Here is a 63,762-nt window from a genome sequence, read left to right as displayed (position 1 = left end):
CCACCAATAACCCGAGAATGGTCTCAGGGACAGACCCCTCCCTGACTGAGCCTCAGCTGAGACCACAGCCCAGCCTCCTGGGGGACCTCGGGGCAGAGGCTCCCAGCTGAGCTGAGCCTGCCTCCTGGTCTCAGACACTGAGAGGGTCAGTGTTTGTCCTTGTACGCGCTACGTTAGGGGATGCTGTCGCATGGCACAGACACCGGGACGTCCTTCCAGGTCTTGCCCTGCCCTCCTCCCCGCTCTCCTTCTCAGCTCTCCCAGCCACACTGGCTCCTGTCTCACTTCCTCCTGGCTACGAAAGTCTCTGCACCTTTGACCTTCCCCCAGGCTCACTGCTCACAGAGTGTGCAGGGCTAGGCTGCTCTTGTCTCTCTGGTCACAGCATCAACGTCACCTTGGAGGCCTTTTAGACCCTCCAGGGGCTCCTGGCCCTCCTTCCAGGGCCCTGACTCATTCCCTAGAGCACTTGCTCTTCTCTCTCACGGGGATTTGCTTTCCTGCTTTTGTCCATCTGCCCTTCCAAGCTGTAAGCTCCTGGGTGAGTGCCCAGGGCACAGTAGCTGAATCAATAGAGGATCTTGGAGCCCCCTCCTGCCTCTGAGCAGCTCATATTGTGGACCTGGAGGCTAGCAATAAAAGGTGCCTGTTGGGTCGGAGGCAGGGGGATGCCCAGAATGACTCCCGTGTGCCCCTTCCCTGCTCCAGTTGCTCCATTGAGCAGAGTGAGCACAGCCCGCCCCCTGGTGGTCATCCCCAGCACTGCAGCCCCAGGCAGGAAAACCAGAAAACAAAACACACACCTTTGTTTGGGTGTAGTCAAGGCAGCGACTCTCCCTACCCCGGAGGGGCAAAGGAGCAGGACATGCCGGCTCCAGGGGCGATGTGCAGAACCTCAGAAGCCTCTCTTGCTCCCCTCTTTCCCGCCACTGTCCTGGTGTCCAGTTCACTCCGGACGCCTCCTCACTCCAACCAGGGCAGTGACTCCACCCACTTCCAAATGAGGACCCCCAGGTGCCAACAAAGACGTGGTCCAATGCTCTGCCTCATTCTGTACCACCCAGGTCCCCAGGTCCCCAGGCCCCCAGGCTGCCCCCTGCTCAGAAGGACCTCGAAGGAGTAGAAAGCATTTTCTACTCGGAAGAGTTGGAGCACAGTGGGTCAGGGATGGAGAACCAAGGCCAAAAGACTCTTCTACGAGCTGCAGGACCCTCGGGATCACTCCATCTATGCACCCCAAATTACAGTGGAGTAAACCGAGGACTTCTCTCCTGTAATTCCCTCCACACTACGGGGGAATCTCATCCTAGTTCCAGGCGCCCAGAGTGGTGGATGCAGGACCCGAGGAACTGTCCTCTCCAGGCTGCCCTGGGGATTGTTCCTGCCTACGCCGACCCCCGGGAACCTTGGAGACGCCCAGCCCGTCTGCCTGGCACCTCTGTCCCTCACGCTTTGAGCCCTGGGCATGTTGCCAGGAGACTAGATGGTCCTGCCCCGTGGTAGAGCTGCCTCCAACCAATTTCTTCTTTCCCCCTTGTCACTTCTGTGTCCACTCTCCTCTGGATCTACGCCATGGTCCCCACCTGTGAAGTCAATGTGTGTGTATGTACCTGTGGGCGCGTCGGGATACCGAGAGGAAAGGGCCCCTCATGGGTGGGGGTGAACAGGGGTCGCCCAGAATCTTAGGGGCTCTCATTCCCAAAGGAAACCCCATGATAGTGGCTGAGCACTGGCATTGGAGGCTGGAACCCTCCCTTCTCTTCTGGACTCTGCCCACCTCGTGGCCCCGGGCCAGTCCGTGTCTTTCTCCTGGCCTCAGTTTCCCAGCTGTACCAGGAAGGGTGGGACGCGGAACTGCTGCGTAAGCGCGCGCTCAGCGTGGACTCGGCGCGGTGCTCCTTCCCGGCTGGATGGGGTGCGGGCGGGGGGGGGGGCGGGCACGCGGTCCTTCCTCCACCCCCTGGCGGTGGGGAGGGCGGTCGCGGCCGGGCGGGGCACTCACCTGGCAATCTACCATCATCCTCAGCCCTGGCAGCACATCGCCGGCCCCAGGGCGGGGCCCAGGGCTCGCAGAGGCCGCTGGCCTCGGCCCGCGCGCGGCGCAGGGGGGCGCCCGGCTGCGGGGCTCATGGCGCGGCCTCCCGTCCCCGCCGGGCCCGGGGCTCCGCCAGCGCCACCGCCGCCGCCAGCGCCGCTCCCATTGTCTGCGCCGCGCCGCCGGCCGCTCGGGCCCCGCTGCTGGGTTCCGCCCGGGCTCCCGGGCTCCGGCCGGGTGGGCGGGGACCGCTGCGGCCCCGCCCCGCCCCGCCCCGCCCCTGCCCTGCCTACCGCAGGTGTGAGGGGCGGACCCCGCCGAGCGAGCTCGGGGACGCGCAGCGGTCTCCCTCTCGCCGGGTGACGCGGGTGGACCCCGCCGGGGCAGCAGGGCCTAGAGTCTACGGCCGGGAGCGCACACGGGGCCTGCGCGGGCCCGTGGACGTCGCGTGCACGTGAGCCCCGCCTTGCCGCGCGCTCGCGCGCCGCGCACCGGAGAGTCACAGCGCGTCTCCCACCTCCGCCACCTGCTCTGTTCCTCCTGTGCCCCCTAGGACCTCCAGCCGCCCCAAACGCAACCGGGCGGGGGCTGGGCCGGGTGGTAGTGTAGACCTGGAGATGTGAGATTGTACACCCCCATCCTTCCGTCCTACCCCGTATGCCACCTGCTGGGGCCAGCTCAGCGCATGAGCGCATGGCTGGGACAGGCAGTCCTGGAGGCGGCAGTGGACACGGGGTACAGAAAAGAAGTTCAAGCCGCCCCTACCACCACCCCCCCTACACTCCCTTCCTTGTTTTCCTGGCAGGACTTCCGGACACGAGGTCCAGCCTGTCGCCAGCTGCAGCCCTGGCTGGTGAAAGGGGGCTGGAGGAGCCCAGGGAGGAGGGGCCCACCACTGGCTGAATGACTGTCGGCGGTAGTTAGTGTTAGTAAGAACACCCCCTGGGTGCTCAGTGATTTTGACTTTTTATTTGTGAACAGTGGCCTCAGCTCTCAAGGTCACTCAGCTCTAAGTGAACGGGGGACTCAGAATCATTGCTCTACCTTCACTGAGCCTGCACTGACCATCAGAGGCCTTGTCCTGTGTTGGGCGCCCTCAGCCAGACGACCTCCTGAGTCCAAGCACTTTGGGCACCTTCCCCCTGCTTTAATCCCCAACACTCCCTCCCAAGGTCAGAGGGACTGACCTTATCTTCAGTGGAGGAAACTGAGGCTCTGAGAGTCACCACACGAGCTTGCCTGTCACAGGGCTGTGACGTGGCCCCGCTGTGGGTTTCAACCCAGATCATTCTGACCTCAAAGGCTGTGGTTGCACAGGAGCCCAAGGTTGTGGCCTCTGAGCCCAGCCTTGGAGGTGAGTCCCTCTTGGATGGGGGGCTTCAGGGAGGGGCGCTGCAGGCAGGGGCTCTGTGGGGGGGAGGGCTTGGTGGGGTCCCTGGGGGAGGAAGGCTGTAGGGAGGCTGGGGTAGGAGTGAGGGGTGCACACACTGGGGAGGGTGTCTGGACCAGACCACACAGGGGTCTGAGTGTGGGGCAAGGAGTTGGGGATCACTGCAGGTTGGGGGCAGCAGGGGACACGATCCATGTGGCTTTATCAGAGCCACAGCATCTCAACTGGAAGGTGCGTTATTCACCCCACCCAAGCATGCATCCCTGAGATGCAGCCAGGGATGGGGTCTGCCTCAGTTTCCTCCTTTGCACAGTGGGGGCTATGATGGTCATCTGCCCTCTCCCAGGGTTGGGCATGTTGCCTAGCTAGGTCCCAGACCTATCTACTTCTCCAAGTACGTGCCCAGAAGTCAGTGCCCAGAGGTCTCCCAGCCATAATCCCATTTGATCGTCACCCCAGGGCCTCAGAGAGATAGAGTAACCTGCCCAGCATCCCTCGTGTGCTAGGACAGACTCAAACCCGTGTTCTCTCAGCTGCCTCACATTCATGCAGTCATTCAACAAACATTCATGGAATGCCTCCTGGGTTTCGGGTACCAGGGTAAACCTGGCTGACCGCCATCTGTACCCTCTTGGGGTTTACCAACTGGGGAAAGGGGTGGAGATGGGCAGAACACTGTCAATGATGACATAGGGATGAGGATTTATGGGAACACTGAAAGGCACCCACCCTGGAGGGGGAATAAGTCAAGGCAGGCTTTCTGGAGATGTCAGGAGTCTGTCCCCAGGAATTGGTCAGGTGATTGGACAGGGAGGCCTGACCAGCAGGCCGTGTGAGTGGAGGTGTGCAGGGCCAGGCCCTGTGGCAGAGCAGGGATGCTGGACTGTAGGGAGTGGGGAGGTGGCAGGTGGCCATGAGGGGACAGCAAGTTTAAGTTTCAGGGGCCTCCCTGGCAGGGGGCACTGCAGACATTTTGCATCTGTAATTTTGTCTATTTCTATTTCCGGCACTCCCCCTCCCTCTGCTGGGTCGGGCCTGTCTCCTGCCACCCCTCCCACTCCTACCAGTCCCCTTCTTCCCACCCACGGAGCAGCTCTGGCCCCAAGCCCTCAGCTCCTTTTTGGAAAGTAGCCCGGACCCCGGTTTGGGTCCAGGAGTTGGGCCCTGTAACCCACTCCACTGTGTCTGAGGCCTGCGCCCTGGGATGGAGACCAGGGTAGCCATAGTGCCTGGGGTTTGAGCCACGGCTGAGAAGGGCCCATCAGCTGGGCTGGGAGTGAGAAGGGGCTCACTTCCCCGCAGCAAGGATGGTGCTGCCCGGGCCTCAGGGCCTCAGGGCCACCTGCTCCTGAGGGCTTCTCTGGTCTCCACATTAAGGGCGCTCTCCATGCTCCAACATGGAAGCTCCTTGAAGGCAGGGCCTGCCCATTCAACACTGCTGGCCTCACACACACCCTGGGGCAGGTCCAGGCACCATGGTTAAGGTGCTCCCCACTAGCGACACATGGGCCATGGGTCCACCCTTGTCCCTCTGCCCAGGGAGCCCCTCGGGGCCTCTCCCTGACCGTCCTCTCCAGCGCAGGCTGTCTCCTCACAGCAGTCACTCAGTCTGTCCACACTCTTGCAGTCTGTCCTTGCTTGCCGCCCAAAACGCAGGCTGCAGGAAGAGTGGACTTGGGGCTGGCCCCCGTTTTGCCAGGGGTGGTCAGGTGGGTGGGTTCCTCCTCCTCCCGATGTGGCCACAGACCGCATCGCCCCCCGCCCTCCGCCCCTGCCTTACGTGGCAAAGATGCTGCTGCCCCCAGGGCAGTGGACACTGGGCCACCCCCCACTGCATCTCTGTCCCACCAGGCAGAGGGAACCACCGCAGGACTCTGAAGACCCTCTAATCCTGGGCCTGCACCATGGCCTTGGGTCCCCAGGCCTGCCAGGGGCATCCCAGGGCTAAGGCTGACCGCGGATGCAGGAACCCCGGCAGACATATTTGCTACGTGCTCAGGGACCAAGACCCCACAGGGTATCCAGCTGGTGGGCTCTGCGCCCCCCAACGCAGGAGAGCATATCTGGCGACAGTTCCACTTCACCCATCTCCCAGGAGAAGTAGGGTGAAACCCTGTCTGTTGCAGCGGCATCAGCCCAGGTTCTCTGGAAAACTGTACCCTGACCACACCCACCCGAGCTGAGTGTATTTGCAGCCCAGGCTGTCTGCATCCCTGCGGGCTGGTGGCCAAGATACCCGGATGTGCAGGTGAAGAAACCCCGGTTAGGGCCAAGCACACGCCACCTTTATTAAAAACTGCCCAAACCCTCTTACAAAGGAGGCCGCTGGTGCCAGGGAGTGTGGTGCACCTCAAGGGAGGCGGGACATGAAACCAGAGCGAGCCTAGACCTGGTCGATTTCAAAGGCTCCCTCAGGGACCTGAGCGAGGAACTGGCTCCGTGTGGCTGGGGGACATCACAGTATCCAGGACCCCTGCAGCCAGAGAAAAGGGGTCCGGGATGCCTTTCACACAGTGTTAGAAGTGCAACTTTAAGGGCAACAGGCAACAGAAGGGGGGCAGAGGGGGAATTTGAGGTACTGGGCAGGGCTGAGACTCCAGAGCCTGCCCCAAGGCACGTGTGCTGGGTGAGGCCTGCCGGGCCCTGTCTTTTTCCACCTCTGGTCTCCCCGCCTCCTGTCCTGCTGTTCTTGGGACACAGGCTACATGATCTTGGCGTTCTCCTCATATGCGCACCACCCTTCACAGTTTACAAAGGTCTTCACGGGCCCATTTTCCCATTGGATTCTGCTGGCAGACTGAGAGGTAGACAGCACAGGGCAGGTCTCACTTAAGGCTTGAGAAGTGAGGCACCGGTGCAGGGAGGCTCCGGTGAGCTGGGCGCTCACTGGGGTCCCCCCTATCCACGGCAGCCCCGGCTCAGCCATCAGCTTCTCAGCCAGTCGGTGTCCTTGTCGAGGGTAGAAAAGCGGATCAGCTTCAGGCTGGGGGGCTGGGGCTTCCTGTCATCCCAGAGGTACTCGGGGGACAGCACTTTGGAGGGCTTATGTGAGATGAAGCGGTGGTTCAGGTGACTCTCCTCCTGCCAGGCCGCCATGATGCCATTGGCCTTGTCTGCCAGGATGCCCATGTGGCAGCCTCGGGTAAACTCGTACACCTCGGCCACCCGCCCCCCAAAGACCGCCCCGCCATAATAGAAATCCCCCTCGCCATCTGCCACAAAGGCGGTGGAAAGAGGCCGGCGCTCGTAGGGGAACTGCTGGCGGGGAACAGCGAAGTAGCCGGGGTGAATGGCAGCGACCAGGTCCCCCAAGGTCTCGGGGCCCCACGGGTTCCGGAACACCATGTCCACATCGAGGCAGAAGAGGTAGTCGACCTCCCGGTGCGCCCTCTCGGCAATGTGCTGGCTAATGCTCTGCATGCGGCGTGTGGAGATCTCCTCCCAGCGGGAGTGCCTCAGGACGGGGATGATGCTGACGAGGCGGCCGGAGCCCAGCCGGACCCGAGGAACGGCCGTGGGCTCGTTAGTGAAGACATAGTAGTGCACCCGGAACCCCTGCATGAAGAACTGCTCGGCTGACTCCAGGAAGCGCTGGACGAACTGGGTGTACCTGGTGGAGAGAATCCCATCATGCACCGTGGCCTCAGCGGGGCCACTGCCTGGGTCCCCACTAGGTGCTAGCACCACACGGACAGGGCTGGGGCTGGCCGGGCTGGGGTCCACCTCCCAGCTTCCCATCTCAAGAAGTCACTCAGGTCCGCCCCTCGGGGTCCCTGTCTGTCAAATTCCCACCATCTTAGTACCAGCCTCTTAAGACCGTCCTAATAATGATAATTGATGACGCATATTCACAGACTGAGCTAACTTTTACTGAGCACTTACTAAGTGCCAGGCAGTGTTCTAAGGGATTCTTCTCTCCTTCTAGCCTCATAAACTCCCTAGAAGGCAGGGACCACAGTCCCCACCTCCTAGGCACAGACACGGAGCCTCAGAGAGAGGAAAGGAGCCAAGAAACGGGGAAGTGGCCGAGTCAAGGGAAGGTGGGTGGTGCTGGCTGCTGGGTGCCGATTGGGCCAGGGGTGGGGGGGTCCCCTGATCCGTGCTGGGCCATCCATCATCTGGCCAGTGCTTAGCTGCTGGGGACCCATTAGGGTCCCTCTCTCAGGAGTCCCAGAAAGGGACCCAGAGGGAAGCTGCCAGGTGATGGCTCCTAAAGGAAAGGGCAGGCGGGGTGAGGAAGGAGAGGGGAAAACAGGAGGTGTCCAGAGAGCCCGCAGGCCGGAGGCTGGAGGAGAGAGGGTCCCCAAGGATGGGCCGGCTCTGCCTGGGTCTCTTGACCTGCCTGTGGCCTGATCACGGACCCCCAATTCTATGCGGTGGTCTGGGGGGCTTTCCACTCCTTCGCACCTGCCTGGACGGTTCAGGGGAAGCAGAAGGGGTGAAGGGACAAGGGTGTCTCCTGACAAAGGCTCCTGCTGCCCCCTCACCTGGGCTGCCTCCCCCTCCCCCCTTCCATGCCAGGGCCAGACCCCCTTCCTCCAGGAAGCTCCCTTCCCACCAGCATACTCCACTCTGTACCTTCCCACCTGCACAGCACCTGGTTCAGGGCCTCCCTGGTGCCCGGGTTGGGGTCCTGTCTCTCCCCAGACTATAAATTCCTGGGGCTCAGAATTTATAACCCCCCTTCCCCCAGCCCAGCCCAGCCCACTACTCACTTCCCCACGGCAAACACCGTGACCCCGACGGTCAGGTTCAGCGGCTGGTAGATATGACGCAGAAGTTCCGGCTCGAAGGTTCCCTCGGAGACAATGGGCGCTAGCCAGGGTGTGAGCGTCAGGAACTCTGTGGGCCTGGCAGCAGAGGAGGCCGTGGGGGCTGAGACCCTCCCCTGGGAAAGCCTCCCTCTCATCTTGGCCCTGCCAAAGCTGTGTGACCCTGGGCAGCTTCATCCCCGTCTCTGGGCCCCAGTATCCTCATGTGGAAAGTGGGGATAGTCATAGCTACTTCCCAGCGTGGTCAAGACCAGGAGTTAACGCATGCCCAGTGTCTAGAGGAGCCTGGCATTTCCGGTGCCCGCTAAGTGCCTCGGAGACGGGGGTCATCAACATCACCATCGACGACGGATCGAGCACGGCTGCGCAGAAGGCACAGTGCTCTGCGTTATTATTATTATTATTACTTTTGGCCGCGCCATGCAGCTTGAGAGATCTCAGCTCCCTGACCACGGATTGAACCCAGGCCCTCCAGCAGTGAAAGCTCGGAGTCCTAACCACTTGGGCTGCCAGGGAATTCCCTGCTGTGCACTTTGCAAACACCGTCTCATCTGGGCCTCCAACTGCCTATCAGGTGGGTATTATTATTATCCACCTGTGCAGAAAAATCCCAGAGTGGTTGGCTAACCTGTCCAAGGTCACACAGCTAGTGACAGAGCTGGACCGGAGCCCAGGTCCCAGACGACCCAGACCCCGAGGCCAGTGGACACCTCCAGTACCCCAACTTCCAGATCAGAGGCCCGCGCCCCCGCCTCTACCCCAGGTCTCCCCATTCTGGGCCCAGGCCCTAATCAACACCTACTTTTGCTCCAGCAGCTTGGGCTGAGGGTACTGTGATCTGTAAGCAAGAAGGGTGAGTGGTTAAGGGGAGGCAGCCCCCAACCGCGGGGCCACAAAGGGGGAAGTGACAGTCTGCTTACGGTGTCACAGGCTGGAATGGCTTCTCCCCCTTGTACTGCAGCTTCATGTTGCTGGTGGGAGGTGAGACAGAGCCATTAGTGCCGGTGGGGGGCAGAAGCACTCAGCAGGGAAGGATGAGGTCAAGGTGAAGCACCCCCGTGGGACAGGCACCCCCAACCCCCCAGACGCCCTTGACCCACCCCCACTGCCCTGTCCACTCTGTCGGGGCTGGACTCCTATAGAGGCGGTCTATCCAGGGTCACCGTGTGGCAGGGCAGTGATTCCAGCCTGGTACCATCTGTCTCCAAAGTCTTTTTCTGTCTCTCTTTCAAACATATTGCTCTGGAAGAGCCTGGGCACTGGGGAGAAGGTCTGTGGAGCTGTAAAGCCCCGGTGAGCCCAGTTCTGCCACTTTCTAGCCTGGGTGGGCGAGTTACTTAACCTGAACCTACGGTGACGGTCAGCTGAAGAAGCCAGTTACACAACCACCAATCAAGGCGTCGCTGTGAAGGTACAGGTTTTGTAGATGTCAGTGACATCTACACTATCCTCCATAGTCTGGCAGGCCTGGTACGGGCAGTTGAAAAGCTATAGCATAGAACTGAGGTTTCCCCGAAGAAGAAATTCTGCCGGTGGACAGTGGTGTCAGCTCCTGCCGAAGAGTTCCAGCCCACCCTTCCCGACGGCCCGCTCCGTGGATTTCAGACTGGCTTCGCCACCCCACAGTCGTGTAAGCCGATTGCTTTCAATCCATCAGTCAGTCAGTCATTCAGTCGTCTCCCTCCCTCTTCCAGGTTCTGTTCCTTTAGTGGAAGGCTGACTGATACACCCATTTTCCCTTATCTGTAAAATGAGGCAGCACCCTTAACCCTTAGAGCTGTCGTGAGAGGTAAGAGAGGTGTGCAAGTCGGGGCCTGTCAGCCAGTGCCCAGCACGGAGCGAATGGTAAGGGCAGCACCCTGGCCCCTTCTTGGCAGGCTGTCTGTGTGGCTGGCCCCCACTAGCTGCGGCCAACCTGGGGGGATTAGGAAGGAGGGCTGATTAAGGAAGGAGGTGGCCGGCGACGGGGTCAGACACAGGAGGCTTCCAGTGACATGCCTCTGGCTCTGCCGTCAGCTGGTTGGAGAGACCAGGGGCCAGACATCTCACTCCTCGGGGTTTAGTTCCCTCACCCTTAAAATGGGGACAATAATATCGTTCCCCAGGGTGGAAGCGAGGCCCGGGGGATGGAAAGGCTTGCTCAAGGCCACCCAGGGACCGGGTCAGAACCCGTTCCAGCAGAGGCCTGAGCTCGCCTGTAAGGCTCAGACCACCTGAGGACGTGGGTGCCTGCCATCCACTTGGGTCTCTTCAGTACATCACCTGCCATGGGATGGCTTAAGCCTCCTGGAGCTTTCCTAGTTTTTTCAGTCTATGCTTTGTGTGTGTGGTAAGATATACATAACAAAGATTTCCCATTTTAACCATTTGAAAGTGTACAGTTCAGGGGCCTTAAAGGACGTTCACATTGTCGGGCAACCATCACCCCCATCCACGTCCAGAACTTTTTCATTTCCCAAACTGGGACCCGTTCCCCCGACACACTAACTCCCCATTCCCTCTCCCAGTCCCTGGGAACATTGTTCCTACTTCTGTCTCTATAAATATGACTATTCCAGAGATCTCTTAGAAGTGAAACCCTATTGTATGTGTCCTTCTGTGATCTGTCTATACTCTGGAAGCAACAATTTTTAAAAGTTGATCCATCCAATTGGCCCCCTGCCCTAGTTTCACACAGACAAGCACATGTTAGGCCCCTGCTCAGAAAGGGATAGGGGGACTTCCCTGGCCGTCCACGCTTCCACGGCAGGGGGTGCGGGTTTGATTCCTGGTCCGGGAACTAAGATCCTGCGTGCTGCACAGCACAGCCAAAAATAAATAAAGAAGACAACATCTTCAAAAAGAAAAAAAAAAAAAAAAAAGAAAGAAGAAAAGAAAGTGATGGGACTCTGAGAAGGTGGTCAGAAGTGAGAAGGGGAAAGGGGCCCTTGTTCCACACTTCCCTGGCCATCGGTATTTCCCTTTCCCCCACCAGCCTGGACCCAGCTCTGCCCTGGCCACTTTCACGGGTTAGACAGAAGAATTCCAAAGCCACAGATGAGCCGGCGCCCAAAAAAGGAACGTCACGTTTCCAAACCTCCGAAGGTCGTGCAACTAAAAGTAAAGAAGAGATCCAAGTGAACAGAGGGGAAGATGTGACCATTTCAAACAAACGAAACTCTCCAACTTTAAGCTATTAAAAAAAATAGCTCAGTAGAACCAAAAGCCAGACCAACTGCAAAGAAAAAAAAATGTAGCAAGTACTTTCGGCCAAGGGTGGTGATAGAGGACCCACCGACAGGCCAAGGAGAGAAGGTGCTGGAGCAGGCGGGTCACCAAAGAGGAAATTCAGTTAATGGGAAGGCGTGGGGGAGGTGAGGGCCTGGTAGGAATCAAAGAAATGAAATTCAAACCACATCGCATTTCCCACGTCTGGAGTCATGGGTGGTTTGCTTTTTGTTTTTCGTAGCACCTAATACTTCCAGCACCGGCCCAGGTGCAATGCAGCTGCAGCGGGGTGGAGGGGGTGGCATATCTGTGTGAGTTCAAGTGTGTGTGTGCCCCCGTCCCCCTGGAGAGCAACCTGACGCGATGGATGAATACCTCAGCCATATCCTTTGGCTCAGAAACTTACCAAAGGAAAGGATCTTTAAGATGGAAAAAGCGGCCTATCCAAAGCTGCTCACTACAAACTGATTTAGAACGCTGGGAAACTGGAAACAACCTAAATGCTGCAAACTTGCTGGTGGGAAAGGGAGAGGGATTCAAGAATTAGGGCCCAGTCCCTGGGTGGAATAAAATGATGGTGACCAGATGCCAAAAAAGCAAGCCAATTCTGGGGAAACTGGATAAAAATCACAAAAACGCTGTGGCCACAGCTACTTTCGATGCCAAGCAGCCTTTCTGCTTTTTAGAACAATCTGTTCAGACAGAAAGCGTAGCAACCAACGAGCTGACAATGAACTTTGGAGTCAGAGTGTGACTTGGACCAGCAAAACGCAAGAGGGTATTTCATTTTCTTTTGTCTTTTCTGTTATCCAGCCTCCTAATTTGCTGTATTCTATGTTTATAATAGTGAAACACACTTTGTTGTTAGTTAGTAGTCTATCATCCAGATTTTAAACTTTCCTCTTGCTGTCATGAAAAACAAGGCTGGGTGGCCAAATGCCCCCTTGAGACTGTCCCAAATCACCTTTTTCACTCTTTTTTTTTTGGACTTTGAAAATTATTGTTATTAGTTTTAGTCTGATGACACAGAGGACTTGGCTGGGAAACACACTGGTTCTTATAAACCAGCACTTATTTGGGGCATGAAACAAAGCACGGTGAGAGGACGTCACTGGGATCAGGCCGGCGCTGTCACAGAACAACCTGCCCAGGGCAGAGAATTATTCGCTAATGACAGCTGAACGACAAGAGCGCTGGGGCGATCTGAACGGCAGACTGTTCCATCCCATCTTGGCAAGTCTGAGATACGTTTGATATCGGATATAAAAAGTGACGCAATCAGTAGGAATCATTTCAAGTTCTAGGTTTATCTATAACCAAATCTTTTTCACTCTTAACTGACAAAATGTCAGATTTGTTATGTGGGGGAGACTGGTCACGTGTCCATTTCTTCTTTGAAGCCACAGAGAACACAAAATTGAGCAAAATGTCAAGTCCTGGACTTCCCTGGTGGCGCAGTGGTTAAGAATCCGCCTGCCAATGCAGGGGACAAGGGTTCGATCCCTGGTCCAGGGAGATCCCACAGGCCGCGGAGCAACTAAGACTGCGAGCCACAACTACTGAGCCCACATGCCACAACTACTGAAGCCCGCGTACCTAGAGACCATGCTCCGCAACAAGAGAAGCCACCGCAACGAGAAGCCCGCGCGTCTCAACGAAGAGTGGCCCCAGTCGCCACAACTAGAGAAAGCCCGCGTGCAGCTAAGAAGACCCAATGCCGCCAAAAATAAAAAATAAAATAAAATAAATAAATGTATTAAAAAAAGAAAAAGAAGTCAAGTCCTGAAAGCACTCTTTCCTGAGCACCTCCTACGTGCCAGGTGCAACACCAGGCTATTTACAGGCATCATTACAGTACCCCATGCTCTGGCTGGCTCGGGAGGGGCACCTCTATCATCCCATTTTACAGATACAGCAAGTGAGGCTCAGAGCTATGCAGCATGCTCAAGGTCACAACTGTGGAGGGGGCACTGCAAGGACACCCAAGGACTGAGACGGGGATTGCACTCCACACCTGTGGCAGCCCATCACACTGCTCAGAATCATGAGCTTGGGACCTAAGAACCTCCAAAGTGACCTTAAAAACCCGCTCACCCCCTCCACTCCGGGGGCCCCCAATTCGCCCTGGCCCATACTTACAAGATCTCTGGGCAGGGGAGATAATAGGGGACATAGGAGACCGGCAGCCAGTTCTCGACATACACCCTGGGAAGGAAATACACCTGTTGACCTGACTTTGCACGTGAGGCTGAAAACTCACTTTGCTGCATGTCAGTGGGAATGCAGGCCCCGCGTGGTGCACCTGGGATACACCTCCCCTCCCCCCGTCCCCGCCCAATCATTCCTTGGGTCTGGCTGACCTCGGAGGACAAAGCCTCCTGGTCTTCTGCAATGAGTCATGAGCCGTGCAGCCGTTCATTCCTGGGACAGGAATGCTCTTGATGCCAGGCCCTGCACACAGGGGGCTGGTGGTTGGGGGCGGCCCCCAGAGCTTTGTGGGAAGAACACATAGGGGGAATTCTGGAGCATAAACATTAACATGGCTAGAAGAACAGTCCAGGCAGAGGAAAGAGCAAGTGCGAAGGCCAGGCCAGTGCAAAGCAAAATACATAAGCCAGGCTAGTTCAGTCTTACTGGGGCTGGGGTGAAGGGACAGGTGCACCGAGAGAAGGGGGTGGGACCTGGGAATCCTGTGAAGGGGTCAAGGTTTGGGGGTTGAGATGCTGAGAGACGGAGGGGTCTGGGGTAGGGAGGGAGGGCTCCATGGGGTATGCTCACCACAGAGAGCAGAGGGCCATGCCCACCAGCAGGCAGAACCCCAGGCCCAGGGCTAGTCTGGGGCAGTGCATCGCTGGGTGGGCAGCATCTGAGCCTGGGTACCTGCAGAGTCTGGGTGTGCCTTGGTGAATCAGCCCACCTCTCTCAGATGTGTCGGGCTCGGAGCCTGTGTCTCCGGGGTCCGGGGAACACCTGCAAAGGAATGCTCCTTATCCACAGGACAGTGGCCCCATTTTTGCTGCCCTGCCCTCCCCTGGGCGGCCTCACCCGGGGAATGTGGATTCCAGCTGTCTCCTCGTCCTGCTGGGCCCAGGCCCAGGTCTGGCAGTTCTGAAGGACAGAGGCTCAGGACTCAGCCAAAGCCTGCTGCGGTGCCTTGCAAAAGGTCCTGGGCCGGAAAGGCGCCTGGCTCCTTGCCTTGTCTCTCAGGTCTCGCTACTGACCTCCTTCTGTGTTAAGCTAAGGGCGGCCATCCTAGGGACTAGGGGAACAGCGCTTGGGAGGGGCGGGGCTTGGAGAAGGATTCCTGGGGAAACTGGGAGGACGCCGGAAATCAAGCCCAGAGCCCGCACCGCGGGGACACACTCGGCCTGGGGTGGGGGGGGTGCGCTGGGAGGGGCGGCATAGATTCCCCGGGAGGGGGGTGGGGGCAGGAGTGGTAGCAGCGCATTCCTCCGGGAGAGGGGGCCTGGGCTCTCCCGGGACCGCGGGAACGCGCTTCAGCTCTCACCCGCTCTCGGCGGTAACCCTGGGCAAGGCGCTCTCCTGCCCGCTCCACCACGGCCTCGGCGTCCTCCTCAGCTATAGGGGGCTTGGTGAGGTGGCAAGACGCAATCCGCACCGCCCCTGCTGTGCGGGAAGGGCTCTAAAGCCCTGGGTCCGGCCCGGGTCACAGAGAGCGCGGGACGCCTGACAGCTCTGCGGGGGTCCGCCCGAGGTCAGATAAAGATCCCCGGGCCGGAGTTTTGGGGCTTTGGCCCCGGCTCACCCGGTGGCCTCTGGCAGGCCCGCTCCCTCTCCCTCTCCCTCCCTCTGCGGACCTCCGTTTCCCCACCCGGGCTTGGGGCGCGGCGTCCTCCAAAGCTCCGCGTCGACCGTCGGCTCCGCTGGATTCTTCCTCCGGTGGAGCCCGGGCCGCCGGGGCCGCTCCGCCGACGCAGAACCAGGCCCGAGCTTCGGCCGCCCCAGCCGGGGATCTGCACCCAGGAGCTTGGGTCTGAGACGCGCACCTCGACTTCGGCCGGCCACTGCAGGCTCCGGGCTCGCGGCGCTGCTCCTCCGGCCGGGCGCGGGGCGGGGACAGGGAGCGGCGCGGGAGCGTGACTGTCCCTGCGGACTGCAGACTCAGCCCCTTGCGGCCGGACCAGCGTTAGAACAGACGGAGGGGCGCAGCCCCGCCCTGAAAACAGGGTCTCCGTTCGCCTGCAGTCCGGCAAAACCCGGGGCCTGCCGGGTGCCTTTAGTAGCGCGCTGGGTGGGGCCTGACTAAGGGCCCGCCGGGATCGGGGCCGGGCGGGGTTCGGGGGAGGGGAAAGGAGCCGCGCGCCCCGCCCACCGGCCTCAGCCCCACCTACCCCCCTGCGTGCCCCGCCCATCGACCGCTGCTCCTCCTACTCACCCGCTCGCCCCGCCCCGCCCACCAGCTGCCGCCCCCAGTCCCCAGGGGTCCACGAGCGCCGGGGTCCCAGGACTTTTAACCTCTGCTGGCTACCTGGGCCGTGGCCTCCGACGCAGGCGACCCACCTTCCAGGCGAGGAGCGCGGGTCAGGGAACTCCGGGCTGGGGTGCGGGCTTGAGAAATCAGGGAAACGATTTGAGGGAAAAACTTTATTGTTTCTAGAAGAGCCTCGAAGCAATCACCGGATGGGAAACCAGCTGGACGTCGTACTTACTTTCCGGGTTAGGATCATCACTCTTTTGCTCAGGGCCCCTGAGGCTGGCACGCCGGCCTGGAGACCGTGAGCGGCTCCCGGAATCCCTCGGAGCCTCTGTTTTTCCTCTTCTGTGAAGGGAGTTGGCCATACTTTCTTACCAAGGCCTGTCCGAGTTGTATTGACCCTGGTTCATCCTAGGGACTCCAGGAGCCCCAGGGGGACCGTCTTATATGTCTCCAAGTGTAGGCCAAGCGCAGAGGGTGGTGGTAGAGGCGTGGCGACGGAGGGGGCATTCAGAGGGACAAAAAGGAAGGCCCCCTCATGGTAAATAAGGGAACGGTAACAGGGCCGGGGAGAAACCCGATACAATTAGGATGAGGCGAAAGCTATAGGCATTCAGTAGAAACCGCGATTCGGATTGTAAATTTTGATCTTTCCCCGGCTGGCTACGGATTATGCGGTGAGATATTCTCGTGATGCTGGGCAGCGTGGTGGCAACTCTGTCAGCCACTCCATCACCAGGCTCAACAAGGATACACTTTTGACCATTCTGTACCCTGACAGCCATTCTGTTTTTCACTTTCAGTATAGTATTCAGTAAATTACATGAGATGTTCAGCTCTATTATAATATAAACTACCAGCTAACGTACGTCTTCTGAGCAAGTTTAAGGTAGGTTAGGCTAAGCTATGGTGTTCAGTATGTTCTCACCTTAGGATGGGTTTATCAGGATGTAACCCCACTGTAAGTCGAGGAAGATCGGTGCAGAGAAGCAGCATGGGAGACAAAACAACAATCAAGGCTCAGCGAGGTTATAGCTTTGTTCAAGGTCACAATGATGCAGCTTAAAGTTGCAAATGCAGATCTGCCTGGTGCATGGGCACAGCCTCCCAGGTCCTTTGTGGGTGTCATTGCCTGTGTCCTTGGGATTTCCCTTGAGGACCTCAGGTTCCTGTAAGGCAGGGTTTTTTTCCCCAGAGTCTGCAGGGGCCAGGCACAGGCCCCGGGAGCTTGTGACTGCTGGCTGAAAGGTCGTGCTTCCATTTTTAGCTGCAAACACCTGGTTCCCTGGGACCTGGTCTGGGACCAACTGATTGGTTTTTCTCATTCAGTTTGTGTTTTTACAAAGTTCTCTGGTGTACCTTCCGGACACTGGTCCCTCCCTGGTAATAAAGAGGTGAGCCAGGGACTTCCCTGGTGGTCCAGTGGTTAAGACTCTGCGCTTCCACTGCAGGGGGCATGGGTTCAATCCCTGGTCTGGGAACTAAGATCCCACATGCTGTGCGCAGGGGCAGACCCAGCCCTGGGGTCCTGGCAGACACACCAGTATTCTGTCAACAGGCAACACCCAGCCCCTGGCCAAACCAGCATTCCCTGTTTTCCCTGTCCCCCCTCCCCTCAGGAGAGGACAAATTCAGCATAAGGACAGCATCAGGGCTGGTCTGGGAGGAGCTGGGTGAAGAGATGAAGGAAGTTAAAAGGTCCCTGGACTCTCCTCTTGGAGGGTGACTCGGCAATAGGACCCTGATACCCTCCCCTTCAACTAAGTTTATCTACTTCTAGAAACCAGAGGAAACAGCTAGAGACATGTATAAATTGCTCATATGCATCGATGGTCATCTGTGCCTGTCTCTGAGAGCCCTGCAGGGGACACCCCCAGGGGCTGGCACGGGGAATCTGGTGTCCTGGCAGTGGGAACACTCAGACAGAGGTCCCCACTGCCCTCACCACTGCTTAGTGGGCTATGCCCGAGTTAGTGGGATAGCTGGGACTTTTTTTTGTTTTTTTGTTTTTTTGGGTTTTTTTGCGGTACGCGGGCCTCTCACTGTCGCGGCCCCTCCCGCCGCGGAGCACAGGCTCCGGCCGCTCCGCGTCATGTGGGATCTTCCCGGACCAAGGCACGAACCCGTGTCCCCTGCATCGGCAGGCGGACTCTCAACCACTGCGCCACCAGGGAAGCCCGATAGCTGGGACTTTTAAGTAAAATCGAAAACATCGGAGGGTAGCCCTCCCAGGATGAGTCAGTGTTTCATGGCCTCTGAGTGTGTGTGTGTGTGTGTATGTGTGTGTATACACTGTTTCAGATGTGAAGTGGTGAAGTGTGTTCCAGATGGGGATAGGCCAGGGAACAGGCCACAGCCTGTCTGTGTGGGGGAGGGCCTCTGACATCCCTGCTCAGGGCTCCATTTCCCAAGAGGAGGCAGAGCCCATTAAGGGAAAGGGGATGCAGGGGAGGGGAAGCCTTGTGCCTTTGGACCAGAGGGATCTGGCTTTAACCCCAGGGCTGCTACTTACAGGCCAGGAGGGATCTTGGCATCTCAGTTTCCCACTTAGAACAAGGGGGAACTGTAGTCCCCAGGTCAGAGGTTCTTGTACAGATGATCAGAGGTTCTTGTACAGATGCAGCTGGAGGATGACTGAACCTTCGTCCCAGGGTCTCACCAGGCAGTGACCTCACCCAGCCAGCTGCTCTGAGCCAGGCAGGCTCTAGGGTCATCTAGCAGCCTGGCCCCAGCAGCCTCCTTGCAGCTCTTGGGCAAGCCCTCATCCACCGTGAGGGCTGTGAGGAAGAGTCCAACTTCTTCCTTTGCGTGTGAATATCCAGTTGTCCCAATACCATTTATTGAAAAAATTTATTCTTTCCCCAGTGAATTGTCTGGTTGCTCATCAAAAATCAATTGACTACAGATGCGAAGGCTTGTTTATGGACTCTCAATTCTATTCCATTGATTTGTTATGTCTATCTTTATGCCAGGACCACACTGTCTTCATTACTGTAGCTTTGTAACGAGTTTTGAAATCAGGAAGTATCCGTCCTCCGCTTTTGCTCTGCTTTTTCCGTATTGTTTTGGCGATTCTGGATCCCTTGCATTTCCAAATGAATCCGTAGTTCCATTTGGGAAGTATTGCCATCTTTTTTTTTTTTTTTTTTGCGGTACGCGGGCCTCTCACTGTTGTGGCCTCTCCCGTTGCGGAGCACAGGCTCCGGACGCGCAGGCTCAGCGGCCATGGCTCACGGGCACAGCCGCTCCGCCGCATGTGGGATCTTCCCGGACCGGGGCACGAACCGGTGTCCCCTGCATTGGCAGGCAGACTCTCAACCACTGCGCCACCAGGGAAGCCCACTATCTTAATAGTATAAAGTCTTTTGATCCATGAATGTGGGATATCTTTCCATTAATTTCAGCCTTCTTTAATTGCTTTCAATAATGTTTTGTAGCTTTCATTGTGTAAGTCTTATTTTTATTTATTTATTTTTTTTTGTGGTATGCGGGCCTCTCACTGCTGTGGCCTCTCCCGTCGCGGAGCACAGGCTCCGGACGCGCAGGCTCAGCGGCCATGGCTCACGGGCCCAGCCGCTCCGCGGCACGTGGGATCCTCCCAGACCGGGGCACGAACCCGTGTCCCCTGCTTCGCAGGCAGACTCTCAACCACTGCGCCACCAGGGAAGCCCCTAAGTCTTACATTTTTGATCCTAAATTTATTTCTGCGTATTTTATTCTTTTGGATGCTATCGTCAATTAACTTGTTTCCTTACGTTCATTGTCAGATTCTTCGGCGTTAGTTTTAGAAATACAATCGATTTTTAAATTGACATATAAGAGTATATTAGTTTCAGGTGTATAAGATAATGGTTTGATATTTGTATATATTGCCCAATGGTCACCACAGTAAGTCTAGTTAACATTCACCACCTCACATAGTCGCACAGATTTTTTCCTTCTGATGAGGACCTTCAAGAACCACTCTCCTAGCAACGTTCAAATATTCAACACAGTATTCTTAACTCTAGTCACCATTCTGCACACTACATCCCCAGGACTTCTTTATTTTATAACTGGGAGTTTGTACGTTTTGACCCTATTCATTCATTTTGCCCCCATTTACTCCCTACCTCTGGTAACTACCAATCCGTTCTCTGTATCTATGAGCCCCTATTTTTTTTCTTTAAGATTCCACGTATAAATGAGAGCATATGGTATTTGTCTTTCTCTGTCTGACTTGTTTCACTTAGCGTAATACCTTCAAGGTCCATCCATATTATTGCAAATGACAGGATTTCCTTCTTTTATGGGTAAATAATATTCCGTTATATACACACCACATCTTCTCTGTCCATGCATCCATCAATAGATGCTCAGGCCGCTTCCTTATCTTGGCTACTGTAAATAGTGCTGCAATGAACATTGGGGTGCATGTATCTTTTTGTTTCATTTCCTTTGGGTAAATACCCAGAAGTGGGATGGCAGGATCACATCGTAGTAGCTCTATTTTTAATTTTTTGAGGAACTTCCATACTGTTTTCCATTGTGGCTGCACCAATTGACATTCCCATACAACTGATTTTTGTGGCATTTATCTTGTATCCTGCAACCTTGCTGAACTTGTTTATTAGTTCTAATAGTTTCCCCCCGTATTCTCTGTGATTTCCTATATACGTGGTCATGTAATTTGCAAATGGAGATAGTTTTACTTCATCCCCTTCAGTCTAGATGCCTTTTATTTCATTTTCTTGCCTGATGGACCTCCAGTGAAATGTGGCACTGAGCTGGCAAGACTGGTCACTGCGCATCTTGTTCCTGATCTCGGGGGAGGCTTCAGTCTTTCCCCACTAAGTGTGACGTGAGCTGTGGATTGTTCCCAGATGCCCTATATCAGGCTCAGGAAGTGCCCTTCTGTTTCTAGTTTCTTGAGTGTTTTTCTCATGAAAGGATGTTGGGTTTTGTCCAATGTTTTTCTGCAGTTAGTGGGAAAAGCTTGTACAGCAGCTTTTAAGCCATGAAATCATCTGCCTCCCCCTCTTCCTCTGTGTTTCTCCCTCGCCAAACACACACAACCTCCCTGGAAGCAAATCAGACTCCAAATATTAAACACTCACTGCAAGATGGTTAAATGATTAGTGTAGCCGTCTTCATCCTGTTATCCTTGCCCTGGCTGCTGTGTAACTGGGGGTGGACCAGACTATTGGACACCCCAAACAAATGACAGCTAGAAATTCAAATATTAAAGATGATTTCCAGGGGTGGTGGCTCCCTCTTTCTTGCATACGCCACGATTGCCTCTTCTCTTTGCAGACCGTAGAGTGAAAATATTTAGCATCAGAGGAGAGGATTGTGCACGAAATACCATGTATTAAGTTGTGCGCTAAAAGGTAACAATGAATAGGCAAAAGATTTGACTTCCCCAAGACAGGTATTGAAGGGATGATAACGTATTCTGTGCAGACCTTCCTGTTGTGGAATTCCGCATTCAGAAAATCCTGTTTTTAGTTTATTTTTTTGAGGCCTTATATGTCCGCCTCTCTGTTCCAGGAGTCTGCATGCTGACCGTGTTGTTGGCCAGCCTCATGAGTGTAAGCTCTCTGACCACATTCTGCATTGTTACAGGTAAGAGGGCTCTGGGGGTCTTCTGTGTGTCTTTAGCCAGGACAGTGTCAGCCAGGCTTTTCTCGGAACCCCGGGCAGTGCTGGCAGAGCTCAGAAGGAAACACCAGGCTTGCATAACACCGGGCACTGAGTCTAAGGCCTCAGGTAACAGTGATTGTAAAGGGGAAGCAGGAAGGACAGAGGCAAGTCAGGGCCCTCCACCAGGATACACCCGTATCCTGGTGTGTACACACACACACACACACGACTTATACATATGTGCGTGTAGACACACACGCACATGTGTATATGTTGTGTGTATATACAGAGAGAATTGATTTTAACATGTGGGCTCATGTGAGCAAGGGGGTGGCATGTCCAAAGCCTGCAGGACTGGACACTCCAGTGGGCTTCTAGATGCTGTGTCTTCTTTTTTTTTTCCCCCGTAGAGTATTTAATTAAATTAATTAATTTATTTGTTTGTTTGTTTATTTTTAACATCTTTATTGGAGTATAATTGCTTTACAATGGTGTGTTAGTTTCTGCTGTATAACAAAGTGAATCAGCTATACATATACATATGTCCCCATATCTCCTCCCTCTTGTCTCCCTCCCATCTTCCCTATCCCACCCCTCTAGGTGGTCACAAAGCACCGAGCTGATCTCCCTGTGCTATGTGGCTGCTTCCCACTAGCTATCTGTTTTACATTTGATAGTGTATATATGTCCATGCCACTCTCTCACTTTGTCCCAGCTTACCGTTCCCTCTCCCCGTGTCCTCAAGTCCATTCTCTACGTCTGCGTCTTTATTCCTGTTCTGTCCCTAGGTTCTTTAAAACCATTTTTTTTTTTTTTAGATTCCATATATACGTGTTAGTGTACAGTATTTGTTTTTCTCTTTCTGACTTACTTCACTCTGTATGACAGTCTCTAGGTCCATCCACCTCACTACAAATAGTTCAATTTCGTTTCTTTTTATGGCTGAGTAATATTCTATTGTATATATGTGCCATTATCCATTTATCTCTCAATGGACACTTAGGTTGCTTCCATGTCCTGGCTATTGTAAATAGAGCTGCAATGAACATTGTGGTACGTGACCCTTTTTGATTTATGGTTTTCTCAGGGTATATGCCCAGTAATGGGATTGCTGGGTCATATGGTAGTTCTATTTTTATTTTTTTAAGGAACCTCCATACTATTCTCCATAGTGGCTGCATCAATTTACATTCCCACCAACAGTGCAAGAGGGTTCCCTTTTCTCCACAACCTCTCCAGCATTTATTGTTTGCAGATTTTTTGATGATGGCCATTCTGACTGGTGTGAGGTGACACCTCATTGTAGTTTTGATTTGTATTTCTCTAATGATTAGTGATGTTGAGCATCCTTTCATGTGTTTGTTGGCAGTCTGTATATCTTCTTTGGAGAAATGTCTATTTAGATCTTCTGCCCATTTTTGGATTGGGTTGTTTGTTTTTTTGATATTGAGCTGCCTGTATATTTTGGAGATTAATCCTTTGTCTGTTGCTTCATTTGCAAATATTTTCTCCCATTCTGCGGGTTGTCTTTTCGTCTTGTTTATGGTTTCCTTTGCTGTGCAAAAGCTTTTAAGTTTCATTAGGTCCCATTTGTTTATTTTTGTTTTTATTTCCATTACTATAGGAGGTGGGTCAAAAAGGATCTTGCTGTGATGTATGTCATAGAGTATTCTGCCTATGTTTTCCTCTAAGAGTTTGATGGTGTCTGGCCTTACATTTAGGTCTTTAATCCATTTTGAGTCTATTTTTGTGTATGGTGTAAGGGAGTGTTCTAATTTCATTCTTTTACATGTAGCTGTCCAGTTTTCCCAGTACCATTTATTGAAGAGGCTGTCTTTTCTCCGTTGTATATTCTTGCCTCCTTTATCAAAGATAAGGTGACCACATGTGTGTGGGTTTATCTCTGGGCTTTCTATCCTGTTCCATTGATCTATATTTCTGTTTTTGTGCCAGTACCATACTGTCTTGATGACGGTAGCTTTGTAGTATAGTCTGAAGTCCAGGAGCCTGATTCCTCCAGCTCCATTTTTCTTTCTCAAGATTGCTTTGGCTATTCAGGGTCTTTTGTGTTTCCATACAAATTGTGAAATTTTTTGTTCTAGTTCTGTGAAAAATGCCATTCGTAGTTTGATACGTATTGCATTGAATTTGTAGGTTGCTTTGGGTAGTATAGTCATTTTCACAATGTTGATTCTTCTGATCTAAGAACATGGTATGTCTCTCCATCTCTTTGTATCATCTTTAATTTCTTTCATCAGTATCTTATAGTTTTCTGCATACAGGTCTTTTTATCTCCTTAGGTAGGTTTTTTCCTAAGTATTTTATTCTTTTTGTTGCAATGGTAAATGGGAATGTGTCCTTAATTTCTCTTTCAGATTTTCATCATTAGTGTATAGGAATGCAAGAGATTTCTGTGCATTAATTTTATATCCTGGTACTTTACCAAGTTCATTGATTAGCTCTAGTAGTTTTCTGGTAGCATCTTTGGGATTCTCTATGTATAGTGTCATGTCATCTGCAAACAGTGACAGTTTTACTTCTTCTTTTCCGATTTGGATTCCTTTTATTTCCTTTTCTTCTCTGATTGCTGTGGCTAAAACTTCCAAAACTATGTTGAATAATAGTGGTGAGAGTGGGCAACCTTGTCTTGTTCCTGTCTTAGTTCCTGATCCTGAAATGGTTTCAGGTTTTCATCATTGAGAACAATGTTGATTGTGGTTTTGTCAAATATGGCCTTTATTATATTGACGTAAGTTCCCTCTATGCCTACTTTCTGGAGAATTTTTATCATAAATGGGTGTTGAATTTTGTCGAAAGCTTTTTCTGCATCTATTGAGATGATCATATGGTTTTTCTCCTTCAATTTGTTAATATGGTGTATCACATTGATTGATTTGTGTATATTGAAGAATCCTTGAATTCCTGGGATAAGCCCCACTTGATCATGGTATATGACCCTTTTAATGTGCTGTTGTATTCTGTTTGCTAGCATTTTGTTGAGGATTTTTGCATTTATGTTCATCAGTGATATCGGTCTGTAGTTTTCTTTTTTTGTGACATCTTTGTCTGGTTTTGGGTGATGGTGGCCTCGTAGAATGAGTTTGAGAGTGTTCCTCTCTCTGCTATATTTGGAAGAGTTTGAGAAGGATAGGTGTTAGCTCTCCTCTAAATGTTTGATAGTTCGCCTGTGAATCCATCTGGTCCTGGACTTTTGTTTGTTGGAAGATTTTTAATCACAGTTTCAATTTCAGTGCTTGTGATTGGTCTGTTTATATTTTCTATTTCTTTCTGGTTCAGTCTCGGGAGGTTGTGCTTTTCTAAGAATTTGTCCATTTCTTCCAGGTTGTCCATTTTATTGGCATAGAGTTGCTTGTAGTAATCTCTCATGATCCTTTGTATTTCTGCAGTGTCAGTTGTTACTTCTCCTTTTTCATTTCCATTTCTATTGATTTGAGTCTTCTCCCTTTTTTTCATGATGAATCTGGCCAGTGGTTTATCAATTTTGTTTATCTTCTCAAAGAACCAGCTTTTAGTTTTATTGATCTTAGCTATTTTTCCTTCATTTCTTTTTCATTTATTTCTGATCTGATCTTTATGATTTCTTTCCTTCTGCTAACTTTGGGGTTTTTTTGTTCTTCTTCCTCTAATTGCTTTAGGTGTAAGGTTAGGTTGTTTATTTGAGAGGTTTCTTGTTGCTTGAGGTAGGATTGTATTGCTATAAACTTCCTTCTTAGACCTGCTTTTGCTGCATCCTATAGGTTTTAGGTCGTCGTGTTTTCATTGTCATTTGTTTCTAGGTATTTTTTGATTTCCTCTTTGATTTCTTCAGTGATCTCTTGGTTATTTAGTAGTGTATTGTTTAGCCTCCATGTGTTTGTATTTTTTATAGATTTTTTCCTGTAATGGATATATAGTCTCATAGCGTTGTGGTCAGAAAAGATACTTGATATGATTTCAATTTTCTTAAATTTACCAAGGCTTGATTTGCGACCCAAGACATGATCTATCCTGGAGAATGTTCCATGAGCACTAGAGAAGAAGGTGTATTTTGTTGTTTTTGGATGGAATGTCCTATAAATATCAATTAAGTCCATCATGTTTAATGTATCATTTAAAGCTTGTGTTTCCTTATTTATTTTCATTTTGGATGATCTGTCCATTGGTGAAAGTGGGGTGTTAAAGTCCCCTACTATGATTGTGTTACTGTCGATTTTTCCTTTTATGGCAGTTAACATTTGCCTTAAGTATTGAGGTGCTCCTATGTTGGGTGCATAAATATTTACAATTGTTATATCTTCTTCTTGGATTGATCCCTTGATCATCATGTAGTGTCCTTCTTTGTCTCTTATAATAGTCTTTGTTTAAAGTCTATTTTGTCTGATATGAGAATTGCTACTGTAGTTTTCTTTTGATTTCCATTTGCATGGAACATCTTTTTCCATCACCTCACTTTCAGTCTGTATGTGTCCCTAGGTCTGAAGTGGGTCTCTTGTAGACAGCATATATACGGGTCTTGTTTTCGTATCCACTCAGCCAGTCTATGTCTTTTGGTTGGAGCGTTTAATCCATTTACATTTAAGGTAGTTATTGATATGTATGTTCCTATTACCATTTTCTTAATTGTTTTGGGTTTGTTATTGTAGGTCTTTTCCTTCTCCTGTGTTTGCTGCCTAGAGATGTTCCTTTAGGATTTGTTGTAAAGCTCCTTTGGTGGTGCTGAATTCTCTTAGCTTTTGCTTGTCTGTAAAGGTTTTAATTTCTCCATCAGATCTGAATGAGATCCTTGCTGGGCAGAGTAATCTTGATTGTAGGTTTTTATCTTTCATCACTTTAAATATGTCCTGTCACTCCCTTTTGGCTTGCAGAGTTTCTGCTGAAAGATCAGCTGTTAACCTTATGGGGATTCCCTTGTATGTTTTTTGTTGCTTTTAATATTTTTTCTTTGCATATAATTTTTGGTAGTTTGATTAATATATGTCTTGGCGTGTTTCTCCTTGAATTTATCCTTTATGGAACTCTCTGTGCTTGCCGGACTTGATTGACCATTTCCTTTCCCATATTCGGGAAGTTTTCAACTATAATCTCTTCAAATATTTTCTCAGTCGCTTTCTTTTTCTCTTCTTCTTCTGGAACCCCTATAATTCGAATGTTGGTGCGTTTAATGTTGTCCCAGAGGTCTCTGAGACTGTCCTCAATTCTTTTCATTCTTTTTCCTTTATTCTGCTCTGCAGTAGTTATTTCCACTATTTTATCTTCCAGGTCACTTATCCATTCTTCTGCCTCAGTTCTGCTATTAATTCCTTCTAGAGAATTTTTCATTACATTTATTGTGTTGTTCATCATTGTTTGTTTGCTCTTTAGTTCTTCTAGGTCCTTGTTAAACATTTCTTGTATTTTCTCCATCCTATTTCCAAGATCTTGGATCATCTTTACTATCATTATTCTGAATTCTTTTTCAGGTAGACTGCCTATTTCCTCTTCATTTGTTTGGTCTGGTGGGTTTTTATCTTGCTCCTTCATCTGCTGTGTATTTGTCTGTCTTCTCATTTTGCTTAACTTACTGTGTTTAGGGTCTCCTTTTTGCAGGCTGCAGGTTCGTAGTTCCCGTTGTTTTTGGTGTCTGCCCCCAGTGGGTAAGGTTGGTTCAGGGGTTTGTGTAGGCTTCCTGGTAGAGGGGACTGGTGCCTGTGTTCTGGTGGATGAGTCTGGATCTTGTCTTTCTGGTGGGCAGGACTGCATCCAGTCATGTGTTTTTGGGTGTCCGTGAACTTATTATGATTTTAGGTAGCCTCTCTGCTAATGGGTGGGGTTGTATTCCTGTCTTGCTAGTTGTTTGGCATAGGGTGTGCAGCCATGTAGCTTGCTGGTCGTTGAGTGGAGCTGGGCCTTAGCATTGAGAGGGAGATCTCTGGGAGAGCTTTTGCCATTTGATATTACGTGGAGCCGGGAGGTCTCTGGTGGACCAATGTCCTGAACTCAGCTCTCCTACCTCAGAGGCTCAGGCCTGACACCTGGCTGGAGCACCAAGACTCTATCAGCCACCCGGCTCAGAAGAAAAGGGAGAAAAAAGAAGAAAGAAAGAAAGAAAGAAAAATAAATAAAATAAAGTTATTAGAATAAAAAATTTAAAAATTATTAAAAATAAAAAAGTAATAAAAAAAGAGAGAGCAACCAAACCAAAAAACAAATCCACCAATGATAACAAGCACTAAAAACTATACTAAACAAACAAACAAACAAACAAAAAATGGACAGACAGAACCCTAGGACAAATGGTAAAGGCAAAGCTATACAGAGAATCACACAAAGTAGCATACACATGCACACTCACAAAAGGAGAAAAAGGAAAAGTACGTATATATTTTTAAAAAGGGAAGAGAGCAACCAAATCCATAAACAAATGTACCAATGATAAGAAGCTCTAAATACTAAACTAAGATAAACATAAAACCAGAAACAAGTTAGATGCAGAAAGCAAACCCCAAGTCTACAGTTGCTCCCAAAGTCCACCGCCTCAATTTTGGGGTGATTCGTTGTCTATTCAGGTGTTCCACAGATGCAGGTGCATCAAGTTGTCTGTGGAGATTTAATCCGCTGCTCCTGCGGCTGCATGGAGAGATTTCCCTTTCTCTTCTTTGTTCGCACAGCCCTGGGGTTCAGCTTTGGATATGGCCCCGCCTCTGTGTGTAGGTCGCCTGAGGGCATCTGTTCTTCGCTCAGACAGGACGGGGTTAAAGGAGCAGCTGATTCGGGGGCTCTGGCTCACTCAGGCTGGGGTGAGGGAGGGGAACGGAATGCGGGGCGAGCCTGCAGAGGCCTGCGTGACGTTGCACCAGCCTGAGGTGCGTTGTGTGCCCTCTCGGGGAAGTTGTCCCTGCATCACGGGACCCTGGCAGTGGCGGGCCGCACAGGCTCCCGGGAGGGGGGTGTGGAGAGTGACCTGTGCTCGCACACAGGCTTCTTGGTGGCGGCAGCAGCAGCCTTAGCGTTTCATGCCCGTCTCCGGGGTCCGCGCTGATAGCTGCGGCTCGCGCCCGTCACTGGATCTCGTTTAGGAGGTGCTCTGAATCCCTTCTCCTTGCGCACCCCAAAACAGTGGTCTCTTGCCTCTTCGGCAGCTCCAGACTTTTCCCCGGACTCCCTCCCGGCTAGCCGTGGTGCACTAGCCCCCTTCAGGCTGTGTTCACCCCGCCAACCCCAGTCCTCTCCTTGTGCTCCGACCGAAGCCCGAGTCTCAGCTCCCAGCCCCGCCCGCCCCAGCGGGTGAGCAGACAAGCCTCTCTGGGCTGGTGAGTGCCGGTCGGCACCGATCCTCTGTGCGGGAATCTCTCCGCTCTGCCCTCTGTTGCTGTGCTCTACTCCGTGGCTCCGAGGCTTCCCCCCCCCACCGCCATCTCCGCCAGTGAAGGGGCTTCCCAGTGTGTGGAAACCTTTCCTCCTTCACAGCTGCCTCCCAGAGGGGCAGGCCCCATCCCTATTCTTTTGTCTCTGTTTTTGCTTTTGCTCTACCCAGGTACGTGGGGAGTTTCTTGCCTTTTGGGAGGCCTGAGGTCTTCTGCCAGCGTTCAGTAGGTGTTCTGTAGGAGTTGTTCCACTCCTACAGATGTAGTTTTGATGTATTTGTGGGGCGGAAGGTGATCTCCATGTCTTACTCCTCTGCCGTCTTGAAGCTATCCTTAGCTGCTGTGTCTTGAGCCAGACTTTCTTTTTCAGGAAACCTCGGTTTTTTGAAGGCTTGTAAGGCCTTCACGTGATGAGACCCACCCTTTGAGTGATCTTTACTTAAAGGCAAGTCAGCCACACCTATAAGTAGCTTCACAACACGTGTGGACTAAATCACCAGTTTGATCGGATGACTGCACGCTACGGCCTGGGCAGGTTGACACGTGAGACCAACCGTCACGGCCCACCTTCTTTTGACTCGGTACCCACAGCTCTGCTGTAGCCATGTTGAGTCTCTAAGTGAAGACAGTAAGAGAGTCGTTCTCCCTCCTGATGAGACACGCGGACACTGTCCCCAGGGCATGCAGAGTGCTGGGGTGATGCTTACTTTTCTCCTTGACGACCTGTAACTTAAACCCTGTGATGTGAGGGTAACAGTTATTTGTGTATCTTATGGTCTATGTTATGCTATACGGTAAGAAGATAAAGAAAGGGAAGAAAAGAAATGTATTTGATGCGTGCACAAGTGTGTGCGCGCAGCCTACAGTCACGAGGTTGGTGAACTTTTTGTCCTCTTGCAGCACCAGTGCCAGCTCGACTGCCAACTCCCAAGCTGGCACCACTGTCAGCGCCAGATCTTGTACCAGTGCTAGTGCCAGATCTGGTGTTAAAGGCGTTTCTGGTACCAGCCCGACAGCTAGAGGTAGCACCGGTTCCAGAGCCAGAGCCAGCTCCAATCACCAGCTCCTGCAGTGTTCCAGAGCTGGAGCTGGCTCCAGGGCCACCTCCAGATTTAGAGCCAGTGCCAGGTGCAGAATGAGAGCCGGCTCCATCACTAGATCTAGAGTCAAGTCCAGTGAGAGAACTAGTTCCATCATTGGCTCATGGAAAAGCCCTCAAACTCCAGTGAGCTCTGCAACTGGCTCCAGCACCAGCTCCAGGGCTGGAACCACCTTTGGCACCGGCTGTCTCACCAGCTGCAGGGATGGAAGCAGCTCTGTCATCAACCAATTTGCCAGCTCCAGCAGCAGCTCTAGAGTTTGGATCAGACCCAACACAAAGCCCAGAGTGACAGATAACAACAGGAAGTGAACTCGAGTCTACCCCAGCACCTCTGGCAACACAGCTAGAGCTACAGGCAGCTCTAGAGGTAGAGCTCTCTCTAGAGCTAGTGTCAGCACCAGAGCTAGCTCGAGCATTAGCTCCCGAGCTAGAGAGAGCTCCACAGTTCCAGGGCGAGAGCCAGCTCCAAGCACCAGCTCAAGAGCGCGAGTGATATCTGGAGCCAGCTCCAGCCAAAGCTCCAGGCTCGGTGTCAGTTCCAGCACCCGCTTCAGCACTGATCCATTGCCGGAGCCAGTTCTATTACCACTAACAGTTCTGGCTCTCCAGAACTAGAGCCAGAGCTGGCTGCAGAGCCAGAGTCAGCTCCAGCACCAGAGTTCGAGCCAACGCCATGGCGACAGTCAACTCAGGCTCCAACACTGGCATCAACTCCTGAGATAGAGGCAGCTCCAGCCTCAGCTCCATTGCTGCTCCTGGGCGGGGCTGCTGTTATCCCACGAGCTGGAGCTGGCTTGAACACCAGCCGTCATGTCAGCTCTACCTCTGGAAGATAGAGACAGCTCTATCACTGACTCCCGTGCCAGCCCCAGTGATAGAGTGAGAACCAGCTCAAAGCCAGTTTAGAGCCAGTGCTAGGTGCCAAGGAAGAGGTCGCTCCAGCGCCAGCTCTAGCATCAGCCCCAGAGTTACAGCCATTCCTGGCACCAGCTCCAGAGAGAGAGTCAGCACCAAGTTCAGACCTAGAGCCTGCTCCAGCCACAGTTCTAGGACCAACTCCAGAGCCAGAGCCCCCATGAGAGTCAGCTCCTGCAGCAGCTCCAGAGCAAGAGCTGGCTTGGGTGCCCGTAGCAGACTTAGAGCCAGTGCCAGCTCAGGAGAAAGAGCCACAGCTCCAGCGCCAACGTCAGAGCTAAATCGTGCTCTGGCACCAGCACGATGCCATGTCAGAGGCAGAGGCAGCTCTGTCAGCAGCTCCTAGGCCAGCTTCTGTGCCTGCTCTGGCGCCAGAATCTGCCCTGACACCAGTTCCAGAGGTGGAACCAGTCCAGAACTACAGCCAGCTCCACCGCCAGTTTTAGCGCCAGCCGCAGAGCTAGAGCCAGGACCGCTGTACAGCTAGAGGCACCAGAAGCAGAGCCAGCACCAGACCGGAGCTGGAGTCAGCCGCAAAGTCAGCGAGAGCTCCAGCACCAGGGACAGCTCCCGCGTCCTAGCCACAGCAAAATCCACGGCTGCTTCCGGCACCTGCTGTAACCTTAGCTCCGGGGGTACCTGATCCACAGCTCAAGCCAAACCAGTACCCACCCAGGAGTCAGCTTCAGTGGCCGCGCCAGAGCCAGAGCCGGAGCCAGAGCCGGAGCCAGCGACCGCAATAGCTGTAGCACCGGCTCCAGCCAGTGTGAGAGACAGCGCGAGAGCTCTGTCCAACGGCAGAACCAGGTCTAGACCGTCTCTGGAGGTAGATCCGCCTCCAGCGCCTTCCCCAGAGCTAGAGCCAAGTCCAGCATCAGCTCTTGCATAAGCTCCAGTGCCAGTCCTAGGAGCAGAGCCACCTTTGAACTAGAGCCAGCTCTGTACCCGCTCTAGGACTGGGCGGGGCTGGGGGCGGGGCTGAGGGCGGGACAGTCCCTTCTGGGCAGGTCACTCCCAGGGCCTCCTCCTCCTCCCTCCCTGAGGTCCCGGCCCTCGGGTCCTCTGAGGCCCCGCTTTCCCAAGCGAGGCTCCAAGTGGGCAGAGACCGCTCTGTTGGAAACTGTGGCCAATACCTTAAAAACTGTATATGTTTTGACCCAGAAAATCCACCTCATGGATTCTGCCCTGAATAGAGATTTATGGACACAGATGTTCCCTTCAGCATGATTCTGAGAGTGAAAAATGGCAAATGGCCCATGTCCCATAGCAGGGGCTTTTCGAAAATTCTGATTCGGGGCCCCAGAAAATGCGGAGGAGGAAGACGATGGACTGATCAGCACCCGCCCGGGGGAACCAGGTTCCAGAAGGGCACACGTGCCCAGAGTCCTCCCCACCTGACACCCACGACTGCACACGCACACACGTGCACATGGGCACACACACCATGCGAGAATTCCTGCGGGTAAACTCCTGGGATTAGCTCTGCAGGTAAAGGGTTGCACCCGTGGAGCTCTGGGGTCCTGCACACTGTTCTCCCAGACAGGAGTGTCCTTCCACGCTTCCCTCTAGAGGACCGGCTGGGCCTCTGCTTCCTCACACTGTCCCCAGGGCTGGTCGCCACCAGACTAGAAACCTGTCGGTGTGGTGTTGACAGCGCCGTCTCCACGGCGCTTACATCTGCGTGTCCTCACTGGGAGGTCAAGCGTCTCTGACCTGTACCGACCACGTGTGCGGCCTCTTGTTGGAGCTGCACATGTGTGTTCTCTGTCCCTTTTTAAAACATTGACTTTCAAGATCTGGGGGACCACAGGGGCGTCAAACCTTTCTCTGGCCCTGGGGTGTGAGGAGTGCTGATCCAGTTTATGGTTTGTCTTCCCAGCTTTCTACATGTTTCTTGTTTCTGTTTGGCCGTGGGAAGAGCCAGGCGTTTCCCTTCTGTCTTCTGGCTCTGGGGCCAGACTCAGAACAGGGGTCTCTACCCTGAGACTGCACACATATTTACAAAAAAGACTTCAATTTGTACGTCCCATCTTTAATCCATCTGGCATTTCCCTTTCATATAATAAAAATGCTATTTTGAAGTAAAAAAAGAAAACAAAAATTAACTACTCCCCTCTTAAAATATGTGGCCTACACAGAAAGCCACCTTGTATAATTCCATTTATAGGAAACATCTAGAACAGGTAAAGACAAAGAGACAGAAAGCAGATTACAGGTTGTCGGGGGCTGGGGGAGAGAGGAATGGGGAATGAGCGCTTTGGCTCAGGGATTCCTTCTGGAGAGTGAAACAGTCTGCCCGAGACCCTGGGGAAGGTTGCACAGAACTGTGAATATACTCGATGCTCCTGAAATGCACAATTTCAAATTTAAAAAATTAAACTTGGTTATATGAAGACGTAAAAGACACCACAAATAATGTGAAATGAAAACATAAAATTAAAAACCAAATCAGAAACAGTAACAGGGGAGGGGAAGGGAAGTTCGGGGGTGGGGGGAGCGGGTAGAAGTGGGTCAGGAGCTCGTTCTCCCCGCAGGGGTAGTGGGTGCCGAGCCGGCTCTGGGTCTCCTCCGGAGCAGGTGCAGCCGCGGGCCCTGGAGGCAGAGGTGCTGATGCAACTGATTGTGATGTTGGCTCCCACTCTGGTGCCGCCGCTCAAGGTGTCCCTCCAGCCACTGATGGAAACGCCTCCAGCTCTGGATCTGGCTTTAGTTCTGTTGCTGCTTCTGCAGCTGGATCTAGGTCTTCAGATTGCACAGGGGCTGGTGCTGGAGCCAGTTCTAGATCCTGAGATGGCAGTGAAGGTGCAGGAGGAGGTCCACGTGCCTGCCCCTCACACGTGCCTTTGCAAGCAAAGGAAACAGCCCGCGGCCTTTTACAGAGGCTCCAGCCAGGATCTGAGACAGGACGTCTCCCCGCCGCGGTCCCCACGTGGGCGGTCCGAGGCAGCCCCGGGGGCTCCTGCGTGTCCAGCACCGACCCCGCTCCTCACCCTCCGGCTCTGCCTTGGTGAGCTCTGTGCGCTCCAGCTGGGCCAGGAGAAGGTGGGCGCGGCGCTCCAGGTCGGAGCCGGGCATGTTGAGCTGCACGTAGGCCACCAGCTGCTTGAGGCACGGGAAGTCTGGGGGCTGACAGAAGTCCTCGGAGTACTGGTCCAGCCAGGTGCCCAGGATGGAGGAGACGGCACTGGGGGCAGGCGGGTGGGCAGCAGAGTCAGGGGCCTGGCCTTTCCTTCCACGCGGCCCTCCCCTGGCTCCCCCGTGGGGGCTGGGCTTCTGGGCCCGCCCCTGCCCCACCCGCACTGGGCTGCCAGGCGGGGGCAGGCCTGGTCAGCAGGCCTGGTAGGAAGGGGCCCTCCGTCCCTGGTGACCACCTCTCCCTTCCTCGGGGGAGCCTGACTCTCTCCTGTCTGCCCCCAGCCCCCCGGGCCCTCTCCACTGGGAAGGAAACTGCAGGAGGGCAGGGAGGGCCGCGCCCGCTCTGTCCATCGCGCTGGCCTGGCCGCACACAGTAGGCGCTGCATAAACAGGGGAGGGAGGAGGCGACAAGCAGAGTGCGCCCCTGTCCGGCCTTCACGGGCCTCGCGCACCTGAACCGGAAGCTCGCGCACCGATGGCTGCCTTGGTCTGTGCGCCGGAGTGCGGGTCTCGTCATCCCAGGGACGCCATTCTTGGTGGTGGGGACGTAGCCGGCCCCCTGACCCTGACTGCGCTCCCGTGAGCCCCAGCTGAGCACTCACACTGGGCTGCGAGGCTGACGTGTCAGCAGCTTGCCCCCCACACCTCCTGTCGTGGGCCCCGGATCTGAGGGGATGGGAGCTCTCAGGGGCCGGCTCTGAGCCCCCAGCCTCCCCTGTGCTCCCTGGGGACATGGGACCCCAGCCACAGCTCTCTGACTCCTTTCCTCCTGCAGCCAGACCTCAGCCCTCCAGCGGGAATCACAAGATGAGTGGCAGCCAGGGTTCTGCCCAGCCCCTCCCATCAGACCCAAAGTCTACTCACTTTTTCAGTTGGTCCTGAGGTCCGCCGTCCTCGCTGGAATAAGGGAGGATGCACCCGTATCTAGAGGAGGCCGTGAGGGCGTCACATCTACCGTACCTGCTATGACGTCTAGTGTTACTGGCTGACCCTCCGGCTAGGATGGAAGCCCGGGAGGGCGGGGATTTTTGTCTGCACCGTTCACTGAATAAAGCCAAGCGCCTAGAAAAGTGCCTGCACACAGTAGGCGCTTCGTATGTATTTGCTGAATGAATGAGCCCAACCAGCACCTTGCAGACGCCTGAGTGGGCCTGGGCCCTCAGCCGGCCCCCAGCCAGCCCTGCCCTGGCTACTCCCAGGAAGGACCCCTGACACAGAATCTGGAACCTCCTTTACAAATGGGAAAACTGTTCTGCCCAGCGGCTGGAAGCAGAGAGCTTCTCCATGGGGCAGAGGAAAACCTTAATTAAAACCGCCCCAGCCCTCAGCAGCCCTTTCCACAGGGCCGGGCGCGGGGCCGCACTGTCCATGCTTATCCGACAGTCCTGGCAGCCCGGCCTTCACGTGAGCAAACTGAGGCTCAGAGAGGTAAAGCGACATTCCCAAGACACACAGCCAGTGGGTGGACGGGGCGCTCAGCTTTGGAACAGCAGGTCCAGGACCCGCTGGGTGGTGGTGAAGGCTCGGTAGGTGCACAGGAAGATGGTGACATAGGAGAGGTCGCTGCCCTGGAAGGCGGGCACCAGGTGCTCCACCAGCTTCTCCAGCGTGCCTGCCTTCACGGTCTGCACCTTGCAGGTCTCATACAGGTTCAGGGCTGACTCATTTTCATACACGGGCTGATTTTTGGACAAGGGAGGGACAGGTCAAAAACAGTGTGAGAATATTCAGGCTCGTATGTTGAGATGCAACAGTATAGAAAGAATTGGCTTTGCACGTGGCCAGGGCCAGGCCTGGGAGCACTGGTGGGTGAAGGGAGGAGCCCAGCTCCTTGGGTTGGGACTGGCCACTGGAGGCAAAGTCCTGGGCTGGACCCTGGGCAGTGGCCCCAGGTGGCATCTGGCCCCAGCCACCTGCAGGCCCGATTCTAGAGACCCCTGCACGCCTACACTCACCGCGAGCCTGTTCTGGCCCGAGTTGGTGGTGTGATGCACCTGCCCTCAGCCACCCTGGCCCCAAATCCCCCCCTGAACCCGGCTCTTCCAGGCCCCTGGGACGCCAACCACTCAGGGAACGACCCTGCCAGACCCCAGGAAAGGTCAGGGCTAATGGGCAAGTCGTCACCGCGGCAGCAGGAGGGGAGGGCTCAGGCCCTTGCTCTCCAGGACTTCGGGGCTTCTGGCCTCTCGGTGTTTATCTCCAGGTTGGCAAACTTGGAGGTCCCCTCCTGCAGGGAGGATGCATCTGTATCTAGAGGAGGCCGTGAGGCTGTCATATCTACTGTGCCTGCTGTGATGTCTGTTGGGGCTGGCTGACCCCCGACTAGGGTGAAAGCCCGTGCTCTGCCCCCCCTCCTTTTACCTGAGCCCTTCTGGAAGTGCCCCCCGGGCTGGCCCATCCGGGCTCTGGGCTCCGTCAGCCTGTGCCTCCCTTCAGGTCCTCGTGTACCTGAAACCGCCCAGCTCGTCTGTGTCCCCTCATCCGCCGAGTCACCTGCTCAGTGCGGCCACCCCTGTCCACCCCGCTCCCAGCATCCCCAGGACCGGCAGCACACCCAGGAACCGAAACGCACTCTCATCGCCCCTGCTGGTCTTCACCGGCCTGTGTCTGGTGCAGGTTCCAGGGGGATCCTCAGGGGACAGAGGATGGCCAGGGCCAGGCAGGCCACCCTGGGGAATGGGGTGGGGTAGGGGTGCTCGGGGGTGCCTGCCCTCCAGGGCTGCTCCCCTCCACCCAGCCCGAGTCAAGGGCGAGAGAACAGGGCCTCCTCGCGTGTCCCTCGTTGCCCTGCCCGTGTTGCCCTCCCCAGACGGCCTGCTTTTGAAGGGCGGTGTGGACCCTCCGCCTTGGGGAGGCCCAGCTCACATTCCAGAGCTCCCGTCCATGGCCATTGAGCCTTCTCACACTGTGCTGATCTCGAGGGTCTTGGCTGCCCACTCCGGCCTCCCTGGAGCGCCGAGCGACAGGCCCGGCCATCTCCAGAGGAGTTCGGGAAACCTCACCCACGCACACCAAGGGAGGTGTCTTGTGGGGGGAAAGTCTTGGGGGGACCCCTCAATTTACCTGCCTGTGAATTTGCATGCCCATACTTCATGTTTGCAAATTAAACCAATGCCTGTCAGTTGGTTTCAAACTGGCATTCAGCTCCTTGCCCCTTCCAAACTGTGAACCCTTCCAGAAAACATCAGGGACCTCCACCTCGCATGCCCCCCCTGAAAGATGCTGAGCGGGCCTGTGGGACCAGTCTTCCTGCCCCCGTGTGCTACTGTAGGACGTGGACTGGCATGATGCATCCATCCACACGAGGCCGTCCTGTTCTGACCCCACCAGACCCTGCTGCCTGGACCCTCGGCAGCAGACAGGGTCCTGGGGTGGTCATGCACACCAGGAGCCACGGGGTGGGGTCCTGGCAAGCAGGGGCCACACCTCATCCCAGGAACACAAGTGTTGCCAAGGAAGGTCCCACAAACGAGGGGGCATCCAAAAGTTCCTGTGAACAGGGTCCCATCTTACCCGACCACCTGGGGAGGATGCCTGTTCAGGGCATGGGCAGGACACGAGGGCCTCGAGCCTCAACACCGAAGACGGTGTTGAGGGGCAGCCGGTGCCATCCCATCCAAACCCACGTGCACATGCCTGCCTGTCTCCCTGAAGCTCGAGGACCCAGGGGGCAGGAACGTGTCTTGTGTGCTCCAGGGGCCCCGTGGGTGCCGATGAAAACAGAGCACACAGACCACGCTGCAGAACCAACGGTCCAGGTCCCCATTCCGCCCAAATCTAAGCTTTATTCCTGTTGAAATCACGCTGTCTGCTTTGCCCAGCCTGTCCCAACCCGGATGGAATCTTCTTAGTGGCTCACCCTGCAACCTCACGTTATAAAACAGCCCCTGAAGCCAGGCAGCAGGGAAGCAGCCCAACCTAGGGGTATTCTGGTTGAGAAAAGTCAACCTGGTGAGAACCTTCCTAACATACAAGGGACTCATCTTGAGGTAGAAGCAAGGACTTCGGACTCCAGGGACGGGATGTTTTCCGACGGGTCCTTTCCAGGCAGGCCACTTGCCCAGTGAGCCTGCTGGGTCCTCGGGTCTGAAGTGGAGCCCTGGGCGGGCAGCTGCTGAGAAGCGTTCCTAGCAGCAGGGACCCAAAGCCTGGAATAACTGGGAAGGTGCTAAGAACCATGCCGGGGGTGGGTGTGGGTACAGGGGGTTGGGTCCCAGCTTCAGAACAGACTCGGCTGCTGTTTCACTCGGGAGAAGAGCGGGCAGGTCAAGGGGAATGACGCAAGCCCAGCTTGGCCTGCACTCCCGGGGAAGGAGGGTCGGCTGCACCGCGGCCCTTGGCGCCCTCCTGGCCCTGCAGTCGGTACAGGGCCTCGACCTGCTTGCGCTTCTCTTTGGCCCGGTTGATGGTGGTCTGGAAGAGCCTGCAGAAGAGCTGGACGGCCGGGGGCGAGTCGTCATTGCCCGGGACGGGGTACGTGATGAGGGATGGGTTGCAGTTGGTGTCCACGATGCCCACAGTGGGGATGTTCATCTTGGCCGCGTCCCTCACGGCTATGTGGGGCTCAAAGACGTTGTTGAGCGTGTGCAGAAAGATGATGAGGTCTGGCAGGCGGACGCTGGGGCCCAGGAGGAGGGGCGCGTTGGTCAGCAGGCCGCCCTTGAAGTAGCGGGTATGGGCGTATTCCCCGCAGTCCCGGGCCACGTTCTCGATCAGGTGTGAGAACTGCCGACTGCGGCTCACAAACAGGATGATGCCCTCGCGATAGGCCACATGGGCCGTGAAATTCAAGGCCAGCTGCAGGTGCGTCGCCGTCTGTTCCAGGTCAATGATGTCCTGGTCCAAGCGGCTCCCGAAGATATACGGCTCCATGAACCTGCCGGACACCCACCAAGGCCAGTGTGAACCAGCCCCACGTGGCCACCTCCACCCGCCCTTTCTCATGCGCTCCCCCAGCCCTGGGCCCCTGCACGGGGGGCACGGCAAGCCCAGGGCTGGTACAGTCTGCAGCCCTCACCATGATGACGGCAGCGGGGACGCTGTCCCAGGAGTGACAGCCGCGGGCAGTGGGAGGGTGAGGGTGGGCGAGCAGGGCAGGCTGGGCTGCAGCCCACTCCACGTCTCGGGCAAGCGGTTTACCCCTCTGAACCTCCACCTGGCCGCGCGGGGTGCCTAACAGAGTGGACCCACACGGACATCTGGACACTTAAACGTGACGTCCGGACAGCGTCCCACCCGGTGCTGCTTGTCTGGCTCCCATCCTTGTCATTATCATCACCTTTGAGGCTTTACAGCTGAGCCCCACCCCCTGGGGGGGCTGGGGGACCAGAAAGGCAGGGGGTGCCCCAGGCTGCAAGCGTGACATGCCGGAGCAGGAGGCAGCCAGGCCTCGGAGGGAACCCTGAGGGCACAGACCCGCTGGCCTGGGCCGAGAGCCGGGGCTGCGAGACCGTCCTCTTGCAGCCCCCGCCCCATTCACTCTTCTGCTCACCCCCGCCGGGACTCTCTCTTCCTCTCCAAAGAGCCTTCCCGAGGCCCCACGTGCCCTCACCTCAGGTGACTTCTCCGCAGCACCTACAGTGGCGTCCCTCCTCCCATGCCCCGGCCCCACCCCCTCTTCCCAGACTCTGAGGCACTGGTTGCCCAGGGCTCCCACCTGGGACTTCCTCTCTCCTCCATCCCCCACTCCACATGTTCTCAAAAGGTCCTGATGTGGTGGCCCCCGGCCCAGGCTGCTTCTCCCTAGTGCCTGCGTGACATCCCCACTGGGGTGGCTGAAGGGTCACCCTCATAGGACCCAAGTTCCTGATGTGAAGGATGTCGACACCTGCTCTGGGCTCTGCTCAGCTGGACCTCCGGCTCTGCCCCAATCACCCCACATCCAACCACTGCTCCAGCTCTGCCGGCGCAGCTGGGCCCATCACCTTTCCCCTGAACATCTACAACCGCCTCCCTCCCTGGCCTAACTGCTCCTCCAATACACGCCCAACCCAGCCGTCAAAATCGCCACGTGAAAAGACTGGGCCAGTCATCACTCCTCTGCGTGCCCTTGGAGACACCTCCGCGAGATGCCGACGGCCTTGCCAGCACTGCCCTCCCGGATGGCCTGTCTGTCAGGGAACCAGCAGCAGCAGGCCTGGCCCCACCGACGACCAGGAGCCCCACAGCAAGGTCCGCGGGGTCTGGGGGTCGGGAGGAGCAAACGGGGCCTGAGAATAAACAGCTGCCCCTCCTTGGGGCTCAATGATCCCATCTGGAAGAAAAGGGAGCTAGACGCTCTTAAAACAAACTGAGGGCTTCCCTGGTGGCGCAGTGGTTGAGAGTCCGCCTGCCGATGCAAGGGACACGGGTTCGTGCCCCGGTCCGGGAAGATCCCACATGCCGCGGAGCGGCTGGGCCCGTGAGCCATGGCCGCTGGGCCTGCGCGTCCGGAGCCTGTGCTCCGCAATGGGAGAGGCCGCAACAGTGAGAGGCCCGCGTACCCAAAAAACAAAACAAAACAAACAAACTGAAAAAGGAGCCCTGGACCCCAAGGCAAGGGTCCCGAGCCCCCCAGGCACCCCTACACTCGCCAGGGGCGTCACCTACCTGTGCCGACAGCCAGCTTTGTGTCCCAGGTGCACCCGGGCATCGAAGAGACTTCTTACAGAAAACAATTCCTTGACATTGAAGAAGTCTAAGTGCTTGAGGGGCTCGCTCAGGATCCTCTCGTTCAGATCTGGGGCGGGGAGAGGGAGAGGATGCAGGGTCTGGATCCCGGCTCCCAAGCCTGGGGTCTGTGGGAGAGCAGATGCTGAGGGTCCCCAGGGGCCTTTTCTGGAGGCTCGGGGCGGAGGCCGAGATCTGACCCCAGCTTCGCTCCTGGGTAAACGTGGCCGAGTCTTCACTCGGAGAGAAGGGGCGCCGGGTGGTGTCTGAGGTCCCCGTGGTCCCGCCAGACGCCCGCAGGAGCTCCCCGGCCGCGGTTCGTGGAGGGGGGGGGGCTCGGCCCTACTCGGCGGTGGGGCTGCTCGGAGGGCTGCAAGCTCGTGCGGCCCAGCACGTGGCCTGCCAGGGGCGGAAGGCCGCCCTTCGCCCTCCCCAGTCCCGCATCCTCCAGGGGCCCCATGGAGACCCAGAGCGCCCGGGACTCCTAGCAGCGGGACAATTTCAAACCCCCAGGACCGCAGGGCTGGCGTTACCGCTGCTGCGCTCGGGCTCCCGGGCCGCGGAGGCCACGGCGCTCCCCAGCGTCCTGCCGCTCGGTCCCACCGGGCCCGGGGTCGCCGTCTGGACGAGGTGCAGCTGGAGCGGCCAGCGCCGGACACCTGCGGCGACAGCAAACTCGTGGCGCGCGCCCCCCGCCCGCCTCCCTCCTTCCCTCCCTCCCGCCGCCCGGCCCGCAAGAGGGTCCCTGCCGCGCCCCCCACCCCGGGTCCCGGGCGCCTTACCTGCGCCGAGCAGCCGGGGTAAGACCGAGCCGGGTACCATGGCGTGGACTCCGGTAGGCGGACGGACGGACAGACGCGGAAGACGGGCAGGCGCGGCCCCACGAGCGGCTCCTCCTTCCGGCTGCGGCCCGCGCCTTCGCCGCAGCGCCACCTGCAGGCCCGGGGGTGCCACTGAGCGCCCGCCGCCTCTCGGGCACCCCAGCTCTGGACGCGTCCCCGCCCCTTGGCCCCCGCCTGCCCACCGGGTCGGAGCACGCAGTCCTTGGGGAAGGCTGGGCCTTGCGCCCCAGGTCTGCCCGGGCACCGTGGACCCGCAAGGAGCGTGGGGCGGGCCGGAGCCGGGGTCCTGTCGAGCGCAGGGTCTGGATACTCCTCCCCTCGCCCCCTCCCTGCACAGTGCCCGGCGGCCGAGGAGGTTCCCAGCCGTCCCGCGGGAACTCGCCGGGAGATGGGGACCGTCTTCACCTGCGGCCAGTCCAGCACAACCTCCCGCTGTCCAAAAGTGTTTTAATTTTTAAACATTTGGCTTAGAAAGATTCCATAAAGTTAGGCAAATCTGGAGTCTTAATTTTAGATGCAGCGTACTGGGGAGCCTGAAGTCGGGGGTGGGGGTCAAGGAGCAGCCCTGGCCCACGCGGTGAGCGTCGGAGCGTTACAGCGGAGCGGCCTTGGAGAACCTGAACTCCGCAATTTGCCGATGAAGCCCCAGGCCCGGGGTTTCATCTGCCTGGAAATCTGCCCCCCGCCGCATTTGGGGAAATGTTGGCGCCGAAGGCTACTGATCATCGGGTACCCGGCACTGCGGCCCCAGGAAGTAATGCCTTATTATCCCGGCTAGCCTAGGGCCTCGTGGCTCGCCACGGAAGGTTCTAGAACTTCGGACTTCTGCCCCCACAAGCCGGCGGTGGGCGGCCTCCGGCCCAGGAGGCGCGGCGCCTTTAAGGGCCCCGCCCACCCAGTCAGGTGACCGGACCGTCGCTTAGCAACAAGACGCCGCGCGGCCCCTCACGGCCCCAGGGCTGAGAAGCTGTTTCCTGCCCGCTCGCTCTTTCCCCCGAAACTCGGGTGGACCGAGGCGAGATGTCCGAGGAGGACCCCCAGGGATGCGCGGAGCAGGAGGTGCCCAAGGCCAAGGCCCCGCCGGAGAAAACCAGCGACTACTACCGCGTGAGCGAGGACCTGCCGTCCAGGTTCAACAACCCGGCTTGGTTTCGGGGCTACAGGTGAGGACCAGGGAGTCCGGTCAGGGTCCACCTGGCATACGAAGAGGAAAGAAAGGGCTCCTGGTCCAGCCGCCAGCCAGGTGCCCAGCTGGTCCTGCGCTCTGCGCAGATGGCCCGTTGTGCAAGAACCCCCAGGCCCCCTCCCGGCCCCCAAGTCAAAAGCGGGGTCAGCTGTTAACCACCAAATGAGCGCGGAGGTGCTGCCTGCGGCTTGCGACTCGCGGGTGGAGTGAGTGGGCCTCCCGCCAGCGAGGTGGGGCGGGGTTTGCCCAGGGGAAATCACACAACTCGGGCTGATCCCAGCAGCACCCTCTAGGGCGGGGTCAGTCTCCTCTCCTTTCTAGAAGAGAGGACCCGTCCGCCTGAGGTGCATGGCGACACCTCCATCACCAGGCTGCCGAGGGGCGTGGCCTGCCAGCTGTTCCAGTGCGCTGCAGCCTCTTAAGACACAGCTGGGCAGGCTGTGCGTGCCTTCCCTGCTCCCCCCTCTCCCCCTTAGTCCCTCCACGATCCCACAGAGTTGGCTCTGTTAGCATCTTCATTTCCCAGGAGGGACATCTGGGTTGTAGAAAGACAGATCCCAGAGTTAGTATGAGGCAGAGCTGGGGTGTCTGAGCCCACAGCCACTAGTTAAACTGCTGTACCAATAGCATCAGGACTAGAGACTGCAGGGACATTTTCTCCTGGAGGCTCAGAAGTGGAGGGACCCCCCCCCCGCCATGGGAGGGCATCCCCTCCCATCCCAAAGGGCTGGCCCCCGCGAGTGGCAGGCCTGGAGGCTGAGTCACAGCTCCCAGCCTACCCACCCACCCAGGAAATGACAGCATGGGCCCAGGTCCCACTGGGGCTGAGGGCCAGCACTTGCCACCTGGGAGTTCTTTAGGGCTTTGGCAGAGGTCAGCAGAGGGAGTCAGGGAGGCTGAGCCTGCCAGGGAGGCCAACCCTGCACTCGACAGGAGCCCAGGTTCACGGCTGCATCGCCCATCTGGGGCATTTCCAACAAAGCTCCACCAACCAAATATGTTAAAGCTGTGGCTTGGGCAGAATTAAACCAAATGAGTGGAAAAGAAAGTATTTTTCTCATCTGCTAGGACCAAGGAGCCCCCCTCAGTGTACAGGACCAGTAACCAAGCTTATGGGAGCAGAGCACCCACCGTGCACGAGATGCCGGTAAGGAGGAGGCGAAGAAAGGTGCGCAGGTGGGGCATCTCTAGGAGGAGGCTGAGACTCCGGATTTCTCAAAAGAGCAACACATCAGGAGGGGGAGGTGCAGAGAGGCCCGCAGTTCCAACAGCACCAAGGGGGAGGGCGCACCTCAATTCCTTTTGGGACAGGGCAGGGTAGAAATAAATGAACGAATGAGTTTAGCAATGAAATGATTTAAAGGATGAAAAAAGGGCATGTAGTCTTCCTTACAACATCCCAAAGGGCTGGCCCCATTCACTCGTACAACCAGCCGACTCTCGTAACCTAATGCAGTAGGTTTTGAGGCAGATAAATGAAGAACTGCCTTCTTTTTGGAGTAATACCGTATTTTATGAAATATTTAACTTGTGATCTTAAGAGACAGCACTGGCTGATGAAAGCACAGGTTACAAAAGGGCCCCGGGATCTGTGCACTTTTGGGGAACCTGACCCCTCTTTGAGATCAACCTCACATGGCAGGGAGCCTCCTAGAACCCCCTGATGCCCCTGCTGGGTCCAGGTGAAGGGCAGATGGACCAGTCAGTGTAAGCATCCCCTGGGTACCCAAGACAGGAGGGCCTCCCATTTTGGGGCTGGCAGTGTTGTTGTTTTTCTTCCAAATTATTCATGTTAAAAGATCATGATAATTGCTTATTTACCTGTTTTTCATGGGGGATAGAGCTTTTGTGAGAAGATTATTTCTCTAGAAAGTTCCTAGAGCATTTAAAGGTCATTCTCCCAGGATCAAGGGATCAGGTATTTCCACGAAAAAGACCGACACACTTACAAACATAGGTCCAGATGTTTTGCTTTTATAAAAAAGGCCATTTGCTGGTCTTATGAGGCAGTGGGACGTGAAGCACCGAGGTTCCCTGGAGGCAAGTTTAGAAGTTTTTCCTGCCGCTTATCGACCTGCTTTATCTGGAACCTGGTTTCCAGTTTCCTGACCTGAGTGTGGCCGCGGGACTCAACCAGCGGCACGCAGTGTTTCCTTCCCACGTGGGAACAGAAAATAAAAATGCATTCTTTGGGTTTTAGAGAATATACTGAAGGAAACTATTCTTAATGACACTGTAGTGGTGGATACATGTCATTCATTATTCATTTGTCAAAACCCAGCATGTACAAGGCAAAAAGTGGACCCTACGTACAGCGTGGACTTTAGTTAATGACGACCCGTCACCATTGTCTCAGTTGTTCTAAATGCACCGATGGGAGATGTGAACAGCAGGTCAGCCGTGTGTGCTGCCGGGGAGGCGATCCGGGAACTCTTCAGTCTGCACAGCTTCTCTGTAGACCCCAAGCTGCTCTAAAAAATAAAGTCTATTGAAAAATGCACTGGGACTCCCCTGGCAGCCCAGTGGTTAGGACTCCGCACTTCCACTTCAGGGGGCGCGGGTTTGATCCCTGGTCGGGGAACGAAGATCCCACATGCCGCAGGGTGCAGCCAAAAATGAAACAAAACAAAACAAAGCACAAAACAAAAACAACAACCACAAAAAACAACCGAAAGAATGCACTGAAGGCCGTTTCTCTTGGTACTTGCTTCCTGCCAAGGAGACAAAACATCAAATGATCTACTTGACACGAGGGGAGCCCAGAACAGGCCACCTGCCCCGAGTGTACTATCTGCTGGTGGTCCAGGCCACTTCTGTCAGAAACCTCGAGGTCACCTGGGGACGCTGTAGTGCTGAAATGACTCCTACCCCTGGGTGCCCGCACACACCAGCGGCCTCATCTGCGTTCTCACTGCACCTCCACCTCGCTAGGGCATCCCCTCCCCAGACCCCTCGGCTGGGGGGGGGCACGGCCATCAGAATTGTTTTAAAGCTCTACAAGGGATTCTAATACCCCATCAAGGTGGAAACCTACTGATGTTCTCTCTTTTCCACGGAAGAGAAAACTCAAGTTCAGAGAGGTCCAGTAACTTGCCCTAGTTGTACAGCTGGCAAAAGCTGAACTGGGAACAGCTTTGGGCCTGACCCCTTGTAACCATATTCAGATGTGGCAATGCCTTGCCCAGGTGGCCCCATAATTGATTCTTCTATCCATGTAATAGTGAAAGGAGGCACCATTAATCATTATTCCCTGACATTAGGCAGAAATTGGGATGGTTGGGGCCAACTAGGCCAGCCATCCTGCTCACCCTGGCTTCTCTGCTTCCTGGGATTGGAGACGACATTTTCTTACAAAATAAGAACTTAAAAACATTTTCTTACAAATTTTTATTTTTCTTCCCCAAATACCTAATGACTGATTGCTCAAGAGTGTTATCATGTATCACTAACCCTAGTGTCCCCTTTTCACTTCCAGAAGGTATTTTATCCAAATTCGTATAAATTTTCTAGACAAGTTGCAGCTGGTGGAATGTTCCAGAACAATACTTTCAACGTCTCCATGGAGAAGAGCATTGTGACGGGTCCGGACAACTACATCACCTTCTACGACCGGCTCAACTTCCACCCCAGCTACAGGGTCAGCAAGCCGTCCATCTGTGACTGAGGGGCTCCCGGCTCTGGCGGAGATAGTCTGGACAGTTGGCAGCTGTAATCTTTGATAACTTGCCCAACTGTAAAGGAACACACTTCACTGCTTTCCCTGAAAATATTTTTCCCCTCTAGTTTAGAAAAATTTGCAAACAGGGCTATGATGCCCTACTTTCTCTGTTTTACATCTAGATGAAAAAGAGCTAATGGCTTGACTTTCCATTAAAAACCTTGCCATGTCCCAGTCCCTGACTCAGGTATAATCGATGAGTAGGGCGGTGGGCATGCCGGGACCCCGATCTCAGTCTGAAGGCTGGGAACGCCCGAGAGCCCCACCCGCATCTGTGGGAGCCATTTTTATACTCATGACAAACTACGCGTGACTTCTGCTCTCAAGCACCTGCCGAGCCACGGAGGGAGGGTAGGATGCTCTGCCTGGGTGTGGGCGAGGGCTGGGCGAGGAGGCAGAGGGGACCTCGGGAGGGAAGCTCCAGGCGGGACCAGGCGGGAGGGCCCTTACTGGCCCTGACCCGGGCCAAGCTTGGAGTGATATTGAGACCCGCTGGCCACGAATGGGGCGGGGACAGAGGCGGAGTCAACAAGGTTGGTGACTGCTGCTGGTTGCTGAGGGGTGAGGTGTACGTCGGGCTTCCCCACTTGCTGTTCATTGTACCTCTTCAATAAAAAGTTTAAAAAAAATCAGGCGGGGGAAGACCATGTTTTTCTCAGGTGGGGGTAATAACTACATGAAGTGGATTTCTCTTTCCATGTAGTTAGTTCTCAATCCATGTTTACTATGATGTAGAGGGTCCTCAATAAGAAAACATTTTCTACGACAATATATATCTTCCAGACATAGATTCCTCCCACCTCCCTTTATGGCAGCTCATCACAGGAAATCCGGAAGGTGTTGGAACCAGACAGAAGAAATCATTGTTACAGACCACCGTCGCTACCTTCCTTACAAAGGTTTTTACCCAAAGAGATTTTACTGACATATGAATTGGGGAGGAAATGAAATACCATCACCGGTTATTTCTTCATTAAAGACTTATTATTACACAAAAGTAAACATTTCAGCAACATTCTTAATGTTCAGTTTGGGGTGGAAATGGTTTCCAGAGAAAATCAATCTATTATTTGAATAGAAAAGGTACAAAGCTGCGTCTGGAGCCAGGGTCTATGTCATATCCTTCTCCTTAGCTGGAAAACTAGCACAGACTCCAGGCATCACACTGAAAATGCCTTTTTTTTTAAACAACCTTTCATTAAAAATACCAAAGTCCTCAGAATGTTTCTGTATTCCTCCTCTGTTGAAATAAAAAAAGAAAAAGAACAGCTGATCAATCCGGTTTCTAAACTCACTGAAAAGGACAAATCCCTTCCTCTGAAGCTGGCTGGGAAGCGCAGGGGATCTAGGGGAGGATGCAGCCGTCAGGCAAAGTGATGGTTTCCCCTCCAAGCTAGACCCGGTGAGCACCTGCACTCCCGGAACAGGACAGTGTGTGTAGGTCAGAGCCCAGGCTGGGACTGTCAGTCGAGCTGACATCCACAAACAAAACATGCCAAGCACGCCAGTGAGCTTTACGAAGTTAATCCTGGCATCAAAATCAGGCATTGACGTGCTTTAATTGTCATAGCCAATAACCAATATTTCTGTATCAGTTGCTAATGAGTTAATGGAACGTTAGACTCTGTACGTAGAATAAATGTCTGGAAAGACGGACAACCGAAGTACCTCTGGTATAACGTACATGCCTGTCTTCCTGAAAACTCACCCACCATCTCCGGCTCAGGCTCCCAATTCCCACATGCTCCTGGCGCCTGGGCCCCTGCGAGGTGCCATGCTCCCCTCCACTTGTCTGTTTTCACGGTTTTCGAAGAGCTTTGACAGTGTCACCTCATTTGATGCTCACGCCTGGGGCAGGTCTTGCTGTACCTCCATCTATGGATGGGAAAATTAGGCTCCAGAGGGGGTACCCTGCAGCAGGTCCTGGGCTTGAACCTGCCTTGGGGGGTCCTGGGAGGGGCCAGGTCATCAGAATCTGACCCCATAGACACACTCTAACTTCCTACCTGTTTGCACGAGTCATATACGAACTCCAGTGATTATCATGAAATTTATCTTCTTAACCTATTTTCAAACTGGAATCTTTATGTGTGAGGGAAAAATAAAAGAGTTTAGCTTGACAGGTCTATTTCTAAATTACAAGAACATGCCTTCTGTTCGGCATTATAGCATACAGAATGGGAAGAAAATGACACCCATCATTCTTCTGACCTTTGTACTGAGTTCTTTTGAAATCTTAAATCCAATCAGAACAATTACGGGAAAGGCGATCCAAAGAGGTTAACAAAAACCAGTTTCCACAGGTTATTAAATAAACTGCACGGCAATTCCAGAGAAACTCTTTCCCCATCCACGAGTAGGTCTTTTCTTTATCTGGCCTCTATTCCACTCTGAAATGAAACATTGACGAAGTTCCACAGAACTTTACTAATCACTTAATTTAGCTGCTGAGTTGGCTTAAAACCAGTAACTTCTTACTCTAAAAGTATATTTTCATTTGTCTATTTTTCTTCAGTGATATTTAATCATTTATTTAGTCAATTAGAATAAATGGTTTCAAATACCTAGTAAAATGTGTTGACACTGGGAAAAAAAAATCCCTCTGCTCAGCACACAAAACACCAGAAATCTCAAAGCTTCTGCAAATAATATAATATTTCCCCCTCCCCGTCCCCTCTACACAGTCCCTTAAATTAATTTCAAGGAGAGAGGAGGATCAAGGTGGTAATACTTTTTATATGAGCAGATAAAGTGCTAGTATTTCAGTTGAGGGCCTGGTTTCCCACTGCGAGTGCGTCACAGCTTGGGAAAACCTGTTGATAACTTGGATTCTGAGCAAAAGAGGAAGTTCAGAGCAACACTTCGCGATTTCTTAAAATTTTATTTATTTTTGTCTGCATTGGATCTTCGTTGCTGCGTGTGGGCTTTCTCTAGTTGTGGCAAGCAGGGGTTACTCTTCATTGCGGTGCGCAGGCTTCTCATTGCGGTGGCTTCTCTTGTTGAGGAGCACGGGCCCTAGAGCACGCGGGCTTCAGTAGTTGCAGCGCGTGGGCTCAGTAGTTGTGGCGCATGGGCCTAGCTGCTCCGCAGCATGTGGGATCTTCCAGGACCAGGGCTCGAACCCGTGTCCACTGCATTGGCAGGAGGATTCTTAACCACTGCACCACCAGGGAAGTCCATGACTCTTCTCTTTAGGAAGACCCTCTCCTTGATGCGGAGACGTGGGTGGTGAACATTGAACACTAACCTCCAGGACTTCCCCCTCTTCCCCCTCCCATCCTATTCTGCTGGGACTTCTGAAACGGGCCCATTCTTTCCAGAAAAGGGGGCAGTTCCTGCAGCGACACAGTGACCCCAGGATGACCTAACCCAGAGCATTAGACACCTCAAAAACCGGGTCTCTTGGGGCTTCCCTGGTGGCACAGTGGTTGAGAGTCCGCCTGCCGATGCAGGGTACACAGGTTCGTGTCCCGGTCCGGGAGGATCCCACATGCCGCGGAGCGGCTGGGCCCGTGAGCCATGGCCACTGAGCCTGCGCGTCCGGAGTCTGTGCTCCACAACGGGAGAGGCCACAACAGTGAGAGGCCCACATACCGCAAAAAACCCCCCCCAAAAAAACAAAAACAAAAAAACGGGTCTCTCCCCCTTCTTTGCATTAGGTGAAATGAACCTGTGGCCCCAGGTACATAGACGCCCACCCCCTCCCCATTGGGAAGCAAGAGGGGCTCTTTGGTTCGGACTTATCTGTAGGTCTGAGTAATTACAGCTTGATTTGGTAACACACCCTCGCCGAGACTCTTCCTACAAGTGCGGGCACACGTGCCATCTCATGCAGCAGCTCCGGGGATGCTGTGATGCAGGGATGCAGGGTCGGGCCCGGATCATCGGAGGAGCTGTACCAGGGCTGCAAACGTATAGACAGCCATCACTGAGGGACAGTGCTCCCGTCTGCCCCCCACTGCAGCCCCCTTTGCAGACAGGGTGCAGGGGGACCTCGGACCTTGGCCCCAGTGTGTGCCAGAGTTGACCTAGGATGTTGGAGAGAGGGAAAGCAAAACTCTTTCACGCAGCATGGCTTGTTGGCAATCCAGGGATGGGCCCGCACGATCACGTTTATGTCCAGTTTGTGAAAACCAGGCATGGCCTGCACTGCCAGGTAAGCACACAGACTGGGGCTAGGGAGGCAGGGGGAGAGGAAGGTGCAAAGGGTCTGGGGGAGACTGGGATGGGCCGCAGGAGCAGACAGGTGCTCAGGACTAAATGCACGATGGCACAGAAGAACACTGGCAGGTCCTGGACATCGGGTTCTCACGTCAACATCCTGCAAAGGCCACTCTGCACAGGACAGACTACATCAACTGATTTGTGAGCAGTGCCTGATTTATTAGCATAAAAAAAACCCAAAAAACAAAAAATCCAGTTCTTATATACAAAACAAGCTGATTTTTGTTTTCAAGTGTTAAAAGCACTCCTTCAAAATTAAATGAAATTTAAAGCATGGATTATTAATTGTTTTTCCGGGAAGCACTTAAGTGAATGAATATTCGACAACGGAAATATCGGATGCACAGCGCGTAGGCACCGGACGGTCACAGAGTCCACAGGGCCTGCTCGTCACAGCATCTGACCCAGCGGACACTGACTGTGGGTGCTGGCACACGTCCCCATTTGGGTACAGAAGTGAATTCCTGCTAAGACCTGGGGGGCGGGCACAACATGTAGAAAATTCACTTGCACATCAGAATAACAACTTCAGCTGCAAATTAAACCTTGCTCCAGGCCCATTGCAGCTACTGATGAGTTGTCACAATTGCGGCAGCCGATCAGTTTGCTGGACGATCGCGGGTAAACGTCAGCGCTCAGCCTCACGTGTGCAGGTTCCCACCTGCCTCTTCTGTAGCTGTGGGCACCGCAGCAGCCTCAGAGCACAAGGTATAGGATGCCACGCTCTTCCCTGTGTGCGTGGCACCGCCGCTCAAACACACCGAGCACGGGCACGCCCCTGCTGGTGGAGCACAGTCCCAGCGAGCCCAGTTCCCGGAGGGCGGTGGGCTTTGTCCTCGGTCCTCAGGACTCCGGGCACCAGAACCCATGAAGCAGCCGCTGCCTCTTTGCTTTGCCCAGATCAGGACAAGGGCATTTAAAACACACGGGCTGCCTGGTACCTTTTTAGAGCTCTGACTAAAAACGAAGGACGGCAGCTCCTGTATAAAAATAGGTTTATTGAGCCGGTAGCATCATGTCATGATTGAACAGGACTGGACGTTAAACAACACAGGCTTCAGGCGTGAACTGGTGACCGGCCCTGAGATCTCACTCAGGACTCCTACGTGCAACTGGCATGGCCGGTTTGCTCGCTGGCCATTGTGCTTTGAAACGCTTTTCCAATTGAAGACATGCTCGGGCCTCTTTTACATAAGAAGTGCTGTCCAGGGGTGTCCCAACCAAGCCCGCTGGGGCACTCTGGCACGTCTCAGGCGGGGCACCAGCTGCTGCCTTCCTCGGGCCCGAACTGTGGCCACGACTGGCCACGGCCACCAGCGCTCAACCCCAAGTGCAGGGACAGTCGGAACCAAGTGTTTGCTGATCTAAGACTAGTGCGGAGACCACGGAAAACTGCCCCGAGGGACGCCCTACAAAATCCAACAATGGTATTCACCAAAAATATTTTTTACAGCACTTTAAATAATTTACAAAAAGCCTACAAAAATTATATTTACCAGGACACATCTGTTAAATAAAAACATCCTTTCGCGTTAGTGTACATATATACAGGCTGTACAGGGGCCTCCGGGGCTCCGCCCTTTCCTCAGGAGTGTGTGACATGTGGGGACGGGCACACACATGCTTCGCCCACACTCGCCGCGGCCAGGAGCGTGCTCACAGCTGGAGGACGGGGCCCTTGGCCAAGAGGCTGCCGCCCTCCTCCACAGACGCATCGCTGAACTCGCTGGCATCGCTGCCCAGGACCTCTTGGTCTTCATCGTCTCTGTCCACCCCCCTCCGCCTGTACCGCAGGTCTAAGATGCTCTCCTCCGGCCCCGAGTTCCTCCTGTCGGGCAGACTGAGCCCTGCCTGGGACTTCCTGGGCGGCCAGCGGCCACCCTCCTGCTTCACCAGCAAGTGTGAGCTTCCGAACACTGGGCCGTGGCCAGCCTGGGTCTCTCGGAAGGCCGAGAAGGATGCGCCCTGCAGAGGCAGGCTCAGGGGGGGACTGAAGAGGCTGGCCTGCTTCCCCCCCCAGGAGACACTCTTCCCGAAGTGAAACAGCTGCGTGGAGAGCAGTGGTGAGAAGCCGGCAAAAGGCAGGCCTCTCTTGGGGTCCACGGCGAGGCTGGGCGAGCCCCGGGCCTGGCCCTCCAGCTGCTTCTCTCTCTGGCCCCTGAGGCCCCCTTTCCACGCCGCCGCGTCCCTGCCTTTCGTGCTCAGTGCCCAGGTGCTCTGCAACCGGCTCTGGGGGGAGAAGTCAGTCCAGGGCAGGGCGAGGCCGGCCCGGGGCCTCCCCTCTCGCTCGGCGCCTGGGGTCCGTGCCAGTGAGCTCCGGCTGTCTGCCCGAGCGCCAGCCTCCATGCAGCTCGGGAGCTGAGCCAATGCGCTTTCCCCCGCGGCAGCCTCGGCCCCCCTCGGGCTCTTATCTTTGGGCGCATAGGCGGTTCTCCTACTGGCTGGTGACCCTTTGGCAGACGCGGTCCCGCTGGCGCTCCTGGGCGGCACCAGTTCGCATCTGGCCAGGGCTGCAGGGCTGCAGGCCGGCTCGGCGCGGGGGCTGCTCCTCCCGGCCGGAGCGAAGGCTCTGCCCGGGCCCCTCGGTCCCTCGGCCGGCTGCAAGGGCCCCCTGCACCTCTGGCTCCGGGTGCACATGCCAGGCTGAAGGGCCGGGCCGGGAGGTAGCACTTTCCGGCACGGCAGCTCTGGCTTGCCCCCATTCCCCGTCCCGAGAGCGGTGGGGCCCCCTCCTTGAATTTCTGATCCGCTCACGGACTCCTTGGCCTTTTCGGCCAAAAACTTCCTAATCTCCAGTTCAATGCTGTCATCACTGTCTACAGAGCTGCTGTCATCAGACAGGGAACTGGGGCTTGGGGCCGGACCACGAAGTTCACGGGCTTCCGATTCACCAGAGAACAGGCTCCTTCCTGCGGCTTGGCCCCTGGACCGGGGAGCCGGGGGCGCGTCCTCGGCTGCCATGCCGTCTGGCTTTGCTCTCACCGCTTCTCGGCAGAGGACGTGCGAGGGTCTCCCCGGGCTCTCTTTTCTGGACTTTGAGAGGCAGCTTTTCAGCAGATGTGGGCTTCGGTCTTTCCAGTCTTTCGGGAAGCCCCCTACTTTATCCAGGAACTGCGTCTCCGTGGTGCTGAACCTGACCCTCTTCTTGCAGCCGGCTCTGGGGTCCTTGCACCTCTTCCGGAGCCTCCGCTTGGACCGCAGCAGGTCCTTGATGGCCGTGTCCAGGTCCTCGTCACTGTCCAGCGAGCTGCTCTTGTCCTCGGAGCTCTCCTTCTCATCCACGCGCCTCGCCTCGGCCGCCTTCCCGGGGCCTGGCAACACGGTACCCTGCGTGACCGGGGCCCCGTGCTCATCACCCAGCACGCCCGTCCTGCAGGGGAGAGGCTGGCCCCAGGTCTCACCCTCCCTTCCCGGGGCCTCGCTGGCTTTCCCCTGGCTGGGCTGCGCTCTCCCCTGGCTGCGGTCGGCGTCCCGGGCGCCCTCCTGCGCCTCGGCCGTGTCTCTGGTCCTCTTGGGCGTGCACGGCCGCACGGCGGTGCTGCCTGCTCCGCGTTTCCTCTTGCAGCTCAGTGACAGGTCCGGCGTTTTGGAGGCCGAGGCGCTGAGGCCGGACGGCAGCAGCGGGCTGTGTGCCGGTGGCGGGCACGTCTCCGTCCTGGGCAGCAGCCCCCCTGACTGCGCCTTCAGAGCCAAGAACGTCCGGATTTCCTGTTCGATGCTGTCGTCGCTGTCCACAGAGCTGCTGTCACCGTCGGAGCAGGAAGGCACGTCGTGGGGATACAGGAGTGGGCTGGTGGGCGGGGATCTGGTGCCGCCCTCCAGGGGACCCGGCAGGATCGTTTTGGAAATGTCCAGGATCGCTTCAGCGCACATCAGCTCTGCGGATGTGTCTGCGCGGCACGGGGACCCGTCCACAGACTTGCTTTCGGCAGCTGTACTTCCTGGAGGTGCAGGAGCCACGGTTTCCCTGGGAGGCCTGGAGGGGTGGTCGGGGTCCAGGCCACCCGGGCTGAAGTCCGCGGCCTTGGTGGCCACCGGCTTCTTCTTGCCCGGGGTCTTCCCGTGGCCTTCGAGCCAGGTGCTCTTGGTGCAGAGGCCCGTGCCGTGTGTAGGGGGCCCGGGGCCCTTCTCCTCCGCGGGCAGGGCCCTCTGCGGCGGCTCGCCGCCTGCCTCCTTCCTCTTCTCCAGCTGGTACAGCTGGATGGCCTCCTCGATGCCATCATCGCTGCTTGAGTCGGCCGCCTCAGGCACCAGGGCCGCGCTCCTGGCTCGCCTTCCCCTCTTCCCTGAGCCGGTGCCCCTCCTGACCCCGACTTTACCAGGGGCTGCTTCTGCAGGGCGGCCCGCAGCCGCGGCGGGCTCAACGGTGACCTTGCACCTGGGGCCTCTGGGCAGCGCGCCAGCCTTTGTGGACCTGGGAGGCTTCCGGAAGGTGAACTCCTTACAGGCGCCCGCCAGCTCCTGCTGGTAGGCCTTGCCCGTCGGCTCTCTGCTGGATCTAGACGCCGACTGGGCCAAGCTGTCAGTGGGGTCTGGTTTTTTGTCTGCAGGAACGTCACATTTTTGGGTTTCGTGCTGCCTCTTCTCACTTAGGAACTGTTCGATCTCCGCCCGGATGCTCTGTTCGAAGGAGTCCTCACTGCTCACGCTGAGCGGCGAGGCAGAGCCCTGGTCCTGGCCGACTCCCCTGTGGCTGCTGGGGACACCAGTGGGGCCAGCTGCAAGGTCTGGGGGGCACAGGGCGGTCGGGGTGCCGCTCGGAGGCGGCTCTGGTTTGCATCGACCGGCTGCGGGAGGCCGGGCGGCCCCGCTCTTGGCCTTCAGGTACTCCTGGATGGCTTCCTCAATGTCGCGGTCCACGGAATCATCACTGTCCGAATCCAGCACCAGGGGGCCAAGGGCCGCGGCCTCCTCCTCCCCCTTGGGGTCAAAACCAACAGCAAGACCACAGGCGGCAAAGGTGGGGCTGGTAGCCAGCCTGGTGCCGCGGCCCCTCTCCGCTCTCTGGCTTCTCTGCCGGCCATGCTCGCCACTCATGCCCAGGGCGGCCCCGTCCCCCTGAAGCGTGCTGATGACCGCCTGCACCTTGGCGCTCACCGCCGCTCTCGGGACGCCCTCCTTCGGCTCCGAGAAGCATCCGGGAAACCTACAGCTCCCGGGTGGGCCAAAGGCCTCCCATTTGGACGGCAGGGCGAGCACAGGAGGCGCATTCATGAGATACATCCTAGCCGACGGGACGCGCAGAGAGGCGGCACTTTGCTTCTCTGCCTGCTTCACATCCTGGAGGAGAAGGCACGCCGGGATGGCGCCCTAGGTCACGTCACGGAGAAGCGGTGGGCCTGGTGAGGGTCCAGCCGGCCGCGGGTCCCAGGGCAAGTCACTCACGCCTCCCGGGTCGCATCTCCCTTGGCTGTAGATGCAAGACGGCCACGAAGCTTCATGAGAAAACGCTTCCGAGCCACCCGCAGCGAGCTCGCGGAAGCTCACACGAGTGTCCTTTCCCCGTCCCTCTGTCCATCTTCTCCGGGACAGGAACAGAGGTTTTATTTACCTCCAGAAGTTGTCAGGAGGTGCCAATGAGATAAAGACTCAGTGCTCCTCTGCAGGTGGAAAAGAACAACTAGTATGAATCCAGGTTCAGTGAGATGTCGTGGGTAGGTCCAACCTTGACGCGAATCAGCAGCTCCTGAAATGAGAAGTTACTCAATGGGAGCATTTAAACATTTATCTCCCTAAACAACTTTAAAGACTCACTTATACCAAAGCCTCTTTATTTTATTTATTATTATTTTTTTTTGCGGTACACGGGCCTCCCACTGTTGTGGCCTCTCCCGTTGCGGAGCACAGGCTCCGGACGCGCAGGCCCAGCGGCCATGGCTCACGGGCCCAGCCGCTCCGCGGCATGTGGGATCTTCCCGGACCAGGGCACGAACCCGTGTCCCCTGCATCGGCAGGCGGACTCCCAACCACTGCGCCACCAGGGAAGCCCAAAGCCTCTTTATTTTAAAACGTCGAATGTATATTTGCCAGATGGTCTCACGGGACCGTATGATTATTTTTAGGTAATTAATATAGAAGTTGCCCCAAACACAGTAAGGCGCCCCTTTTCACGCTGTGTGGTTTCTCCACAGCTTTTGTATCTCAGACCAAATGTGGCTGGGTCGGCAGAACCACTGGGATAGTCTTGGGGACACTTTGAAGAGCTGCTCCCAACAGCCTTTACACTACAGGTCTGGGACCACCACCGGGGAGGGGAACATAACGCAGGCTGTACACAGCCAATTAGAGAGACGCAAAATACATCATATAACTGTCAGCTCTTAACATGTTTCTCTGACCTCTCCCGATCCCCTGCAAACTGGAATGCAAAGTAGCCGAGATGCAAGAGGAGAGCTTGGCAGTGCTTGTGGAAACAGGGAAATCGAGTTCCAACTCCAAACAGTGCCGGGCAAGGCGGTCACCACCCTGGGGCCTTGGGGGGTGGCCGGAAGTGGCCTGTGTGTTTGCTTTGCTTCCCATGCAGATCCTTCTCCCCCAGGAGCTTCCTTCCTGACGAGCACAGAATCCTGTGTTTACACACCACAGTCCTTTCCAGGAAAGCCTAGCCCAGCCACCTAGGCACAGACGTGCCCAAACAGGTGGGACCAGCAATTAACCAGAGGGCATGACCAATTCAGAAGGAAGTCCTCTGCTATTACTACTTATGCTCAGAAAGTGAGACTCTACAATGTAAAAGAATTTGCTGCATTTACCTGCGATTCTCTTCAAGTCCAGGTTCGGCGTGACGTTTGCAGAACGGTTCAGGGATTGGGTCTTCGTCCCCCCACCTCTACGCTGTAGCATCTGGTGCCCACTTTTTAAACGGACTTTTGACTGCCAAGATTAAAGAGAATCAGAGACCTAATTCAGAGGCTGAAACTACAGCTGGTAAGTATTTGGGGGGAAAGAAATCACATTAAGGGCTCAAAATTCAATTTTGGAAGAACTTACCCTGAGGCCAAATACAGTTAACCACAACTAATTCCCAACTCTCCTGGGCCATCGGTCTGATCCTGTAGGATGGTGACGGCAGGGAACATGGGAGGCTATTTATCTGTCCTCAGATGTGAGCACCCATAGCAGTCCACGATCCCTCCCACAGCACCACCCTCCAGGGAGATTCCCTCCCAAGGGCAGTGGGGAGCAACAGTGGGGAGGCGGAGGGCTCTTTCCCTGGGCTGCGCCCACCTTGCTGTGGTCATCATTCAAGCTGCCTTGGCAAAATGACAGCGATTACGAGACATCTGCATAGGCCTTGAACTGGGAAGAGTCTAAATAAAGAATATTAACTTCTTAAACAGCACTGCTATCTGAAAAAGTGGGCCCAAGGATGAACCCAAGCTGCAGTGGTTTCCACTCCAGGTAGCAGAGTGGGCGGAAGGAAAGGCGCTGCTCTCTACTCATCACCTTGACCATGTTCGTAGCTCTTACATGACTATCGAGAGCTCGGACTCCTAGTGGGCAGTTTTCTGAACTGTCAAATTACCTAGCGCAAGAATGAGGTTAAAAATTCAGACAGCGTCTCCAGCGACAGCTTGTGGCTTTAAGACAATCACCCACAATGAGATGAATCATTCTGGAAAACTCCCCGAAACTGTACTTGGAGAGACTGTGGGCTGAAGCCTGGGGGCTTTCGCTTTGCCAAACTGCCACCCTGCTCCACGAGAACCCGCGGACCAGGTCTGGAGGGTGGCTGTGAGGACACCCAGCCCTGCGCCCCAAAGCCATGTGGTGCTAGAATTTGACAGTGGAGGAGGGCACCTGGGTCTCTTCTCAGTCTAGACACCAACCTCCAGGAGGACAGAACCTCGCTAATGCTCATCCCCTGGCCAAGTCCGGCTCCCCGCACGCGATGTGGCTTCGCCATTAACGCTGTGCCGCTCCTGCCCTTCCCTCCCAGGCTGGACTTTCCCCAGGATTAGGGAGGTGAGGGTCGGGATACAAGGCCCAGAAGGAGGGCCCTCTCTGGAGGGCCAGCCTGAAGTGGGCGTGCGCTGGAATTCCGGCCCTGGCCCGCGGAAGATGACACTTTACAATACGGCAAGGACGGCTCCCCAGCAAAGCTGCAGGGCCACTGCCAGTGCCTAGGGGGCCGGAGACCAGGCGAGACCCTCCCGGCTGACCCTGCCCTGCCCTCTGCTCCCGGCCTGGGGGCGCTCACTCCCAGCGCAGCCTCTGCCGGGAGGGATCCCGGCGCCCGGAGAGGCGACCCGGTTCTCTGGCAGGAAGGGGTCGGGCCTCCACGCAGGGCTGCACCCGGGTTATATTCTGGGCTCGGTGGGCTTGGGGGCGAGGGGCCCGGTGACCCTCCGGGAAGCTGCACGGGGCGGGGCGCAGGGCACGATCTCAGCGGGAGGGCCGGGCCCCGGGCCCTCGGCCGCGCCGGAAGCTGTCCCGCCGCGGGCCCTCACCTGCGCCTCACCTGGGCCCCGCGCCCGGCCGGCTTCGAGGAACGCGGGCGCGCGCAGGCGGGGGTCCCGGCCAGGAGCCGCCTCTGAGGCCGCGACCCCCGCCCTCCGCGCCAGCTAACTACCCGGCGCCGGGCCGAGCCCGCCCCGCCCGCCGCGGCCCCTACCCCGGCGGCCCGGCGCCGCGGTGCGGCCTGCATGCCCGCCCTCCGGCCAGGCCCCCTCCTCCCACTCGGCCCCGCACCGGCCCCCGCCCCGCGCGCCGCGTCCCGGGGAGGCGGCGGGGTCCCGGCGCGGAGGGGCCGGGCCGCCGGCGCCGGGGGCGCGCGCGGGAGGGCGGGGCGCGCGTGCGCGGGGCGGGGCGGCCCCCGGAGCTCCCTCCCCGGACCTACCGGCGGCGGCGGCGGGGCTGCGGCGGCCGCGCTCCGGAAGCCGTGCCCGGTGGCTGGGCATCATGGGAATGGCACGGCCGAGTTCCGGGGGAGGCGCGCGGCCCGGCCGGACCCCCGCCCGGCGAGCGCGCGCCCACCTGCCGGCCGCGCTGCGGAGGAGCCGCGGGCGCCGCGCGCCGCCCCCGCTCCCACCCCGCCCCGCCCCGCGCCGCGCCCGCGCCCGCGCCCGCGCTCGCGCCCCGCGCCTGCCCAGCCCGGAGGCGGCCCGAGCCTCCGGAGACGCCCCGCCCCTCCCCAGCCTCGGGCCTGCCCCCCGAAATGCGCCCGGTGCGGTTGGAGTGAGTAGTTGGAGTGATGTCTGACCCCCAGCCCACTCCGGCCAGAGGCTGGGGCCCTCCGGTGCTGTTTGGGCGCCCTCTCCCCTGGCCCCCAACTGCCCCGGGAGCGGTGGTCGTGCGCTGAGTCAGTGGCCGAGTTGGCAGACGCCGCCCTGCCTCCGCGGTCCCCGGTGGGAAGTTCAGGCCGGGAGGCGCACAGATGGGCTACTTTGTCGTGGATGATGTTACTGTGATCATCAGCAGTCCTGTTACTAGAAGCTCCTACAAGGCCAGCGTCCGCTGTGTGCCTAGCACCGTGCCTCCGGCTGGAAGGAGGTGGTTCCTTGCCTTAAGTCTGCGCAGAGCTCAAGTCTGGCTCCCTGGAAGCAGCGGGTCCCTCTGTGCCCCCCTGCCCCCCAGTACCCCAAGCTCCAGTGCTGCATGGCCAGCCTTCTTTCCAGGAAAGCTACCCAGGCCTCCTGCTGCCTTTGCCCAATGCTTCTGTGTCTGCGTTTCCTACTTCACCCCAAGCTTCGGGATAAGGAACCTGAGGCTAAGAATGGATACACAGCCCGCCCAGGGGCCGGGGTCCTGCAGCAGGGAAGCTCGGGAGGCAGCCTCATGTGTAGTGGAAGCCCAGGACTTCAGAGCCGCAGGGGACCTGGGAGAGCAGAGCATCCCTCAGTCGTTCAGGAGATGGTCACTGAGCACCTGACCGTGTGCAGGCCCTTGGCCTGGCCTTGGGGGTCTGTGGAGGCCGGGGTGGAGGCTGGGGCACCCTGTGACTGGCTCCATAGGCGTACCTGCAGCTGGGTTCCAACAGGAGGAAACAGATGTTAAAGACACATCTGTCCTGGGCGTTTGGCCTGTTTGGGAATGGGGAGGGAGCATTGTCTTCCAGGAACAACCCCACCCCCCTCCGCCACCGCACAGTAAGACAGGTTCTGTTTTCTGGTCTCTTCGCTGACTGTGTGGCCTTGAAGTTCTTTCTGGTTTTGTTTGATTTTTCTAACAGTTCAGAGATCTTCACCGGAGGCTTGTGGTGTCCCACTGCTACTCAGGGTGCTAGGGCTGGTGGGGGTGGAGCCCGGGCAGCGGGAGGGGCAGGTTGAAAGCAAGACACGAAGACTGTCCGTCTTTCCATCCCTACCAGCCTCCATGCCCCTGACCCAGACGTATCTCGGGGTGAACTGGGGTTTCGCTTCCTGTCTAAAAAGTGCCAGAAGTTGGACAGGAGAAAAAAGTCAGAGGCTTTTTCCTGCAGGAATGAGAAGGGGGCTATTTCTAGCCTTATCCGCCTAGGGAATTTTGAAAGCCATGAAAACATAGCATTCATGCTTCAGAGAATTGTTTAATAAACACTGTCTTCTATGAGTCATACTCTTTCATTACCAGAAGTTTGGGAAAAGACATCTAATTAATAACCTAATGAGCCACAAAAAGGGATGCACAGATGTTACTATGGTCATCAGCAGTCCTGTTACTAGAAGCTCCTACACAGCCAGTGTTTTTATTTTTTTAAATTTTATTTATTTATTTATCTAGTTTTGGCTGCGGGCTTTCTCTAGTTGCGGCGAGCGGGGGCTACTCTTCATTGCGGTGCGCGTGCTTCTCATTGTGGTGGCTTCTCTTTGTTGCAGAGCACGGGCTCTAGGCGCACGGGCTTCAGTAGTTGTGGCACGTGGGCTCTAGAGCGCAGGCTCAGTAGTTGCGGCGCACGGGCTTAGTTGCTCTGCGGCATGTGGGATCTTCCTGGACCAGGGCTCAAACCCGTGTCCCCTGCATTGGCAGCCGGATACCTGACCACTGCACCACCAGGGAAGTCCCTTTCCACAGTTTGTAAATAGTGCTGTGATGAACATCTTTGCTGATGTGTCCTTGGAAGCTGGCTGAGTTTTCCTCAGGGTAAATTCCTAGAAGAGACCTGGCCTGGGCTGAGGACTGGTATGCGTTTTGGCCAAAATGCCCTCCAGAAATGCCCAGCTGACATACCGTCTACCCACTGAGTGGGGAGCACGGCTGGACTGTATCCTTGCATTCGCGTCTGGCAATCTCACAGGTAAAACAAATCTTTTCCACTTTGATTTTAATTTCTTTGCCTGGTGGTGGTGTAGAACATCTTTTTATTTTACTACTGGCCATTTGGAAAATTGCCTGTACGTGTTCTGTGAGCATTTAAAATTTTCCTCTTGGGCCGTGTGTCTTTTTCTTTTTGCAGAGTTTCTTGCATTAAGGATTTAGCTCATCTCCAGTGTATACTCGTTTATTTTTCAGTTTGTCATTTTTCTTTTAACTTTGGATTTAGCTTTTGGTTTGTTTTGTTGGCCATGCACGAGTTTTCAATTTGTGTAACCAAATCTGTGAAGTTTCCTTTATGGCTTCTGGCTTAGCGGTAAGGCCCAGGGCAGCTTTTACCATGCTGAGATTTTGTAAGCGTTTACCAATTTAGTGGCTAAATTTACAAATAAGAACAATTGAAGCCATGGAGGGGCATGAATTACAGATTCCTGTGGAAATCAGAAATCCAAGGGTGTGACGGGGGATAAGCAGATTCTGGAAAGGGAAAGGCTTTTTTCTTTTTTTTTTTTTTTGCAGTATGCGGGCCTCTCACTGTTGTGGCCTCTCCCATTGCGGAGCACAGGCTCCTGACGCGCAGGCTCAGCGGCCATGGCTCACGGGCCCAGCCGCTCCGCGGCACGTGGGATCTTCCCGGACCGGGGCACGAACCCGCGTCCCCTGCATCGGCAGGCGGACTCTCAACCCCTGCGCCACCAGGTAAGACCTGCAAAACCATTTTTTAAAATCTCTCGCCTGATGAGATTGGGATTGACATATACGCGTTACTATGTATAAAATGGGTTACTAATGAGAACCTACTGTAGAGCACAGGGAACTCTCCTCGGTGCTCTGTGGTGACCTAAATGGGAAGGAAGTCCAAAGAAGAGGGGATAGATGTACACATATAGCTGATTCACTTTGCTGTACAGCAGAAACTAACACAACATTGTAAAGCGACTCTACTCCCATCAAAATTAATTAAAAAAATCTCTCACCTCAGAAACGACCTTTATTCAGTTTATTTCTTGAGTGTCAGGTTCTTAGAATTTTCCTGACATGAATTTCACTCAGTTTATTATTTAGCATTTCAGAGGCCAACTTGAGTTTAAGATCGTCTGTTTATAAGGCAGCTAAACTAAGGCAGAAAATAATCCCCTTGAGAAGAAATTTTTCAGGAGGGCCCAGAGTCCGTCATAAACAGAGAATGAAGTTGCATTACCTCCGATTTACTCATGCAAGATTTTCTCTCAAATCTCTCAGCTCAAGATTTGAGAGAAAAATGATTTTCTCTCTCTGATTCTTGGCAGAAAATAAATTGGACCAAGGTCCTCATTCTTATCAGGCAATTGTGGGAAGTTTGCGCCTGTCCTCTCCTCGGAGGGCCTGTGGGTAACTGGGGCGGCACTGGGAGGTGGGCAGACTGGGGGCTGAGGCCCCCAGGTTTGGGGAACCCTTTAAAGGCAGGAAAACATACTGAGCAAAGGCAAAGCGACAAAGGCCGGCAGAAGTCGGATGTCTTGGGCCCAGACACTCTGGGACAGGAGCCCCCCTCAGGTCAGTCCACGCAGACATGAGAAGGAGAAGCGTGTGCAGGGCTCAGGCTGGAACATCCTTGGACACAGGACTGGGCGAGGGAAGGTGGCCATAATGTGGGTGCAGTGGAGGCCGAGACTGAGATGACCCCCTCAGATTGTCCCATTGAGGAAAGTGGCCGGGCCGTTACACCCCCTGCACAGAGGCCACTGGACGTGGGCGGCCCCCGGGAAGGAGAGGACCTCAGTCAGGAGTGTGGCCAGCGCAGACCCCACTCCTGGCACCTCCGCCCTGAAGGGGTCTGGGCAGCTACCCTGTGTCCACTGCAAACCTCCAGGACTTTATTCCTTTGGAAACAGCTACTCGAATTCTGTACTTGAGAAATGCCACTCTTTCTATCCATACTTCAGGCAGAGTGAGTTAGCTTGTTAAATCTATAGG

General features: G+C 55.5%; 4 protein-coding genes and 1 long non-coding RNA gene across 15 annotated transcripts; 2 read left to right on the top strand and 3 right to left on the bottom strand.

Annotated features, from left to right (window-relative positions):
- Positions 1-5,697: 5,697 nt before the first annotated feature.
- GBGT1 (globoside alpha-1,3-N-acetylgalactosaminyltransferase 1 (FORS blood group)) lies at positions 5,698-15,539 on the bottom strand. 9 transcript variants are annotated; one of them, XM_082655887.1, is made up of 7 exons: positions 15,223-15,539; positions 14,183-14,374; positions 13,544-13,609; positions 9,118-9,168; positions 9,000-9,035; positions 8,141-8,275; positions 5,698-7,035 (listed from the first exon to the last, which is right to left on the bottom strand). In XM_082655887.1, the coding sequence occupies exons 2-7, from the start codon at positions 14,251-14,253 to the stop codon at positions 6,351-6,353; spliced, it is 1,044 nt and encodes a 347-aa protein (XP_082512013.1). In that variant the 5' UTR covers positions 14,254-14,374; positions 15,223-15,539; the 3' UTR covers positions 5,698-6,350. The 9 variants fall into 9 exon arrangements, with proteins under 9 accessions (XP_082512013.1, XP_082512014.1, XP_082512015.1 ...); XM_082655888.1 differs by having other exon boundaries at positions 15,237-15,520; XM_082655889.1 differs by having other exon boundaries at positions 15,412-15,517.
- A 285-nt stretch (positions 15,540-15,824) lies between these two features.
- LOC309823531 lies at positions 15,825-33,171 on the top strand. Its single transcript, XR_014296837.1, has 3 exons — positions 15,825-16,081; positions 21,369-21,443; positions 29,175-33,171. It is a non-coding gene; the product is annotated as an uncharacterized lncRNA (long non-coding RNA).
- Positions 33,172-37,723: 4,552 nt separating this feature from the next.
- Positions 37,724-41,468, bottom strand: MRPS2 (mitochondrial ribosomal protein S2). Its single transcript, XM_082656601.1, has 4 exons — positions 41,387-41,468; positions 41,138-41,263; positions 40,545-40,674; positions 37,724-38,832 (listed from the first exon to the last, which is right to left on the bottom strand). Exons 1-4 carry the CDS (start codon positions 41,424-41,426, stop codon positions 38,223-38,225), a joined length of 906 nt encoding a protein of 301 aa, XP_082512727.1. The 5' UTR covers positions 41,427-41,468; the 3' UTR covers positions 37,724-38,222.
- A 998-nt stretch (positions 41,469-42,466) lies between these two features.
- Positions 42,467-46,380, top strand: PIERCE1 (piercer of microtubule wall 1; the record flags this gene model as incomplete). Its single annotated transcript, XM_082657000.1, has 3 exons — positions 42,467-42,609; positions 43,701-43,779; positions 46,108-46,380. 3 exons carry the CDS (start codon positions 42,467-42,469, stop codon positions 46,294-46,296), a joined length of 411 nt encoding a protein of 136 aa, XP_082513126.1. The 3' UTR covers positions 46,297-46,380.
- A 4,338-nt stretch (positions 46,381-50,718) lies between these two features.
- On the bottom strand, positions 50,719-59,162 carry PPP1R26 (protein phosphatase 1 regulatory subunit 26). 3 transcript variants are annotated; one of them, XM_082657459.1, is made up of 4 exons: positions 59,025-59,063; positions 57,565-57,626; positions 57,327-57,447; positions 50,719-56,260 (listed from the first exon to the last, which is right to left on the bottom strand). In XM_082657459.1, the coding sequence occupies exon 4, from the start codon at positions 55,795-55,797 to the stop codon at positions 52,231-52,233; it is 3,567 nt and encodes a 1,188-aa protein (XP_082513585.1). In that variant the 5' UTR covers positions 55,798-56,260; positions 57,327-57,447; positions 57,565-57,626; positions 59,025-59,063; the 3' UTR covers positions 50,719-52,230. The 3 variants fall into 3 exon arrangements, with proteins under 3 accessions (XP_082513585.1, XP_082513587.1, XP_082513586.1); XM_082657461.1 differs by lacking the exon at positions 59,025-59,063 and adding an exon at positions 57,802-57,828; XM_082657460.1 differs by lacking the exon at positions 57,565-57,626 and having other exon boundaries at positions 59,036-59,162.
- Positions 59,163-63,762: the final 4,600 nt, after the last annotated feature.

This window comes from Grampus griseus (assembly GCF_964374135.1).
Source record: "Grampus griseus genome assembly, chromosome: 6".
Classification (NCBI taxonomy): domain Eukaryota; kingdom Metazoa; phylum Chordata; class Mammalia; order Artiodactyla; family Delphinidae; genus Grampus; species Grampus griseus.
This window is presented reverse-complemented; position numbering and strand designations above follow the sequence as displayed.

What these genes read in the sequence shown, in the direction of transcription:
- GBGT1 (XM_082655887.1), bottom strand. Translation starts at nt 14,253, where the DNA reads ATGCACTGCCCCAGACTAGCCCTGGGCCTGGGGTTCTGCCTGCTGGTG. An exon ending in CTCCCCTGCCCAGAGATCTT is followed by an intron (nt 9,169 to 13,543) that starts GTAAGTATGGGC and finishes ACCTCCCACCAG; the next exon opens with CAACATGAAGCTGCAGTACA. An exon ending in CCCAAGCTGCTGGAGCAAAA is followed by an intron (nt 8,276 to 8,999) that starts GTAGGTGTTGAT and finishes CTCTGCTGCCAG; the next exon opens with GCCCACAGAGTTCCTGACGC.
- MRPS2 (XM_082656601.1), bottom strand. Translation starts at nt 41,426, where the DNA reads ATGGTACCCGGCTCGGTCTTACCCCGGCTGCTCGGCGCAG. An exon ending in ACCCCGGCTGCTCGGCGCAG is followed by an intron (nt 41,264 to 41,386) that starts GTAAGGCGCCCG and finishes CTGTCGCCGCAG; the next exon opens with GTGTCCGGCGCTGGCCGCTC. An exon ending in AAAGCTGGCTGTCGGCACAG is followed by an intron (nt 38,833 to 40,544) that starts GTAGGTGACGCC and finishes GGTGTCCGGCAG; the next exon opens with GTTCATGGAGCCGTATATCT.
- PPP1R26 (XM_082657460.1), bottom strand. Translation starts at nt 55,797, where the DNA reads ATGTATCTCATGAATGCGCCTCCTGTGCTCGCCCTGCCGTCCAAATGG.